Source organism: Tetrao urogallus (genome assembly GCF_951394365.1).
Source record: "Tetrao urogallus genome assembly, chromosome: 7".
NCBI lineage: Eukaryota > Metazoa > Chordata > Aves > Galliformes > Phasianidae > Tetrao > Tetrao urogallus.
Genome location: NC_136820.1, coordinates 17,934,841 through 18,006,929, shown reverse-complemented (window position 1 = coordinate 18,006,929; position 72,089 = coordinate 17,934,841). Strand labels below are relative to the sequence as shown.

The 72,089-nt window shown below is 40.8% G+C and overlaps 1 protein-coding gene across 1 annotated transcript; it reads left to right on the top strand.

The window, feature by feature from the left end:
• Positions 1–48,416: 48,416 nt before the first annotated feature.
• GALNT15 (polypeptide N-acetylgalactosaminyltransferase 15) lies at positions 48,417–70,629 on the top strand (the record flags this gene model as incomplete). Its single annotated transcript, XM_079538715.1, has 10 exons — positions 48,417–48,958; positions 54,135–54,301; positions 54,984–55,188; positions 61,963–62,130; positions 62,714–62,831; positions 63,718–63,912; positions 67,336–67,467; positions 68,489–68,590; positions 69,400–69,540; positions 70,483–70,629. The coding sequence occupies 10 exons, from the start codon at positions 48,417–48,419 to the stop codon at positions 70,627–70,629; spliced, it is 1,917 nt and encodes a 638-aa protein (XP_079394841.1).
• Positions 70,630–72,089: the final 1,460 nt, after the last annotated feature.

The following is a 72,089-nucleotide window of genomic DNA, read 5'->3' as shown; positions in this document are numbered from 1 at the left end:
GGACACCAGCTGTGAAATCAAATTGCCAGCAAGTTAAGAAATATCATAGACACATTTCTGTCTCCTTAATATTAGAAAATATATTAAAAGAAAAATTATTAAATTTACAGGAGGGAAAAGAGAATGAAAGCAGTCTGAAATTGCAGACAAATGCATGCAAGCAAATGTTAAATCTCCATGGTAGAAGTTTGGCCTGGGAGTACCTGTTGATACTGACTCCAGGTAACGGTTCTTCATTACTCATCACTCTCCACATGTCCTTACAGCATACAATATATGATCTCATGTATAATGTCTGTATTTCATCCCCATGGCAAGCTAGTTGAGTGCAATGACAGAAGCTGGATTACAATTTATGTTTTACAACAGCTATGATTTGAATGACATCATTTCATAATCAGGGCATTTCAACTAATTTGTCTTGGGGAAAACTGCATCAATATTGCTAAAGGGACAGATTTTAAAAATCTGATAGGCTTGTGTATGTAGGGAGAACTAACTTTGCAGAGCAACACCACCTGGACTACCACTTGTTAAAATCTTGTATAATAAATATCTTAGAAATAAGCCACTAGTGCTAAAATAAGGGTATCGTAAACCCTTGCAAATGCAATGAGAAAGTGAGACAAAGGAAAGCACTGCAGGCACAGGTCTGTGCACATACATGGTACCAAAAATACAGTCCCAGAGGCATCTGTCTCTAATGAAGCTTCTTACGTGAGTTAGTTGTTACAGTCCTGAATACAATACAAACCAGAGCTCTGTATTTTAACTCCTGCCTGGCACTAGGTTTTAGCTTCCATAAGGCGCTGTGGGAATTGAACCAGCTTTCCAGAGCAAACTAAACAAGGATGTGAACCAGAGAGATGCTGCAGAAAGAAAACACACTTAAACAGAACAGATTAAGGTGTAAGTCTGAGTGATATTGAAGGCTTCAATGAGCAACATACAGCCTGCATTTAGACAAGGACCATAGGCTCCATAAACTTCAACTGAGAGGCTGTGTGAGCCAAAGGAGGAAGAAAATGTGTCTGGGAATGGCAGTGAATGAAGGTAAAGCAATCCTAAGTCTAGCACATGTCTTTTTTCTCCCATAAGACACAATCACCCTGGTGTGTAAGGCTCAGGTCTAGAGAGAACAGGGTATGGTAAGAACTGAAAATGGAGTTCTTCATGGACTGCAGGGTTAGAAGATTTAGAATAATTCATAAAGCCTTTAACATAACCTCTTCTACTGCTAATGGAACAGCTAGAAATAGATTAAAGTTTAATGTATTCATTTGTCAGGCATGCAATTAAAACAACAATCTTTTCACTGATTGTGAATTGTTTACAGTGACTAATAATTACCTGATATATCAGTTTGAGACATGCCAGCAGCTCTACAGTCTGTCTCTTGGCTAGATGTGTAAGCATATTTTATAGTTGGAAAGGATGGCTTAGGGAGCTTGATTCTCCCGGAGAAAGTTGGCAATGTATGGAAAGGCAAAAGATTTGAAAGGTTTAGGCATCTTAGGCATGTAAACTTTTCTTGTGAGGGCAGTTTACATTGTCTGATGTGTCTTTCTCTAAAATATTAGCTCCGTTGTGTAGAAGCCCAACTCCCTGGTCACATTCACAGATAAGATTCATTTAACAGCTCTAAAGCAAGCACAGGATCAGATTTTGTTGAGGTCTTTACCTTCGGTGATACAAACAAGATTCAAAATATCCTGTTCTAGAAAATATCATCGTCAGCTGATCGCAAATGCTTGTGGACAAGATCCTCAGCAGATGTACAACTGCGGTGTTATGAGCTTCAGTAACACGAAGCTAACTCACTCTGGGCAAAACCTTGAGACCATTAACAGCAGTTTTTACTCCTGCAGAGGGAGGTTTTCTTTTTTTTTTGTGGATAACACTCCGATTGTTGACTCATTTTCCATAAAGCAAAAAATGGGATTATGCAAAGTCATTTTTAAAATAGAATGAATGTTTGCCCTCCAACTATGTAGGCCTTCTATAGAATACAAGCTTGCATCTTGTTTCTACTAACAGGAACACCTGGATACTCCAGAACTTCAGCCACTCACTGCTGACATGCTGCATGAGACGGACAAAGTACGAGGGCTGCTCTGAAATTAATGCTGCCTATTTTAAGTTGGTCAGTGAAGTCAGAGGCAAATGTTGGTGGTGTGACAGTAGAGGCTGAACAGTCCCAATAATATTTTGTTGCTGTGCAACAGATGGCAGCAGAGGGGCAGTCTGACAGAATGGCATCTGGCATGGAAGTGAGTGTGAAGCAAAGGTAAGGAATGGAATTCATCTGGGGAGAAAAAACTACACCCACTCACATTCATTGATGCTTGTTGAACACTGATGGAGAATAAACAGTGGATTCCAGCACAGTGAAGCAATGGATGGTGCATTTCCCCAACAATGCCATGGCATGCAGGCTCTTATTCATTGCTGATGAAAATACAGAGCTAGTGGTGGTAACTGTTGAAAAATACTCTTTGATAGTTGAGAGCTCTATCAAATAGCATTACTGTACTGTCTGTATCTGTAGTAGTTTCTGGGTAAAAAACAGCAGGAGGCATTACTTCCAGAGCAACATATATACATATTCCTACACATCCAAATATATAGGTGGCCTACTGCAATGACTGTTTCCTGCTTCTGAAGAATTAAATTTAACATGTTAAGGGGGCAGAGCAGATGTTCTCCTTCACTCCAGGACTATCTCCTCTGTTTCTTCTATCAACTGTAAAGGAAGCCTGGGAACAAAGTTTTTTCCCTTAGCAAACTGGTGGCTGCAAGAACATCTCCTTTAGTCTTGTACATGTCTCTGGGTTATCTATCCTACACATGTACAGCTTGAGCAAGGGTTGTTTCACACCTTCAGAGAGGAAGGGGTTACCATGAGCTCAACGTTTCCAGCCCAGAGAACAACTGATAGAGTCCCTTCTTCTGGCAACCCTGGGGCCTGGCAGTAGAAGCAGTCCTAGAAGTGAAGCACTAACAACCACTCTGAGCAAGAGATAACGCCATTTTCGTAAATTGCTAAAATCCTGGTGTACGCTGAAGTTTGTTTTTACCTATACTTGGCTATCCAGCACAGTGAGGCAATAAATTCCCCCTAGCAATGGAGCAAGCCCAGCATCTGCACATCCAGTGCGTATCCGTGGTGGCCAGAGACTTGTGCTGTATGGCCAACAGTGATAAAGACACATAGCCCACTGACTGCAGGCAATAGCCCCTGAGATCTCAGCTTGGTTTTTGTCTTTGGAAGACGTTTAAGGAGCTTGTGGCAACTTTTTCATGGCTCTCAAAGGTTTTTCCCCAGAAGATCTGTTGTTCAAGCTGAAATACCTATTTTGGCTTTATCCTTAAGACAACTTTCACAATCTGTTGAGGCAAAAGGGATTTTCCTTTCAGAAAAATTCTGCAGTTAAGCTTAGTCATACATATCTACATTAGGAAAATATTTTTACAATGTTACTGAAACCTAGTAGATTAGAAAGCCTGCTACACAAATTACACTTTGCAGTTCTTTGCCTGAGGCTCTGGGGGAGACAAATTTTAAGTAATCAGCATCCAATCTTATCTTTACTGGCTATACTAATTTTAATGAATAGATTCACCACAGCACTCTATGTTTTAGCCTCTAATTCCCTGGAGTCCTTGCTTAAAAGAGCAACAACCACCCAACAGGATCATATGATGACATAATGCAGGAACACTTTCAACCCAATACTAATGTTAAAAAGCAAACAAAAATCTCAAATTCAACATGCTCAGAGTTGTTGCTTCGGAAAAACAATGCAAGATGATCTCCTTCGGGTGACTCAGAACCCATGAGACTTTCTCCCACTATAAACTAACACCAGGCACGCTCCAGCACCTGTCTTTTACACTGTGGCTGCGGGCAAGACTGGCAGAGGGTTCAGGATCTCTCCATTAAAAACCACAGGGAGGAAAGCTCACAAACAACTGTGAGGACAATCAAATGCTTGGAGGCACCTCAGGACTCTCATTCCAATACAGATGAAAACACCAGAAAAGCTCACAATGGGAGAAGAGGAGGAGATTTACACACACTTACACGGAGAATTTGGAACCCCTCCTTATCTCAGGAGAGACTCTTAATTCACCCAGCAGGACATGTGGTTTGTCAGGATGCTTTGGCTCTACACTTTTCCACATGAACACCCTGTACGTACAATTTGTACTCCCCAAGCTGTATTTGTTACCAGGGCTGCGATCCACAGACAAAAAAAAAAAAACAAAAAAAAAAAGTGAGCCCATATGTTAGCTAGCTCTTACTCACTTCTGCTTTTAACATGTCCTTCGAGAGCATTCTTAATTTTTTCTTTCCACATTATACATACTCATGCACACCTGTGGGGTTAGGTTATTGTCCCCCACCCCCTCCCTTACATTCACAAAATCTGCTTTGTTATTCTTGTTTTAAGGTCAACAAGAGAGAATTCAAGATGCTGTAAGTTTTCAAAGTTGTTCCCCAGCTCACAGAAATGAAAAGAAAAAAAAAGCAGCCGTAGCAATTTCTTTTGGCAATATCTTCTGCCACAAGCAGCCATTTTCATGCCCTCCATAACGAGGAGGAGTTTTGGAAGGCTCTGAATTGTCCGGGAAACAAAAAAAATTCCACAAGTGGGAGACTGAACAAAGTCTGAAGTGCAAACTGAAGGCATTTCAGACACAATACACTTGATGAGTGGTTGTACAGATTGAGAAAGCATTGTTTCATCATCAGTTTTCAACTCAAATCATTGCCATCATATGAAAAATACCTTCCTCTATATTTTTAACCCTTCTTTTATTAGTAGGAAAAAATCTAACAGATGAGTTGAATTTTTTTTTTTAAATCAAACTGGTCTTTCCTTACTTTGAGGCATTCATTCCCATTTTACTTCAGTATGTTTGTGTTGAATACGTTTACTTATATTAGTTTATACTTCCCAGAAAACAGTGGAGGTTTCTTCTGTGGTCAGACCAGTGCTATGACTCATGGAATTGTGATCATCAGTCTGCACAAGAAGCAGAGGTCAGTCGGACAGCAATGCTCATACAGAACTGAAGCTGAACCTTCCAACCTACCAAATCCGTGAGGTGCTGCAGCAGAGAGGGGACATAAGCTCATTCTGGGCTGAGCTAGAACAAAGTACTCCAGCTCTGCACAGCATGCTAGTCCAAGATTTCAACCATCACCATAAACACAAATCTGAATTAATGCTTTCCTTCACTTTCCGTTCTGTGAAATAAAATCTAAGGCTTTTGGGCCTAATTGGACATATTCAGGTTCAAAATAAACTGAGTTCTCCAACAGATAGAATCCACTTCTCCCTGAGCTGCACTAGGGGCAGCTCACCTCTCCCTGCTTGGGAGCAGGATGACAGACTCAATATGCAGTTGGGGCTGCTTTCCAGAGCAGCTGGACACATTGGTGTGCGTAATTCAGGCGAATAACGAGCCCTTCTTAGTATGGATCTTTCAGGAAAGCATGCCTCTAATCCCTACAGAGACATCACACGCAGAACTCTAAAAATACGGCCTTTCAAAGAAGGAATAGATCAAATTTTAAGCAATTATGAACAAAAGCACATCCAAGAGGTACAGAAAGCTGTAATTGTAAACCAGTTACATCAGCAAAGCAACATTCCCAATGCTGAGAGAAGGGAAGATTTTGACTGAGGCTAAAGCAAGTTACTTGAGGCAGCAGCTGAAAAAAAATGTTCTGCCAGGAGTCACAGTTCTTCCATTCTCAGCACTGATGATGAACCGCTCAAGTAACTGGGTGGCATTGCCCCTAATTCCTCTGGAAAAAGGCTCTCTGGGAAAGGACGTACAACAATTGTGGAGGGGAAGCTGAACAAAGTACAGAACACTAATTAAGTTGACTTTCTGGTTAGTCATATTGAGATAAAATGGAATTTCTGTGTCTCAAGTTTCATATCAGTTGAATTTCAATGATCAGTAGGATTGGTCTTACGGGGATGTTCCTTTCCTTCATTTGCTCTGTTTCCAACGTATAGTAAGCTTGGAAGATTCCTGCCTGGAACCACAATAAAAAGTTTATAATATTCAATGACCTGGCTAGGAAAATAATTTGATTACCCCAGCAATAAATAGGTGTGATACAGGATTTCCTTATCACCCTGACACGGGTGGATAAATCATATGTCCCAACTATTGCTGCCTACTGCACGTCTTCGAGGTTATCTCTAGGTAACAGATGGCCAGTCAGCACATCTAAATTTCACTCCTGCTATAAATTATCTTTTCAGTAGAGAAAGCATTTCTGTCTCTCCCCATGAACTACATTAAAGAGTTTATTTCGTGACGTAGGAGCATCAAATTAGTGCCAGACGTTTAGTACTATTATTACTACCAAGTTTTCTTTTCTCTTTGTAGCATGAGTTGTAGAGCAGACTGTTCTCTGACCTTTACAAACAGTTCCTGCCTGCATCCAAACAAAAGGAAGCATGGCATAGCTAGTTTGTGATGAGATATCAATACTTTAGCTCCAGATGCACACAGAGAACAGTTGGTTTAAAATGAAAGAGAAGCTAAATATCAGTATACATTATAGTCTTCTTCAGAGCAGCCTACTCACAGAAAACAGCTTCTAGGCAAGCACAATGAATCACGTCGATATTGGAAATACACACATTCCCCAGAAAGCTTCTGCTAAAAGCTTATCACATTGCACCAGATGGTTGACTAGCCGATAAGAGGGAGCTCATCTCAAAAAAAGAAAAAAGAAAAAGGAACAACCTACCAAAACAAACAACCAAAAAAAACCCCAACCTCTAACAACATACAACAAGGGAAATCAAGGATGTAATAGCCTCCAGTGAGCACATCTGATGCACTAGCCAAGCTTGTTCGAGTACACAAGACCTTCTCCACATCTAAAAGAGAAACAGCACCTACCATACCAAGTGCTCCTGGGAACAGCCATGAGTCTAATGGCCATACATACAAGGTCTTACTGCTTTCATGAAGCTCCCCAGTGAATACATCCAGCTGAGAATAAACTGGGAATTCGGGTCAGGAGATTTTCTTGCCACCACACACAGTGGTGCTACCTGCCTCTCACTAGGCAGCTACATGTGCAGAAGAAGAAGTGTCTATAATTGCTAGGATAGTAGAAAAGTCAGGCAGTTGTTCTCAAGTCTAAAGCAAAAATAAAAGCCAAGTGGAAGCATGCTCCACAAAACTTTTCTCCTTGGATATCCCTTCCTCCTAAGCACAAGTCCTACCCTGAAAAATACCGTGAAAGAAAACTGCTGAAATATTTCTACTGTTGAAGTTTCCTATGCTAGGAAAAACAGTTAATATTTTCTCCTAGTTCTAGCCTACCTAAGATGTTTAAACATAGAAGGGAAAAAGAAGGAAAGAGAGAAAAGAGTAAAAAGGGTCTTTAAGCTCTAGGAATGTTTTTTCTGTAGTGAACTCGGAGTGACAGAGCTTCATAACAAAAGTTGAGTGTGTAATATTTTCCACTGCTTACGGTTCCCTTCTGAACTTCCATTTTGTGGGAATACACTTGGATCATTGCTGACCTGTCTCTGGAAAAGGCTCACTGTGTATTTTGGCTTGGCTTCCTTCCATTTCTACTCCTCTAAGTCTGTTCCCCATTTCAACATCTCTCATTGCCACATTCCCAAACATGTTACACAACCCCTAAGAAGCAATTTATAGGAACATTAGTAATTCAGCTGTGACCAAACAAGCACTTCTCCCTTCTAACAGATCATTCTCTCTTGGGAATCATAGCTATGTGGCTGTTCGCTCACTTGTTTACAGCATTTCTCTGAATGCGATAGTTAGACAAGCAAACAACTCAAAGCAGAATAAATCCATGAAAGCCAATGTTTGCAGCAAGTTTTAAAGCAAAACCTGGCTGGAAATATTCTGTGAAGGCCTTTCCAAAAGTGCCTAGAAGAGTCTAGTATGTGAATGTGCAACCTCCCTATAGCCAACCACATTGTGCCAAATGCATGTACACAGATCCTGCTTTGATGTTCGTAGCCTGAGGCAGCACTGCCCCATATGAGAATCTGTAAGCACTCTGAGGATGTAACCCATCACAGAGTAAAGGGTGTTTTCATAATAGCAATAGATACAAAGATATGAGACTGCATAACTTATCCAAGACTGGAGTTACTTACATACAATGCATCACTCAAAGTCAGTGTCACCAAACGTAAGATTAACAACTGGTGTCTGACCTTGCAAACCCCTATTTCCTTGAACTCTGGCTCCCATGAAATATTCCTAGAAGCTACTAGTTTGACAGGTCAGAGGCCCTAGCTTTCCATATTTTGCCAGAAAATAACATCAAGTTCAACATCGACTTGTTGAGGAAAAGAGGACTCCTGTCTTGTGAGCTTAAAACCCAAGACAGAATCACATCTGTTTGCCTACAGAATAAAAGCTTCTAATTCATAGCATGGAGTAGATTGGGCTGACTTCCAATGTCCTTTTTCACCCTGTTTCAAACATTGTCATTTATGCAGATGAGCATGCTAAGTACAGTATCTACCTGCCACAGTCTATGGCCTGACACATTCACTTGAATGAAAATGACTGACTTCAAATTTATGCACTCATTACAAGCTGTAGCTCATGGTCACATTTATTTCTGCTTGGCTGTACCTCCAGCAGTGATAAAGGTCTTTAGAAAAAAGGTTTGTGGTACAAACTAGTAGCAGTAACTGCCCAGGCCATCTCCATGAATTCTGTTTTCAAGGCAACCCAAAGGCAGCCCTGCAGCCATACTCTGCTGTACCATGGCCGCATCCATCCTCCTCTGCGCAGTTGGTATAAATTGACACAGGTTAACAAGTTAAGCATAATGTCACACAGTTAAGTGGAAAATTGTGAAAAAGCTACTCGGCCTCTCGCAGTAGAGGGAAAAAAAAAAAAAAAAAAAAAAAACAAACCATCTAGAGAGACCCCTGGATCTGGGCCAGGGAACACAAGCAAAGCAGAGAGCTGTTTATGCAGCTGTCACAGTGCTGATGGCTTATGCAGCAGTCCCAGCTGATGGCTGCCTAACACCCACCTGAAGGTAAATTAGGTTTCCCAAAAGCAACCCACACAACCTTGCCTGTGAGCATACAAGGAGATGGCCTCATAGACGTGAAAAGGCAGTTCTGCATGTAAGGCTAGACAAGCAGTCCAATGCTCTCTACCCTTGCCTTGGTGATAAGCAGATTTTATGTTTATCTGCCCCAAACCCCTGCAATCATCCAAATAATCATATGTTATGTCACCAGAGAGGTCTTCATCAGAGTTAGTCAGATGTAGGCAAAAATAAGTATCTCAGTCACTGGTGCTATCCAGTTCCCAATAATATCCTTAGCAAGTGAACACAGAGTAACACACATCTGCTCCCACAGTGTCTTCCCATACTCACCATATGTGTCTCCCTTGTTACATCCTACAATATAACTTCTGCCATGAGTTAGCGCCTACCAATACGACAACAAAGCCAATATCATTATGCAGACATCCAGCTGCTGGGGGATAGGTAAGCAGCACACTGTCCAACCAGCCATTTCAACCACCACCTTCTCATTTTGTAGTATGTTATCTCTTGTTACATGTAGTTGATGCATGCATCTTGGTGAAGGCTCAACAGGAATGTGTATGTATGGACACAGCTTGGCACAAAAAGCCCTCAGTCGTTCATCCTGCTCAGTTATGAGCAGATAAAGCTGTTTATCTCGTGTTGCACCACTGGGTCCACACACTTCAGCTTGTCTGGCCTGGCACTCTTTCCATTTGGCACCTGAGCACAAATATAAACTCTTTACCATCTTTTCAGAATGGAAGCACGAAGGAAAAACATTTATTTAAAACTGAAGAGCAATGACAAAGCACAGTGTGGAGACAGGAACAAGCAGAAGTGTCATAAGCTGCTCTCTCCAAAGCTGACAAGTCACGTAACACACCCTCAACTTCTGAATGTCAATGCTAATGAGCGGGTTTTCTTCTCCCTCTGAGCCTTCCATTTCTTTTCAGGGCAGAACTAAAGGCTCTGTAGACAGTACCAAAAAAAAAAAAAAAAAAAAAAAAAAAAAAAAAAAAGAGTAGGCAAACCAAATGACAGATATTTATCAAAAAAGAGGAAAAAAAAGAGACAAGTTGCCTACATTCTCCACAAGGATTTTAGTTGCTATAGAATGACAAAAATAGAGTTGTGCTATAATGGCACTACAAACCAGTAACTTCTCCACTGTCCAAACTGAGAAAAGGTGAAAATGCAAATAGAACCAACATGGGGTAAAGGCCAGAACCATAAGTAGTAGGAACCTTTGGGACAAAAGAAAAGTAAATTGAGCCTTCCTGTGCTAAGTTTCTGGGAAATAAAAAAGTTAATGAAAAACTGTTATATCCAGACTCAGTATAGAGATTTACTGATGGCTTGTGCAGCACAGTGTGATCTATTAATTTTCTAGTTCCCCACAACAACAAATACTTGGGCTTCCTCTGTCAAAGACATTTTATCCATGTTCAGGATGAAATACATTAAATCCCAGCATTCCAAGACCTTATTAGATGTGTCATGATGATACCAGAGATGAACTTGGGGACTTGCTGCTCAAGTTCACTCCCATGGGATTTTTAACTTGTCAGTGCTAAAGCAAAACTCAGGGAAGATGCACTGCCTGACATTTCTAAAGCACACAGAAGAGAAATTAACTTGAAACCTGGCCTTAATAAGACCACCTGAACTGACATTTACCTGCCTGAGGTGAAGGCAAGGCATAGGAAAATACAGGTGGGCTTAGATGGATACTGGCATGGGGTAGTTGTGGCCAGTAAGGCCCTGCTAGTGCCACCAGGGCCCTGACAGCCCCAGGCCTTACCTTGAACAGACTACAACACCACTTGTGGGCCCCACTAGCTATTATTAATCTACACTGATTGCTTTTTTGTTTTCTCCTCGTCCTTGAAAAATTGAAGTAACTTTTAATTAAAAGAGGAAATGACATTGAAAATCAGGCAGAATTTTGATTTTCTCTGTTGTTTGGGGGTGATGGCAGAGCAAAGATGCTTACAGCATTTTGTTCTGCTTCAAATCACCTCCCACGTTATTAGTCTCTTATCACAGCAAAACCATTCTATATATGCCTTCCCTAGCTAACAGTCCTGATACAACCACGGGAGTGAAAAATAGCAGTTTGATTGTCCATGCTCACATTTTTCCATCCTGTCCTGGTTTCAGCTGGGACAGTTGTTATTCTTTAGCTTTTGAAAGTAAGCAAACAAACGAAAAATAACATTGATAACACACTGATGTTTTAGTTGTTGCTGAGCAGTGCTGTACAGAGCCAAGAATAGTTCAGTTTCTCAGTTTCTTGTACCATCTTGCCAGTGAGGGGGCCTGCAGCACGAGGAGCTGGGAAGGGACAGAACCATGAAGGCAGACCTGAACTGGCCAAAGGGAAATCGCGTATCACATGATAGTGTGTGAAGAAACTATAAAACTACTCAATATATTTAAGCACAAGCAAACTGTTGAAAGAAGTCAAACTTGTGAAGTTTCTCCTCCCTTATACTTTTAGGAATAGAAAAAAGGCAGAACCTTCTCCCAAAAATGCACAGATAATACAAACACACTTTAACAAGCTTTCACCCTCAAACAGCCCTAGGGAGTAGATTTACTTTAATGTGGCTGTCAACTCAGAGAACTGAGGATCACTGAGCCCACTCTACCACATCAGTCTACCACATCACTGTCCAGGATCAAGAAAAATACTGTACAACAGTGAAAAAAAAAATTTAACTTGGTTTTGTACTGGTTTGTGGCCTCTGAGACACTGACTTTAATCTGGATTTTAACTTCCTCTCATAAGAAATATTAAATTTGAAGTTATCCACACACACCAAAAAATAAAAGTCAGGAGGGAAAAAGCGAAGTTGTTAATTTTGTCTGTGGAAACATGGCAGAGGTCAAGCCCTCTCTAAATATTTCTTTTTCATATCACCTGTTTATGGCAGAGAAAAGGAAGCCAACCATAACAGTGAGAATTTTGTAAACGATGTTCAAAGAGAACAGTCAGCTATTCCAAGCCATGCTGGCATGAAGAATCCATTTGTCTCTTGATAATTTCTTATCTACATCTTTGTAGTCACACCTTCCTTCAGCATTTAAACTCCACAATAGGTTTCCCGCTTAGAAAATAGGAATTAAAGCCATGGTAATTATCCAAACCTACAAAAGCCAAAACCTCATTCTGATGTGGTTTAATAATTACCATTTTGCTTTACAGCAAGTTTGGTAACATCTGAAGTTTGTAGCCAATAATCCCCATACAATTAACTGCAGTATAAAGCTCACATTGGGGAAAAAGGGAAATGAGACTCCCTCCACTATTTTTCCTTTTTTTTTTTTTTTTTTTTTTTTTTTTTTTTTTTTTTGAGTATAGTAAGGGAGCATTTTTCTCAACTAGGCTAGTAGAGGTTCAAAGAAAGCTTGCTCTGCTTACCTCTGAAAGTTACCAGTCACTTTCTTTCACTTAAGGTTACTGAGCTCAGTTGCACACCAACATAAAGTACAAGTAGCTCAAGTGTTGTCTGAAGATGACTGATGATGTGAAGGCTGAAACTTCTTATTAGAAATGATGCAGTCAAAACCATAAGAATTAGCAATGATATTTGGTATTGGTTGTATTATTTGCTCACAGTCTCACAGCATTTTGCAACATGGGAACATTTTGCTTAATGGGAAACTGGGATACTTCTGATTTCAGCTTACTTCATGCACAAATGCAGCAAGTTATTGCTTTTATCAGCTACGTCTCAGGGGAGCCATTTGACCGCATAAGCACTTCTTTCAGAGGGAAGAAGTCAATGGGTTGGATGGGTAAAAACAGAGACACAGTGTCAGAGCACCATATAATGCAGCTCAGTACTCCTTGGATAGTGACTAGTGGGGTATGTCAGTCAGGCCATAAAAACAGGCTAAATTTGTAGTGCTGCCCTGCCAGAACACATTCCCAGCAACCAGTGGCTTTGTGATTTCTCACACCAGAAGCATATGTTTATGTACCAGCTGGTACATAATTAATAAGATACATTAATAAGAAAACATAACACATTAATAAGAAAATGACATTTTCTTCTATGAACATTTTTAGTTGCTTTCTTGAACATCTGCAGAGTTTTGGTGCTCACAGCATTCCACGTCAAGGGCTGCCAGAGATTAACTACGAATCACATTATGGAGCAAAACTCCTCTGCCTGTTATGAATTTTCAAGCTTTTTGTTTCACTGTACTTCACATAAAAGAAGTAGATGAAAGAGTGAAAGACTGCTCCTTGAATATCTATATATGAGTAGCAGAGATCATATTGTTCCTTCCAAGTCTTTTTTTCTCCATGCTTAAAAGCTTTAATCCATTTAGTCATGGCTTGAAAAGAAGGTATTCTGCATCATCACTGTCCTCCTTCTTTGCATGTTTTTTGATTACTCATCCTTTCTGAGAATGGAGGATCAATAACACAGGCACATCATCAGCTCTTACAGAAGCATAAATGTTCCCTGTTTTCTCAGCTCTTTTCCTTTTCTAAGAACACTGAATATTGGTTTGTCTCTTTCACCCTCATTGAGCGCTCAAACTGATATTTTTACATATATTCTTGTCCAAAAATGTTTCAAAATCCCTTGTAATTACTAATAGTTATTTCACAACCCATCTCTCTTTATGAGAAATGAGGTTGTTCTCCAAACCATATTAGTTGCCTTTATCAGCAGTGACAGATGACATTTTATCAACTAATTATAAACTAGACCTTCCTTCACCACTTGGAAACAAGCTGTTCTTCCAGTGAAACTTCCACCCTTCTCTACCAGCTTCTCCACCTCACTCAAATAATTTGGACTGCACTGGCTCTAGCAGCAATCCAGGATATTTCAATGATCTCCATTACATATTCCTACCTTGCAAGATGTAGAATACAAAGGAAAACATCTCATGCAGTTTCACTCATGGCATAGGCCTGTATGGTGTAGATGAGTGCATGCTTGCCTTAAATCCCAGGTCACGGCTGTTAGCTTTGTGCAGATGTCTTGGATACCACTGAGCATCCCAGATGGGACGAAGTGCCTATTTTTAGGCAATTGAATCCAACTCTTTGTTTCCTGTTTCTTAACAAGTTACAGACTCCTAAGAGCAATCATACTGCTCTGTTGATTTGTTTCTTTTCAAGTGTTTAGCAAAAGCTATTCTGGAAATCTGGACAGACTACTAACTTTTCACACATGCTAGTAAATCCTCTAAAAAAACATTTAATAAATTTGTAAGAGATTATATCCTCCTACAAAAGCAATGACAAATCTTTCCTATTATACCTTATGTCTCCTTTTTATTATACTTCCTGTATTTCTCCTGATACAGTTATTGGTCACTAAATCTCACAGTCACCCAAAAGTTTGTTTTGTGTAGTGAAACCACATTTATCACTTTTTAATCATTCCATTACCAAGGCAGTTTTAGGTGATATATTACAGACTGAAACAGTTCTCCACACTAAGTGCTAATGCAAAGACTAACCCAAGGGCTGGCTCAGCAGCATAAATTCGTGAATTAATCTGTAATCCACACGCCTTTATCAGCCCTTGGCATAAATGAAACTAGTTGCATATCCGAGTCTTGATCTATGGCCTTCCTGTGTTTAAAAGCTATACCCATAAAAGCAGCTCCTCCTACAGTAAACACAATTAGGAGCTGGGCAAAAAAAGTCTCTCTCCATGTGGTTTGTGTCTAGTCCTTAAACAAAACATGCTACAGTAGCAAATGGATTTCTTGGCCAGCATTTGCACTGGGGTTATACTGCTATTGCCACATCAGCAGAAGATTCTCGCTCCTTGCTGCCATTTCTATACCAGTGAAGTTTTAAAGTGTAGGCTGGGACCACGTCTTCATACTTTCCCACAGCCACCCCAAGCTCTCCACAGCCCTGTGGCACTGCTCAAAGTTTCAGTAGTCTTCCTGCACCTTTCCCCTTACCTGCATTTCTCAAGTGAAATGGTCTCAATTGCTTAAACATGTCTACCACTGTGCCCACACTGAATACACATTGCCAGCAAGTAGCAAAAAGCAGCAAGATAAAGACTACATATCTGGATTTTCACTGGCAATACAGAGGTGAAAGCTCAGGTATTTTTAATCCATGAGTCATCATAATCACCTTTACAAATTGAAAGCTTCCTGGGATTTCAAAATGTGAAGAGTTGACTGAATTAATACCTGTTGTGTTACTGAACAGTCACAAATAAAAGTTAAATGTGTATGAGCATACTGTCACGTAAAGCTGTTCTAAAGAAATCATTGATCCTGCTCACAAGGGAATCCATCTCCAGGTGGATTTACTCCTTTCCAGGTATCCTATTTCTCCATTAGACGAAAAGTTTCCTTATTCTTTGCTTCAGAAGATTTATTCACAGCCACTATTCTGGTAAGTTACTTGAATCTCATGGTAATATTCAGACAAGGTCAATTCACAGCTAAAACTGATGTGTTGCTCTAGATTATTCCTATCCTTAGCCAGTATCACATCACAGAAATGCATTAGGACATTTTCCTGGACTATGATGTCGTTATACTGACTGGAACAACTACAGAACAAACAAACGGAAAGGCATTCCCTGTGGCTGACCTACGATTTGGAGCTCTCTCCATCCCTTGAAATCCTTTTTTTTCAGCATAAAAATAAGCCCAAGAACCAAAATGACACAATTATCACTTCCTTCAATGTTTGTGAATGGCTACTAATCCAAAAAGATCACGGTGTGTATGTAATACATTTATGCATTAGTACATCCTCCACTCACATCCATTCTTGCATAGGTCTCCATCAGGTCTAATGCTATTTCTAGCTTCCAGCCTTTGTCTCTTGCCTACCAGGAAAAAATCAAGCTGAGAGTCAGACCACGTTGACCCTTGGGAGGGCAGAATGTGTGCACAGAATGTGGATACTTTGTCTCTTGTCCTGTGCTGCCCTGGTGTACAGTGCTACCAAACACTGCAGGTTGTCGCAAAGCCTTATTTTTCTCCTTCAGAATTTCTCATATTCTGAAATTAGGGTTACCACAGTGGTGCACAAAATGGTAAACAGCAGAGAGGATGAGACAGTTAAGGAAGAGCAGACTTAATACTGACTACAAAGAATGGGAAGATTTTGGAGTCTGACTCCGAAGGAGCATCTGGTATTTCAGGTATTATCCACACAGGTGGCACAACTCTCATCCCCCATCAGAGTTTTTAGATTAAGATCATCATTCTTCACCTTGAAACACAATGGAAACATGGCGTGATAGTGGCTGGAATGAGGCAATAAGTAAAGAGCACAGAATCAGAGAACTGTGGGTGCAGATTTGGTTGTCGCTGTGTTATAATACTTAAAATAAGAAAACAATCTGTGATAAGAAAATATCTTTGGGGGAAGGAAGAGTTGAGGACAGAACAGAAGATCCCAGATAAGTAGATGCTTTAACCCAAACATCAAGAGGATGACTGCAGATATTTCAGGGCCTATTTCAATATGCAGAGCTTGAGTTAAGATTTTATATAACAGATGGCAGTTTGAGTCACTAAACATTACTATTTGGCAACAAACTTCTGCTCTCTCAACCATTTCTCAAGGGATTCTTGCCACAAACTGCCGTGGAAGTGATGTGTATTCTGTAACATTTCAATTGCAGATTTCCTAAACCAACACGCAGAATTCCATGCAACTAGAGATGCAAATACATATTTAAACAAAAGATCTAAAGTAAACTTGGAATACATTAGCCTGGGCCAGAGAAACCACCCTGGAGTCTAGAGGCCCACATTTTTTCCTATGTATTTCTGGATGACTTATGCTTGCACTTCATTATCTCCATACAGATCAAATAACTGAACTACAGTTTAGACTTTTAGGAAATTTCAGTAAATATGAGAGGAGAATTAATTTCATAATCAATATCCGCCACTGAAAGTGACTTTATCTCTAATGCATCTTTAAAAAAAACCTACCAAGCTATATTTGTAGGTTGATCCAAACAATATTCCTCTGAATGCTACATATGCCATTGAATAGGCTTTGAAGATCAGATACACAAAAGGATTCAGATATCCAAACACTTCTTGGTTTAATTTAGTCGAAGCCTGGTGGGTTTTAAGCACCAACACATTTTATACGATCTGGCCTTATGAATCTTTGTAAGGCCACTGGAAGAATTACCCTCAGGGATAAGATTAAGTCTCAGCTCCCCTCTCATCCTCAGTTTATTAGGTTATAGCCTTTTCTCAATTACATCAATAGAGTTAATAGAAATAGCACATGACCTTTCTGTGATAAGGTTCTTCAGTACAGCATCCTCCCAGAGAGGCTCTGCTACTATACAGAGCTAATAATAGACAACATTCCTGCAGGGTCATGCTCATGGGGCCGTATACACAAAAGTCACGCACCAAAGCCTCATCAAGCACCAAATGAATCATGCTCTGAATAAAAACAAACTGCACCCACTGTACAGTGAAATGCTAAATATGTTTCCGACATAACAGTCATACTTTTTTAATCCAAAAAGGAGAGTAAGTGATAGAAGGTAAGCATTGCATACCACATCTTGTACAATGGAGTTGCTGATTTTGACTCTGTGGTAGCTCTTGCCTGTCATGCATTCTGCCACAATTCTGCAAGGACTGCTTACAAGGTACAGAAAAAAAGCCCATAAGAGATGGTTGCAAAGCTTATTCACATCAAATCAGCAGTCTTAAATCTGTGAAGAAGAAACAAAGAAGAGAGGACAAAACTGCTTCACTTTAAACAAACACAAAAGTGAGATACTTTAATTTTGGAGGAGGAGCATTCCCTTTTTGCCTGCACAACACCATGCAGTTTTATCAAGTACAACCCTAGATGAAATTATTCTCTCAGCAATATGCCATAGTGCAATCTAGACCTGCTCATAATAGAAACCAAAGTCTGCAGCCATGTTCAGCAGAGGGTTCTCAGGGCAGTACAGTTAGGTTGTGGTTGGACCCGATCTTGAAAGTCTTCTGCACTTGGAGTGATTCCTGGTTCTATGTCTTGTAAACAAAACCACTGCTTGTAGGCACATACTTTCCTAGAAGTGACAACTCTTTTCAGTGGTGACTTTCCACTGTCATTTTTACCACTAATCTGCATTTTTTTTTTTTTTTTTTTTTTTTTTTTTTTTTTTTTTTTTTAAGGAGAATCTCATTATGTTACACAGAAGAAAAACACAGTGTCCCAATCTGGAAAGACTACTTTGTCTGGGAAAACTCAGAACAGAGCTTTACAACCATGATACTGTCAACCAATGCATCAAGATGACTTCTATTACACCCTTTGCACTGAGGTAGCTACTAAAAGGAATTTACTCCATGAATAACAGTGGTGGAAGTAGTTTGGAAAAAGAAATAAACACTAATATTAATTACAGCCATAAAGAAAAGACAACCTTCATGAATAATGGGCATATAGGACACCTTTTAGGTTTTCATTTTAGAATTTACATATTTGCTTATTTTCTTTACGCATACCATAGTTTTATTCTGAACTGGTGATGATCCGTAGGCCAAAAAAAAAAAAAAAAGTATGGCTAATTTGAGATACAAAAGCATATTAGTAGAGCAAGAACACAGTATAATCTACACTGCAGCAATATATGAACTGAAATCCTGGCTCTTCTGAAATACACAAGAGTTTCACTGATTTCAGTAAGGCCAGGATTCCATCCTTCTACAGAAGGTACTTCTGAATTGTAAGATGAGGCAACCAGCACAAAACCACATCAGATGACACTGAACTGTAGTCTGACAGAAGAATCTTATGGTCATGCCACTTTGCTTTTTGAGAGACTTCCAGGGAAAACACATTAAATGCATTTCCCAAGTCAGACTCCATTAACTGCCTATTTGTTACTATGTGAATACGCAGAATTAGACATTCTTAGCTACAGCACATCATGGCCTCCTCTTCTCCCATTAAAAAAAAAAAAAAAAAAAAAAAAAAAAAAAATCAGTATTATGGCTGAGTTCCTAATCAGCAAAGTGTCCAATTCCAGAGATGCCAACCGCTTTATGACTTTAATTTGTAGAGAATTGGACAATAAAAGAATGAGACACTTTTTGACTCTTGTCAAGCTTTCTTCTCCTCTGTTGATGGGCATTTACCTAGTAGTTCCTCATCTTGCTCCTGATCTTTTGCTATAAGAAATGTCAGCACTAGTTCCACTTGTAATGACATCACTTCTTATTACTATTTTTATTTACCTAAAATAATTTCCTTGTTTTCCATCAACAAAGCAAGGTGTTATCTCACAGGCTGAAGCAGATCTCCAAGACCAGATAAACCACTGAAAGAAAGGGACGCTTTCATCACACAAGACATAGGGCATAGTGCTAAGCATATTATGTGCTAAAAGTAGACTAAAGCCCCTTCATCTTTTTTTATGCAGCTGCATGCATTTTACAGTTGTTCTGTTGCTGCTTCAGGTATTGTAAAATACACCAGTTTGGTTGAGTGCTGCCTCAGACTCCATGAAGACAGACACAAAAAAGTCAATGACTTTCTCGTTTCTTTCTCCTCCAGACTCCCATCAACCATCATTCCATCTCCTCACAAACAGCACTCAGATGTTAATAAACATATTAGTCACTTTTTCAATGGCACCACTTTTTCCAACTCAACATTTCCTAGCTTTTTGTCATCCTGAAGCCTTTGCTGCTTGCTCATGTTTCCAGCTCACCACAAAATGTGCTTTATGAGTGTCAAAGGAAGAATTCCTTCAGTCTGAACTGAAACATCAATTAATTTCAAATCCAAAGATTTATAACCTGCATTGAAATTTGTGCTTGCTGGAGCTTCCATTAATGTTTCCCTGGATGGAAATTTAATGTGGAACTTCATCAAGCGTTCCAATTGGAGTTCAAAAGTCAGCTTCTTTTATCAGAGTTCACAACAGCAAAGACCGAAGATTTTACATTTTCTGAATGTTTAATTCAGCAGGAAATGGGTCCCCAGCTCAAAGCTACTGTTTGCAAATCAATCCAGACAAAGCTGACAAGTGACAGAACTAAAACATACAGCACCATCAAATATACTAATGACTTCACATTTTAAAAACTTCCTACATTAATGAGCATACTGATCTTAACTAGATAAAGTGATTTAACAGGCACATGGAGAATATCTGAATGTATTATAATGTATTTTCTATAGCTTCCATAATTGTGCTTTATAGTGTCAGTTGCTTTCAGCTTGAGTTTAGTGGACTCCAGATGCTTGCAAACATCTTTTAAGAAGCCTGTTTACAGTAAGGTATGAAAGCAAGGGTGTCATCTCTGATTTCAGTTAAGCTACAATTGCTGAGTCCCCATCAGAAGTGCTTGGAATGATAGGTACAAGCTAAAGGAGAATAATGAGATTACTTCTTCCATGGCCTGACAACAATGAAAGCCCTTGCAAAGCATTGCTTTCAAAACTACAAGGAGTGTTAGTGTTGATGTATCTGGGAAATACAGGGCCGACAGACTACAGACAGAGTTCTCTCAGCATGTGGAGCCATGGCAATGCACACACACCATCCTCAGACCTCATGCTCGGATCTTCTCCAGGGGAAGTTGCAGCCAGAGCAACATAGCTAATGCCAGCATCCTCAGATAGGTGTCTGTTGAGTATCAGCGTTGTCTATATCTCTAAATATCTAAGCTGTTATTTTATGAATTTTAACTGGGTTAAAATGGGTTAAACTGGGTTAAGGGTTACTGAAGGGGTGAACACCCCACTACTGGCTACTTGCTACAACAAGGAGTGGTAGTGGCCAAAACAAATTCAGCCAAAGCAAACTGTACCAGGAAAAGGCCACAGTCCAGCTTTTTTGTTTTACTTCTCCAGAGACTTTGTAAATGAAAGTGAAATAGTTTTTAAGAAAGTGAATTAACATAGAAAATGAGAATTACTATTACGCACACCTTGTAGAGTCTCCTACTGAGACTTGTTCTTTAGGTCTCACATTAGCGCAGTACTTGCATCAAACGAGCTCCAATTCAAATGAACAACACAGAAAGGGAAGTAAAAAAAGGACAGCACTACCTATGAGCGCAAGCCCTATGCAGTGCTTCAGGTAAGATACTATGGCAATGAGGTAAGAAAAGAAACAGCCAAAGAAAATATCTTGGTTACAATCCCCAGATTGTACCACAGCTTCAGTGTTGCTGTTTGATTCCCTAAGGATCAGCTCACTTTCCCAGGAAGCTTAGACTATTTCTGCTCTTATCAAGAGGAAACTTTCTCAGGAACACAAAACGAGAACACAACTCATAGGCAGCAGATTCTCCATTATGACAGGCTAAACAAAGGCAGTTAGATATTTGTGTGGTTATCTGAAAGGCTTCCATTATTTTGATTTGAATAGTCTGTGGTCTACAGTTGGATATTTGCTCAAGGAAATTATTATATAAAGTTATCATGAACTGTACACAGCAAAGGACCAGATGCTATTGGGTTACACTTCCAGGGATGAGCAGTGCTAAAGAGTTGGAACAGCACTGCCTCAATAAAACAAAGCAGCAAGTAAGTTTAGAACAAGTCCAGGTTCTAACAGTGCAGTCACCACTTACATTTCTATTCCTACTTGTGTAACTGTGTTTGCTTCTTTGTCTTCCTAAGGATGGTATTTCAAATAATTGATTTACAGTCCAAAAATTCTGTTATTTTAAGGTCTGAAGGGAAAAGAATCAGACTTAATATGATTCCAAATGCAAAGTCTTCTGAAAACTCGATTTATAGCTAAGAAATAACTCCAAATGAGCCCCTATATGGAAAAGTTTTGAGATATGATTAGCCGCTCCTATAAAAAACATTCAGCGAAAAGCTTCAGATTTTACTTCTGATGAGAGGAAACAATGAGATTTTTCCTGTAAGATATGTATTGGAGATGTTGGGAATCCACAGTAAAGACCATAAGACATTCTCTGCCTCTGTAGAACCATGCAGAGCCTGCCTATCAACACAGCCATCTCAAGACCTCTCAGAAAGGTAGGCAAAATTGCGTTTCACCTCTTGGAATGAAGAGGTTGAACTAGAGGTTAAGCCGTTCATAATGTGAGAGGGATGAAAGGACAGCGGGCCCAGGGATGCATAGCCAGAAGAAAGCTCAATTTTAAAGGTTCACAGGTCTTACCTTCTTTCATAAGGAGAGAAGAAAAACTGATAGTCCTTAACTCAGTTGCACCTCAGATACCCTACTGCTCTTTCCTCAGCACAAGCAGCCTAGTTTCTGAAGGATCCAAAGCATGCAGATTAGGATTACGGCTTTTTTTTTCCCACCCCTTCCTGCCTTAGTCAACTTCAATATTCCAAATTGAGATCCTCCCAAAAAATTATGTATTACATAAAAATGGCTCTCAGACATACGTATGATATATATACAGTCTCTGTGAGCTGGCTCCTGCAGTGAGGAAACAAGGAGGTCTAGTTAGAGAGCTCCTAGAATTTTCAGGTATCTATTCCAGTTTCTAACCATTACAGGAATCCCCCTTGTTTTGGCAATCCAGACATGCTCACATTGCTTTACGTAGCATTAGCATTATATTGGAGTTCAAGATCTTTTCAGATCCTACACTTAGGACACACAGACTTAAGGAGCATTCTCCATATTGCTGTTTGGGATGGATCAGCCTGTTCTGCTGCATCAAGTTCTATTTTGGGTCAAGGCATAATTGGAATATCAGGTAACAGCAAACTTAGTAGTAAAACAACAATTGTATGTGTTGAATCATCACATCACCTAATTTCCCTAATATTACACACATCACTACTCTCAGATCTAGGGCCTTCTTTGTAGAGGTGAAGGAGAGTAAAAAAGTTCTTCATGCCACATAGAGCTCTCAGCAGAAAGTATTCCCCAACAGCCTGCCTACTCAACTACTTAAAAGATTTTCAAGACACAGCCAATCTGGCACAATTTCAGAATCAAAACCACTTTAACTAATGCCAAAAGCCACATTAAAAAATTGGCAAAAAAATCCCTAAAAATTCAATATTCATGTCATGAATTTCCACTATCTAGGATGATGGAAAATGAAATAACTTAGATGAGAAATGATAGATTTTTGGAGTTCTCCATCCACCTCTCAAAAAAATGAAGAAAAAACAACAAACCCACCATCACCAAAACAAACAGGAAAGCACACACACAAATCCACACAACCACAATTTCATCAGTTTGTTATTAACTTAGTTACCAAAATACACACTTACCAGGAAGTTTCAAGCCAGTGCAGGCAAGAAAAGACAGCTGTTTATGTAGGTTCTTCACAAAATTATTCACCTCTTAAATACCACTGTAACAGACCGGGTGCTGAGATACTAGTTCTATTCTGTTCAAAAACATTGCTCCAGATCTTTAAAGGCAATACTCAGTATAGCTCCCTCAGCTGCACTTTGACTCCCATTTGAGCCCATCCTAGTACCATTGTTTTTCTCCTCGCTGAGTACAGGATGAATCCTATGGGAAAAGTAGTATTCTCCACTAGCAGAAAAATCACTTAGATTCATCAGTAGTTGGCCTGTTGTTTCCTGCATGTGAAACTAAGCCAGTTCTTCTCCCATTCTGCATTATCTGCTTTATATAAATTATTCATTAGTTGGCTTTTTTTTTTTTTTTTTTTTTAAAGAGTCTGCAGTAATTCTACAAAGAATCACATAAAACATGGATGTGGTTTAGACTAAAATGCACCTGCTGTGTGGATACATTACCTACCAAGTCTTATCACTGTTGGACTCTGTATTTATTTTGGCTCTGTTTTCATTAAGTTACCCAATCTTTCCTACTCTTCAAAGCCACACAATCTTCTAACTAAAGAATTTAAGAAACTAATGTCAATAAAATCTGTTCAAAACTAAAGATTTTACACCTGCAGATACTCATAGGTCAGAATTCCAGATCTGGCCAGAGCCAGATGTCATGAGTATGCATAATCCAATTTAATCATGGCTTTGGAAGTTATTTCTCACACAGTAACGAACATGCACCAAGGTAAAGAATCTATCTTGTTTGCACTAAAAAAAAAAAAAAAAAAAGCCAACCAAAAAAAACTGCACTTCAAAAGCACTCAAAATTTGAAAATCTGTGTCTTTTCTTTTTAAAAATGCCGAAAGTAAGTAAACAAACTCCATCAGAGTGCACATTAAGCATATCCTGACACCGTGACATACACAATGAATAGGCTTTGCCAAATCCAAGTTTCATCTCCCTGGATTAGTGTTCCCAAAGGGGAATAACTGCACAGTTATTGTTCCATTACGCTGATGCATTGCTTTGGCGCCTTCTGGAGAGTGAAAAACTAGAAGCTTCATCAACTGAAAACAGGTTTATTCATAAGAAAGTGATCATTTGTTTTCTCCAGTTCATATCAGAATGAAGAACTTGCATGAACCAAGGGCTTTCTGCTACTTCTTGATTAACTTATCTGTTCAGACCAATTACATCAGTATGTTTTCAATATTTTCCAAATCAGCGAAATGAACATTTTAGCCTCTGATATTTCACATCTCCAACAAAGAAAACTTATATTAACCTCTGCATTACAATAATGAGCATCCTGGAAGCACAGTACTATCAGTGGAATCATTTTCTTCCATGTTGTAATATTTGGTGGCTTAACCATTCCAAAATATAATATTCAATGACTAACAAATTAATATTATTTACCTTACTATGTAATTAAGTAAAAATAAAGCATTAACTGTTTTTGGAACAGACCATAAGACATTACTGAGCTGTCCGTAATTTATGAGGAAATGGGGAATTAGACACGTTAACCTTTTGTCTAAAGAGATTGACTACAAAGAGACAAAGACCAGCTTCAAATTATCAATGTCCCCTATCAATGGTCACTCATGGTCACAAGTGCATCAACTCCACAATCGTCAGGAAGCAGAATAAAATGCTGACGAGCAATTTGCAGCTCAGCAATGCACAACCCTCTCCTGCCAGGCAGGCAGTGGGGTTTGTTCTGGTAGTGGGGCAGGGCTGTAGGGTGCAATCAGTCAGTGAATATGCTATGCTGTCATCACTTTCTATACACACTAGAAAATCCTATATCATCTGGAAAGAGAATGACTTCAGTCAGATCATGTGCCAAAAGTCCTCAGGGACCTGCTATAGACCATTTGATCTGAGTGTTCATCCTCTTCTTGGATAACACATCTAATGGGATGAAATAATAAACCCCTTCATGCACTAGCTGTCTTCTCTTGAATTTTATAGTTATAAACAAAGTTCAACTTTTAAACACTCTCCACATGCTAATTCTGGATTTTGGAACATCAGCCTGCAGTTGCGATGGAAGTACAGATGATTTGCACTTTTTATTGGTTGCATAAACTTTCATTTCTATTCAACTGCTTTCCCAAAATGCATTTCATTCTTTTCCTGTTTGATATTGATTTGGCATCACTTTTGTTTGTATCAGAATAACAGTGCTTGCTATTTCTGTGGCAAGATTTATTTTCATATTTTTGTTAGCAACAAAAAACCCACCATTTTCCCTGCACTAAGCAGCTCAATTTATTGTGGCTCCATTGCTGACGAGTTATGGCTTCTCTTTGGTACACTTAAGCTTACACTTTTCAGTTCAGATTTGATATTAATCCTGTCTCTCAGCTGGTCATATCTACCACTTAAATCTTAAGAAACTACACATGTAACCGCACTCAGAATTCAGCCCAGACAGTTAATTCAAGAAAGGAACAAATAGGCTGTGACAGCACTCTGTGAAAGACAGCACTGTTGTAACATACTAACACGCCAGATGCAGCGACAGAGGATCTGTAAGTAAACGAAGACTTCCCACTTGGTGCTGCTTTAATGCAACACGGCACATGCAAGCGATGGATTCACAAGGCTGAAGGCCAGACCCAGCATGTTGCTGGGCCCTTCACAAGAGCAGAGCCCAGAACACCTATGCAAAGAGAGAGACTTACAGCTCAGCTGTCCCACAGCCCTCCTCTACGTCCGTTCCAGTCAGCAGCACGCAGCCCAGGGCAGCCCACACAGGCCTACCTGGCCCAGGCCTGCACCTCCGTACTCAAGTGCCAACACAACACAGGGTCAGGCCTAACCCGTAAAGCTCAGTTTCACATCTTGGCCCTACGTGGGGAATCCTGCTACCCTGTCTTATGGATCAGTGTGAAAAATGGTAGCAAAAGAGACACCAAAGGATTATGTCCTGTTGGAAATGGCTCTGCCCACACCCGCACCACAGAGGATGCCAGTTTGTATACAGCAACATGAACTGGAGCCATTTCACTCACTTGTGCAGCCCTTATGCTCACACATCGCCCAAGAGCTCTTGTCAGCTTGCAGGAAAACTCACCTGCCACTTGCATTTCCAGCTCTTGCCCAAAACGTTTCAAAACTGAAGGCAACATCTGCTCCTTGTTGTGCCAACATACACATGCTACAGGTACCCAAGTCCTCCCTTGTCCCTGAGCATAGCCTGATGCTGCCTCTGAAACACAGCTCACTGTCTTTGATACGGCTCATGCTTGAGCAGGGCCAGCTTGTCCCCAGGTCCAGGGCTAACACTTCTGCTCTTCAGGAGTGCAGAGCTTCCCCACTGCAGCACAGTCTGCTAAGGTGGTAATGGGAGAAAACTGCTCTGTGTTCTAATGGGTACCCTTTATTCTGCATTCTTTACCCTAATATTCTCTAAGTACCAGCACATGCTTATAGAGCACCAGAGAAAGCAGGACAATTGCTGTCCCTCACTATAGCCAGGAGGCCAACTTATTTCACTGTTTCTTGCATCAGATACCAGGGCCAAATAACTCTGCATACTTGTAAGCTGATTTTAAGCTTTGGAGGCAAATAACTTGGTGTTGCAATCAATCTGGCTGTTTTAATTCCTTGCCTGGCTGACACCCTTGGTCTTATCATTTTTCCAGTACTAAGCCCTTGGGCCTCCACTAACTATGCTGGAAGTTGTGGGTAGTAATTTGACTCTTATCTATTTAGATTATTTAAGTTTCCTGAAACAGTCGAAAATGAGAATTAAATGAATTTCAGATGAAAGAATGAATAAATAATCTCATGGACTACTAGTTCTGCTAGAAATTCTAGAGAGCAGCAACAGCTTACATTGAAACAAAGCTTATTCGCCCTCTCCATACATGAACAACTGAGGCCACTGATCATACTGAGGGATGAGAAAGCATGGAAAAGCCAGAGTGCTCCCAACGTTATCACAGGGTCCAAACAGCAAGGGAGCCAAACTCCTTTACTCCTTAACTCCAGCCATTACAGCCCATTCTCCCTTTCATTCTCTCTAACCAGTCACCAGTCATGCCTCACCACTCAAAAGTGAAACTGCCCAACAAACAGGTTACACACTAAGAAAGGAATTCACATTTTTTTACCATCTCAAGTTTCCTATTTTAGAAGCTTGGGTTTGGCCACCCTCTTGCTCCTTCAGAGCAACACGTATCCTGTTCTTTCCCTTTCCTGTTCTTTGAACCAATTTCAACTGAGGATTTTTCAATTCTTTTCTCTTTGCACACGTACCTCTCTGCACTTGTTCTCCTCTTTATAATTAGTTCCTGCACTTCTCCTGGAGTAGACTTCCATGAAACAAGTTAAATAAAAAAAAAGCATTGTATTAAACACAAAGGCAATATTCAGAAAACTAAGTGGACGGGAGGCAAACTCCAAGGAAATTTGCTGCTGCAAAGCCCACACTGAGGAATGCGTCCAAACACTCATGAATAAACAAGAAATAAAGAAAGCAAGGGCATCCAGTCACAAAATGGATGAAGTAACAGTTTCTTCTTCTCAACTGTTTGGCATTTAATACATCAATGACATGGCAGGAAGCCTTGGCTTTAGTACAATTTGAGCCTGCAAGGATAACAGTTTGTATCTCTGCCTTGTGGGTGCCACATTTATTTCTTGTCAAACAGTACAGTAATGGGAACATCTGCAGTATTTTGCCTCCAGAGTGACGCCTTTATGTTATTATTTGCTTCCTTCAGAATCATTCCAAGGTTATATTAATAAGCTCGCATCTTAATAGCGTTTATTGTTCTTGTTTCTGAGTGGACACCAATTAGCTTTGCAATTTGCTGATAAAACTTTTCCATTCTGCACAGAATAGGTTCTTTGAATGCATCTCTTACATTAAGTAATACAATCCCTCAACAAATACAAACATTATGCACGAGCCACAGCAGGAGAGTAAAAGGTAATGACCAAACATTAGCATTTGGTGTTCTTACAGGTAAGCAGTTATGAACAGAGCAGGAAGTTCTCTTCCCCAGCTAATTCTCCAGAAGTGTCCATTTATGGCAATATTCAAATACCTTCCGTGTAATTCATTTCCCACCAGTGCTAGCCATTCTCCCTTCTCTTGACCCAACAAAAGTGAACGACATCACAAACAGCAGTTTTTCACCGATTGACAAGAGCTTTGGCAAACTGAAACTGAACACATATTTGGTGGGGCAGAATCTCTGTAAGAAATTATTTTATAGATATTTAGAAGAATGTCATGAAAATGCATTTTTAAATAACTAGCCTTAACAGTAATTTAATCTATACTAATAAGCAAGGCTTACACTCTGTCATGTGCCAGGTCTTACATACAGGTATATCTATCTTACAGGGTTTAACTAGTTAGCACCGTACCAGACATCATATTGTCATTTCTGAACTAAAAGTCAAGTTACGCTTGGACCAGACCAATCAGGTAATGGGCTTCACAGACAAGGTGGCCACATGCACCATACCTGAGGTAAAGGGTGTCTAGCCATTTCTTCTCCATGCTGTTTTCAAAACAATGATGCTGGCAATTGAAAAGCTTGTTGTAAGAAGAGGATATTGATATCATAATTGTTCCCTTCCCCTCCCCCCCAGACTACTAAAAATATCCAGGGACACATAGATTTTTATAATAACCTTAAACCAACAGGCAAAGCATTTGTTGTTTGTTGGGCTTTGTTAGTTGCCTTCTGTGGGCTACTTTAAAATGGTTCACAGACTTCAGAAATAAATTAGGGTGAAAAAGTCAGAGCTACAAAGTCAGTAGATCTACATCTAGTTATGAACTACAATTTCTGATAGGAAGTCAGGGGTCTTATCTGTTCTGATACAAGTCAGGTCAGATATTGCAAATGATCTGTCCTTTAAGTCCTTCTACCCCTGAAGGATGCTTCCACATCCAATTTGTTATTAATGGTTTCAGTTTTAAAAATCAGAACACCACCTCCTCTGGAAGTGTATACCCAAAACAATACACCTGGCATGACTCCTGATAACACCACACTGAACAGCATGCTAGCAACAGGAGACTTCCCACAACTACTGCTCCTAGTTTTGCTTACCATCACAGTCACTAAAGTCTACTACTCTTTACTCTGTTGACTGCTAGCTATCCTTTACTAGATACCCTTCTCAGCCCTGAACCCAGAAGGCAGATGGTCAGGCAAAGCATAAATCACTGTGTTACCTCTAGGCAGCAAATCTTGCCCTTGCATAAACCAAACAGTCATATACTGCTGTCAGCTGGGAGATCACTACAACAGCAGCCAAAGAACACCTTGTCATTCAGCTCAAAGCTTAGCAAATGCAGACCTCTGCCCCTAAAGGGTACCTTCTCATGATCTAGACTGCCTACAAGGGGGCTTGCCTCCATGGTCTGATAAAACAGATGATTATCTGGGTATTCAGCCTACGTTACTCATGTTTCTACTCATTTATGTACGTAAGCTGTACATACACGTTAGTTATTCCACATTTGAACAGTGAAGTAGTGCAGAATGAATGTTAAAGAGATGTTAATAACACAGCAAGGCTAATTAGACATTGAATAAGTTGTTACATGGCTGGCATTTTAAGGGGAACTACAGCTGCTGTAATGAGATTTTATTTATGTGCAAGAAAACATCCTCTTAAAATAATCAGAGATATATTATTCTGAAAAGTACAATCTCAAATTATTTCAGCTGTCAAAATAATAAAGAGTTAGATGGGAGCAAAGCGAGGCATTTAACAGATGTATGAGAAAGCTCCAATTTACAGGAGGAGGTGAGGCTTGCTTCTTATATCCTAGATGATCATGACTACAATAACAGCATCTATTTATGATGGATTTGGATTAAGTGATCTTGTCTTAAATAGAACAAAAATATTAATACATATTAAAAAAGCACAGATGAAAAACACAAGCAGATATGCCAAGTATCTCTCAGTTGTCAAATAGAGATACTAAATATCCTTAAAGATCTCAGTAAACAGCTATTCTGAATGTTAACGACATTCAATTTGAAGACTAAAGCGACACTGGCCCAGCTGGTGGGCCTTGCTCTACCATCAGCAAAAGTTATTTTTCTATTCTTGATTTATACGGTAGATTAAAGTCTGAAATGGGCTATTCCACACAAACTGTGATTGCCAGATCTGTTATTGCGGCACAGCAAAGTTCCTTTGCTTTGTTATTTCCATGCCAATCATTTTACTTTAAGCTTTCTTTTCTTGATCTCCATAAACATCCTTTGAAATACAAAAATAAACTTATCATAGCTTGTAGCTCTTCAAGTATCACATCAAATTATACCTTTCACAGTATTTCTATAGACTGTCATTTCATATCATGCCTTCTGATAGCTGTCCAAACTACAGTGAGTTTACGCAACTTCAATACTTGAAAAAATCAAGCATCTCAGCTAACAGGATAAATACCCAGTTGTATGTCTCCAAATCAACAGTTTCTTTCTAGATGAATCGATAATATTAAGCAGCAAAAGCTGGAATGGCTGTATGCACAGGAGTCAGATCTGATAGGTGGCTACGTTAAAATGGAACAAACGAAAATCACGATTTAAAGCCATGTTAGTTCCTGAACAGAAGTTAAGTCTAGTTCCTTCAGCTATGGCAATTACATCCAGGAGGATAGATGTGGGGTCCCATGACCTCACAGTGTTACTGAGGCTCTGAACTTGGAATGATTTTAAGAACTGGAATATATCCAAACAGGCTGAGGCACAGCACTCTCAACTCATGCAGAATTGTTCCTGAAATAACAAAGATGTTGGCACACCACCTTTGAGAAAAAGCAGACTCTTGCAGTAGGATGAAGCACTGAGCCATTTAGACCAGCAGCAACAGAGATTAGATGCAGCTAATGATGATGTTTCATATAAACAGGATCAGGCAGGTTATGCCCTAGCATTTCAACACCCTTCCCTCTTCCAGAGGATCTGTAACCCCTGTGATGTATTAGGAAACCCTCTAGACAGAGGAAACATTTTCCTTTGCAGCCTTTAAAAATAACAAAAATAAAACCACAAAGATCTGAAGTTCCACTGCAGGATAATTTTTACAAATTGCATCCCCTGAGTCAAATTCATGTATTTAAAGATCTCTAAAACAAGATAGGCATCACTGCCCCATTCTCCAAGGCACTGAAATAAAAGAAATTTTCACCAAGATTTAAAAATCCAACAGAAAAATAAAACAAACCAAAACTGAATGTCAATATGCAACATAGGCTAATAGCCCTGCATAAAATCACTGTTATAAGCTCTACATCAAGATTGTTTGCACTCCTAAGTCAGAGGTTTTGGTTGTTAAGCGAAAGAACTTCTTGATGAAGTACTTCAGGGAGCAGACAATAGAGTGGCCAAAGATAGTTTCTTGCATTCAGAGTACAGCATGCTACACCAGAGCATGAAATCCACTTTCAATAGACATGGCATAACCGAGACCATGTCTCACAGTTGGCTACATATTGTGGGTTTAAATTATTTCCAATAAAATCTGAATCCAGAAATTTAGCAAGAAGTTTCCATTATCCCCAATTAGAGGTCGGTAGAAAACTGTCAGGATAATATGCCAGCTATAAAAGCTATAGAAATAGGATGTGATCCATATTTTAAGAGTATTAAAAGATGAGTGAAAAATGGATTATTGCCCAATTACTCTCTACTTGCTAAAAGGTTGAAAACTAGGATATCTGCACAGCTACCAATTCACATTAGAGGGCATTTTTGTTTTGTTTTCTTAATCTGGAGAGGCAAGACCTCTCAGCATGTTGGGAACAATCCCATATGTATAATGACAAGACCCAAGAAGTTGTCTCTTTTTTTCCCCCCCCCTCCCCAAAGGACGTAACAGTAATCATACAAACTCATTGCTACAAGTGAACTTGGTGGGTGGAAGAATTAAGACATTGTCATCCTGTTCCGGAAGTGGTGCAAGGTAATCGGCATAACATCATTCACTCTTCAAGAGGGGCAATAATGTGGCTGGCCACAACTATCCATCCATCCAGGCACAAACACTGCTATTTTCTCCAGAACAACACTGCAGACGTTCCTGGGGAAACCAGAATATCACATAACAAATAGCAGAGCACACCTCAGAGCCTAATTGAGCATTACAAGCCCTTAGGCTTGTTCAAGTGTAGCAGTAAGTGCAGTAGTTCAAGTGTAACACTAATGCTATAATGTGATGGAAACTACAGCAATAGTAGTGGGGTGGCACAGTCCTAGGCTGCAGCAAATGAGAACAAGCCTCAATGCAGCAGCTGTGGAAACAGAAACAAAAGAAGAAAACCTGCTTACCTTTGGAAGTCTTCAAACAGGCAGAGATCTCCAGTGAGATACTTCCACTGCCAACTCTCAAATGAGGTCTGGGAAGAGGTGGATCCTGGCTCTACCTGTTCCGGTCACTCAGAAGCATTGGATGCAGCTGAGCTCCCGTGGGTTGGCACTGCCTTCCACCAGGTGCTCAATCACTAGTTCAAGCTGTGAAATGTGATTTCCACTACAGCAACCCTTAAGGCTATAAGTACCAGTTCCAAAAAGCATTTACTTCAATGACACTGCACTGTAACATAATTGACATGAGATGAAAGTGCTAGCAACCTGCAAGAAATAAATACCTTCAACAACATCATTATGCAAGAAGCAACATGGTCTTTCTGGGCAGAAACATGAAAGGCTGTTACTCGTGTTAAAAAATAAAAAGCACTCAATCCATGGCTCTCCATCAACCCTGATGTACAGAACATCTGTCTAGAGACACATGTTAGGTCCCCAAGATCTCAGCACTATAGCCACAACAGAAACTCTTCAGTATAACATAAGGGCCAGACACAAGCACCTAGCAAAGTACCAGCTATGATTTATCAGTATTCAGGGAAGTCCACATTTGACAGTTATGCAGCCCCACCCAGGTTTTGGAAAATTAATTCCTTTCCTTACAAGCCACCCTCTTCCCCCACTGCTACAACCACTTACTTACACACATACTTGCACTGAACACCAGGAAAGTAGGGCACTGCTAGGGCAGACAGGGAAAAAAAACAACACTAATTCCTTCCAGCCCAGCCATCCCTACTGCTGACCATGCTAGCAGAGGCCTCCTTAACAGCTCCCCATCCCCTTTCCATATTCACCAAGCTAGGAAAGAGTAGTCCTGCAAGGCAGGTGAAGTTCAGCTGAGCAGGCAGCACTTAACTCTGCAACTCTCAGATTCCTGCTGCATCCAGCCACATCCCACAGTGAGCCAGCCAGGAACCACCTCATCAGTTCCCTGACTGATAAGCCAGCTCAACTGCTATGCATATGCTGCTGATGCACACTGGCTACTGCCTCACTGCTGCGCTGCAAAGATAAAACAATTGCAGGTACCAGGAAAATTGTACAGCCACATACACAGTTAAAGACTGTTGGCTTGAGACAAGCCAAGGAAACAGAGAAAAATGAAGGATGACAGGGGATAGTGAGGGCATATAGGAACACAAGGCAGTATGGGTGCAGAGCATTTCATAAATCATCTGATTTGGACTAGATGTCCCTTCCAACTCCCCGTGATGAAGAGGGACACCTATAGCCAGACCAGGTTGCTCAGAGCCTGGTACAGCCTGTCTCTGAGGACAGGATATCCATCATCTCCTCAGCAACCTAATTTCAATGACCTGAGTGCACTGATAGGGCATCAACAGTGACAGTGCTCACCAGGATTCAAAATTCACCCCTCTTTTTGAACACTGTCCCCACCCAACACTAAACCTAGAGTTGCCACCGCAAACAGAAACCACATTTCCCATTTGCCACATCACAAACATAGCTCTCAGATGCTTGGCCTGGCACACTGCCACTGGCCGCACCCCTCATGTCAGGTTCCTGTCCAGCCAACTAAATTTACTGCTGTTTATTTCTTTGTTTGACTCATTCTTCTGCCTCAGTCCTTCCTTGGCACTAAGCTGTAATTGAGCAATAGTGCATGCATCTCCTATTTCCACTATTACAGGTTCAACACAGAGATGGATGTGTGATGGATGCACACCCCCATAAGCACGGGCAGTGATTCCTCAGTCTATGAATAGATGTCTCACTGACGAGCGGGCAGCCCAGGCATCAAGAACTACAAAATATCCATTGTAATTTATTACCACCACTCAAACTGATCTCCTGGTTTGATGACTGGCATCTTCATCATGTCAGACATTTTTTCCTATGCCAAAAATTTAATACTGAGAGACATACCACAGGTCTCATATCTTTGCACCTTAACAGAAGAGAGGAGCAGCTGAGGGAGCATGGAAACCTGCAGATTTGTTTTGAGATTGGTGAGGCAAGAAGACAGTGTGGGACAGTATTTTAGCAAACTGACAGACAAATCTGTTAGGAAACAGGGGAGATAAGACTGCTGTGGTGGTGACTGCTGTCTGTAGAAGAGCCAACTGTGCAATCTTTTGATCACTTACAGGAATAATGCCTGTGATGGCATAGAGAAAACCTATGAGTTTTTATTAGAAGCTCTGTTTAAATAATGTCATTTCACTTCATGTTATCTAGAATTGTACTGCTGGAAGGATGTTTTTCAACAATAGCATTGACCATCCAATTGTAAGAGACTATCAGAGTCTAAGAGTTTACAGATTCCTTATGAATATCACTTTCATCAATACAAAAGCTTAAAAAAAAATGACAGCAAGTAGATAAATATTGCAGAAGGACAAATCATTTCCTGTAGATGTTAACTGTTGTAGTGAGCTATGGATAACAGTACGTTGTAACTTTATCTGCAGTACTGTGAAAGCTCTAGTTAACAAGCCCACATTTTGAAAAACAACAGAGGACCAGCACAAGCAGATTTTTATCCTATTGCATGGAGTTGTCCCAGACATTCTGAGCTTCTTTGTAGAAGGGATGCTCTGGCTGCAATCCCACTCCACTAGTAAGCTTTCTCACATGAGGGGTCCGTCTCTCAGAGCTACAAGGTGCTTACGTCATTCAGTTCCAGTTACTCCTGGCTATTAGGATATTTCCTTTTTCCAGTCCTGTAAAATATCCTCACATGCTGTATCATATAACCAGTACCATACTATCGCGTCTGAGGACTCAAGGCATGATATCCTGATCCAAGCTAAGAACAGCTTCCACTGAACTTCAGCATTTCCTCAACTTGCTGCCCATTCCAACACCAGGGCTTATGTCGCTACCATTAAGGCTAAGCTGGCATTGCAGAGATGTCAAATGAACAGTTGATACAGCACAGCTCCCATCTGGAGAACGTAGTAATTTAAACAGACAAACACTGGCAATAAACAAAGGTAAGTGATTTGCCAGCAAAGCAAAACTAGGAGGAACACACCACTCCTCCTGTCCACTTCATGCAGTTTCCAGGGCATTGACACCATTAGATACGTGCTTTGAGGCAACTTTCAAGGAGTTTGCCCATTCCCTCTCATTCCCCAGTGCACAGACAGAACCACAAGGCATACGCTTTAGTGTTATTTACAATTCTACAGCATAGTCTGTACAATTTCCAAAGGAATTCCTGGTTGCTTACTCTGTGGTTATCATAACACTGATACGCGTTTCCTGGTTACTTCTCTTTGCAGCGCTTACATGCCAAGAACAGATGATCATTTCAGAGAAACCAAAGAGCCCAAGTGCAGAGACAAACTACAGTATAGAGAAAACTTGGCATGCTATACTTACAGAGTAGGTTAACTCAAAGCTTTTTGAGAGATATATGCAAGCTGATATTTATTTTTTTAGGAATATCTTTTTTCCATACTGGAATGCAGCCACCCATACTTTTGTAAGTTAGACTATCTGAAAGAGAACATGAAAGATAAAGGCTGGAATCTGTCCTTACTGCATGTTTCTGTTGCTAAGATGGAACTGCAAAGTATTTGCAGGAAGTCCCACACTGACCAGCTACTTCCACAGGCAACAGTTCTACCGCCAAGAATTCATGCCAATCATGTGAAACAAAACCAATACTTTTCTTAAAGAATCTCACCTGTATATTAAGAAATGGGGCATCACATCTACCCTGAACAGTTTTTGTTCTGCATATCACTTTTAAGAATTTAACAAATTCATTCCTTTCCAATGCTGCTGGTGGCACAACAAATATCAGAGGTGTATTACATTGGTCACATCTGAGAAACTCCAGCACTTTAGCTTGCCAGTCATTAGCAACCTGAATGGTAGCGGGGTTGTGAAGCTCCCATTACGAAAGCATAACACATTTGCCAAAACTTGCTCAGATAAAGAGAGGATCCTTGAACTCCTTTGCAGGAGCCAAGCAAAATGCATTAGCTTCCACTCACAGTACATTGGGTGGAGGGGAAAACAAACAGAAAGCTAGACTCACTTATTGGCCCCATGCCCTCTCCACACTATAAAATGACTGAGGCAACATGGAAGAAATGTTCTCTGTGCCCTGTTGCATTGTACGGGCCAGCTTGCTTGTATCCTCATGTCCCAAGCCTTTAATAACAAGCAAAAACACAGTGCTTCTTTCTGGGTGCCTGCATGATGTCCACTGTTTTGCCTCTCATAATTAGAACGTTTGACAACTTCCATATTGTCAAGGAATGTACAGAAAGCGATGCTGTGCAAGAAGGAGAATAAAGTGCAGTTTCATACTTCACATGATCCACAGACTTCCGCACTGCATGCAGTAGGAACAAGAATAGCCATTAGAGAGATGAAGTATGAATTTTACACCCCTGCAGTCAGTCGCTTAACTGATCTTTCCAGAAGCTTGGCAAAAGCGTACTGCAGCTATGCATATATATTATACTTAATGATGGCCATTAAGCCTGAAGTCCCAAGTTTCAGTTTGCCTTTTGCTGCTAAATTTGCACTGCATCCTCCCAGATTTCATAATAGTTACTGACAAGGTATTAAAAAAATCGTCCTTTGAAATCATGACCCTGATTAGTATTGGAGTAGCTGCACCCCTCTCTTTAACTTTATTGGTCCCAGTGGGTTTATGCCAACAATAAATTTGTTTCTTTCTTTGAAGATGAAAGGTGCTATAATGTGCATTTTATTAAAACTGCTGTAAAGACTTGTTATTTTTGCTCATATACCTGCTGAATGATGATTTCCAGAAGTCTACCAGCACCTCCCAAATATGCACACTCACTTTACTTTCTAGCTTAGAGAATTTCTCTTAAAATTGCAGAATGTTTCTCTAGTCCTTGATGTACAGCTTCTTGTATGCTTCAGGGCTATAGGTCAGCCTTTCTATAGCCTAGACAGTTGTGATGAACCCCACCTTTACTGTAACTTAGAAATTATAAAGCATATTATAAAATTATAAAGTGGAGATGATTCAGCAGATCAAACCCAGAGAAAAATGCTGATTCTGATTATGCCTAGACAGTAAGCTCATGGGCTTGGCTTTGCACAGAAATGCTAATGCTAGCAAAAGAGTATCCCCAGCTCCTATTAGCTAGTCACAAGCACAGTACAGTATAAGTCTACAGACGCCAGCCTCTACAAAAGAAGGATACGATATTCAGAAATGCACCTTTAAAAGCAGTAGTCCTGCTACCAAAGAAGAATGCTTAGCATTTCCAAGCTCCATTGTTTCAAAAGGACTGGTGAGCCCACACCTTGATGACTGTGTTTGGTTTCGGGCCTCTCACTACCAGAAAGACACTGAGGCCCTGATGTATGTCCAGAAAAGGGCAATGAAGCTGTGAGGGATCTGGAACACAAGTCTTATGAGGAGCAGTTGAGGAAACTGGGATTGTTTGAACTGGAGAAGAGGAGGCTCAGGGGAAACCATATTGCTATGTACAACTATCTGAAGGGAAGTTGTGGTGAGGTGGGGGTTGGCCTCTTCTCCCCTGCAACTAGCAATAGGTGTAGAGGGAATGGCCTGACACTGCACCAGGGGAGATTCAGGTTGGACATTAAGAAAAACTTCTTTGAAAGAGCAATCAAGTGCTGAAACAGACTGCCCAGGGAGGTGGAGGAGTCACTATCATGGGAGGTGTTCAAGAAGCATTTAGATGTACTGAGGGACATGTGTATAGTCAATGGATATCAAGATGTTACAATCACAATATAATCAAGAGAGTTAGGCAAAGTGGACAATGATAACAAGAGAGAATAAATGAAAGGCTTACCCTTATGCTGGGCTCACCTACAAAACACCAGAAGAGGCAATCTCTAGAAGAGATCCTTCCCCCCTAGTAGCCAGCTCTTAAATAGGTCTAGGAGGGCTGGAGCCTGGCTCCACCCCTTCCAGCAGCACAGCTGAATTGCCTTCACCTGTGCTCCTCTGGCTGACTCATGGCTGGCCTCAGGTGATCAATCAGAGGTTCAGGCCGTGACTCAGCAGCTCTCATACAGACATGGTTTAGTGGGAAATATTGGTGACAGGTGGACAGTTGGACTGGATGATCTGAGAGGACTTTTCCTTCCTTGGTTATTCTATGATTTTAAGAGTCTAATTTTTGAGCAGTACTTAAGAACAACACCAACAGGCTTCTTCAGATTGTTGACTGCAAGTCTGTCTCCTGAACTTTCTCCCTCCAGCCCACTCAACAGCTCTATCATTTGTTTTAATTTCTGTTAGCATTAACCAGCCAACTGGCTTCTTCAACTACAGCAGCTAATCATCTTCACAAACCAAGTGTTCTGTTTGTACCTAAAAAGCATCTTCTCCCAAATATAAAACATACCCAAATCACACTGAAAGTAATGCCACCTATTTATTTCCATGGAAACTAAACAGGTACAAAGAGCAAAATATCACTGTTTGGTAGAGGAAATTCTCAGCTACAAAACACTATTTTTCAATGTAGGCACCACTATTAGCTATGCATTTTTGCCAGCAATAAGAAACATCTAAATACTACGCTATACAATCAGTAAGTATACAGAGGTTAGGCTTAGTAAGACTGTCATAGTAGAAAGATAATCAAAGTAAGTGAAAATACTCACCAGTGTTGTAGGCTCACAGTAAACTCCCCAAGGAGCAATCTCCAGAGGGAGACCCTTCCTCAGTGGCAGTCAGCCCTTAAATGGGGTCTAAGAGAGGTGCAGCCAGGCTCCACCCCTTCTGGTAGCAGCGGTGACTCGCCTTCACCTGTGCTCCATGGCTGACTCAGTGCTCACCTCAGGTGGTCAATCAGAGGTTCAGGCTGTAATCAACAGCTCCCAAACACATGCTCATAAAATTCTGCAGAGTTGTCAGGAGCCTGACTTATCTTTCACATCACTGACACCACAGCCGAAACACACCACCATCACCTCACTGCACTGACATCATCCACTGTTTGATCTCCACAAGTTTTTGGCAAACAACAGTGAACATCAATGAAGGGTACCATTTTTTCCTTCATAGTGGAATTCAGTACCACACTTATGCACTCCCCATGCCAGACACCATACTGTCAGACTGCCTCTCTGCTGCCATGTGTTGCATAGCAACAACATGTAATAGAATATTGGTGGGAAGGTTCAACCTCCACTGCCTCTGATGTCATGGGCCAATGTAATAAAAGAAGAGGCATTACTTTTGGAGCAGCTCTCATATAGACATTATATATGTAAAACCAAGACTTAACATGAAAAGGAAAGAAGTAGGTGAAAAATACTGAATCAATCAGCTAAATGAGAGAAACCAACTTTTACTTCATCCACAAACACAGAAAATGAACTGGAATATTCTGCCATATGCCTGTGTTTGAAAGTGCTTCGAGCAGCACAGTAATGCAGAGCGATTAAGAATGTCTTTTTTTCTTGGCATTTGACAACCAAATTCCCCACCTCAATGATCTTGCAACCTGAGTGATATTCATAAGCATATACTTAAAAGGTCGTTCAGTGTTTATTACTGAAGTGTCTCTCTTGTGATGAGAGCAATACAGGTGTTCGGGTCTATTTCTTTGGTTCTTGTCTGGCAATCAGAACTGACCACAGCCTTTACCTGTCATTGTACTTGTACTTGCCCTAAGCTGCTAAGAAGTCAGAATCATCACCACAAAAGGTTGTATTTCTGAAACGCCCATTTCTTATAAATTAATTCCCCAAATCCTTAAGCTTGCCTAAGAGTTTCTGTTAAGGATAAAGAGAAAATAAAGAAACACTTTTCAGAACTATAGGGACCTAGAACTTCAGTCCCTTAGCAAGTGTCCCTTGCAGCTCCGGGCATCACTTCCTTCAAAAGCTATGCTTAGAAAGGATGCTCTTTTCCCTTCACCCAGAGGGACTCCTTTGGAGAAAGACTTGTATAGGAAATGTGGTAAATGAACACACATGCTAGTTTGTCATGCCACTTCCTTCCACTCTGTTATTCACTTTAGAGGCTTGCCAACATGAAGATATTTTCGTGACACAGTAAACAAAGGGATCTCATGTCCCTCAACAGATAGATTTCCAAAAACAAGGCTGCTGGGTCCTATTTTAAGGCAGGAAAAAAATAACTGATCTGAAGCAAACTAGGATTTACAGAGACTGCCACAGCATGAAAGTAGGGCTGCTTCTGCCAGAGAATTTGCTTTGAATTGTTCTCCAAGTTTCAGTCGTGGCTGAGTAACTCCCCAAAGTGTCGGCATTAACTTTTTACCAAAAACATATACAGATAGCAAATTCTAGGAATACCTACATATTAAACCTTTAATAATAAACTCAACTTTTCAGAAGTCTAGAACTGCTTGCTAGAGGGATGACAATAAAGAGCTTTTCTCTTCCATTAAAAAAAAAAAAAAGTGATGAGGTAACACCAGCAGTGGCTGGTTGACTGCTTCCTTCAGCCCCTTGCCACCTGCTGAACTGAGCACAACAGATAGGTTAGTAAAAGAATGCAGATGGGAAAGGATGCAGGAGAGATCCAGCCCAACTCCCTGCTGCAAGCACAGTGAGCTGTGAGAGCAGACCAGGTTGGTTCAGTGCTTCACTTAACCACATCTTGAAATCCTCCAAGGACAGAGACAGCACAGTCTGTCTGGGCAGCTTCTTTCGATATTTTTAATGTCTATGAACATGGTCACTTTAATTATTATATATCTATATGCACAGGCTGGAGTTCCAGATACACATGCACATTTTCCTCCTGGCCTCTTCCTCAAATTCTATTCTGTTCTTAGAGGCCAGACACAAAGCTCCTACAGACACCAGTGGCAGTGTGCATGTGTATCACAGAATGGTTGGAAACGACCTCAGGGATGATGATCCAAACCCCTTATCTAATTTTCTGCCCAGGGCCCCATCCAACCTGGCCTTGAACACCTCCAGGAATGGGGGCATCCACAACCTCTCTGGGCAGCCTGTTCCAGCATCTCACCACTCTCTTGGTAAAGAACCTTCCCCCGACATCCAACCTAAATCTTCCCTTCTTCAACTTATGAACTTTTCTCCTTATCCTGTCATTATCTACCCTCGTAAAGAGTTGACTCCCCTCCTGTTTATAGGCTCCCTTTAGGCATTGAAAGGCTGCAGTGAGGCCACACTGCAGCCTTCTCTTCTCCAGGCTGAACAAGCCCAGCTCCCTCAACCTGTTTTCACAGGGGAGGTGCTCCAGCCCTTGGATCACCTTTGTGGCCTTCCTCTGGCCAACAGCTCCCTGTCTGTCCTGCATGGAGGACCCCAGTGCTGGATGCAGATGGGGCCTCACGAGTGCAGAGGACAGAAGGACAATCACCTCCCTGCCCCCGCTGGCCACCCGTCTTCTGATAGAGCCCAGGATACCATTTGCTTTGTGTATCTTTGGGACAAACACAGTTTATTTAGAACACCTTAGGCAATACAGCACAGATTTGTCTTTTTTAAATAACACTTTAAATGTAAAGTCTATCCACTCCACAAGAACAATGATGAGCCCAAAGAAACATAAAGAAAAGTACAGGGCTTGCTTTGGATTATTGAATAAATACTTCAAAGTCTACATTGCTATATATGCAATGCTTTATATTTCACAGATTATTCAAGTACGTTTCACCATAGAGTAGGACAGGTAGAGAATGAAACAAATAAAGAAAAAAATAAAGAAAATAGAAAGGAGGCCTTTACTCCTGCATGTTAGCTTTTACATAAACAAAGCTGATTGTATCATAACTCCAGTATGAATTGTGACAAACATAGCGTGTTTAAGTGTATAAATAAATAAAAAAATCTTTTCCACATTCTGCATATCAAATACTTGAAGAACATCAGTCTTAACAAGAAGATAGGGAGGGAAACCACAGATCCAACTCACACATCACTGGTACCAACACAACTTACTTTCATTTTGACTCTTCTTTCCCCTACATTAAAAATTAAAGCACAGAAAAACAACTTCAAGGCAACCCTACCTCAAGCCTCCATTCCACACTCCCTCCCTTTCTTTCTTCCTAGCAGCACTCAATCACACATGCCTGCACTCGTGGTTGATGTTCACCTGCTGTCTAACTGCAGCTCATTAAGACACACACCTGCAGTGACTTAACTTGGGCTTTGTTCAGCTTTTAACTCACCCAGAAACAATGAAAGCATTTGCTATTATTGAATACTGTTTGTTTTTTCTCTGGGTTTTCGTAACTGTGATACTCTCAGCTGACCTCTAGGTTATTGGAGGCTGAAAGTTTGTGGAACCCTCTCTAGCTTAAGGATATAAATAGCAGTTGAGTACAACAGGCAGGAGGTTGCGATGGCATTGCTGACAGCACTTGGAATATATCATTTCTTGGTGATAAATATTGATCAAAAGTCTCACTGCTCAAAGAAAGTTAGTCGTCTCTGTGTTAGGGTGGAGACTTCAGGCAGGGAACAATACAACTGACCCTTGAAGGCCTGAAAGCTACCATTTCTGAGATAATCAGAGGCCATGGTGTAGTAAATCCAGAAGCTGTCACTCCTGTGATATGTTCCCTCAACCTTCTACCAAGGGCTGCTGACCTTCATGTCCCCAGAACTGCTTTTGCAAAGCACTGCAGAGGTCAATGGCTTCCATGCTCCCTTTTACATTGGTCAAAAGATTTATGACCAGAAATCTTGTAAAAGTGGAATTTCAGCTGCTTTTCCTTCACTGACAGTTTCACAAACATCCTATAAATCATAGCACTAGTGCCAAATTCTTGGGCCTCTGCTCAACAGATTTTATCAAGCTTTGATAGCCTCCAGTACTAAGTTCCACTGTAACGTGCTCAAGTTTATTATTAGCTTGCTATAGGAAAATGTTATTGAACTGTTAACAGTATTTGTTACAATGTCCAGGACTCAAAGCACCTGCAACACCTGCAAATAAATCATATCTTTTTGTAGTCTAGAAATATATATTTATTATTTTAATCTGGGAAGAACGGGGAAAGTAATTTTATTTTAAAACCCCCACAAATCCTGTGTACCAAGTGATCAGTCACACTTTATGCACTGACTTTCTTCACATCTGTGCAAATCAAGCCATTGTACAAATGTCTGAGGACCTGTGGCATATAACACATTCAGCTATGAAACTACGGGTGTTGTTATGTGCTGAGTCTTTAAATGGAAGGTGGCACATCTGCTTTTGGCATGGTGTTGCATTGGAGTGTAAATCAATCCAAGATGCATACTGAAGAGTAAGTAACTTGTCCACTTGCTCTTTGTTACATCCAGCTTTGATTTTGTTCTTTATTTGTTATTTTCCTGGCAGTCAAATGCAGGCTCTGCATATTGAAATTATGCATTGTTTCTTCAAGTATGGTTAACATAACATGTCATGTAACATATAAGAAGTACGTGCTGGGAAATAATTTGGACCAAAATACAAGCCAAGAGTGAGGTGAAGAGAAAAAGATAAGTACAAACAGCTACACCACAGTGACTGAGAGTTTTATTACTCAGGATACTCCTAATACTTTTGAAATGAATAACAAGGCCAACATTTGATTCCATGTTCTAGCTCTTGGCAATTAGTGTGCAAAATTTGCAACAGTGAAGGATGGCATATTTTTTCTTCCTTATCAACCAGAGGCACAAATAAGCCAAAAGGGCCAACTGTACGCTGGCTTGCATTAGGCCCAGCACTGCCAGCCAGTTGGGGGAAGGGATTGTCTCGCTCCATGCTGCACTGGTGTGGCCTTACCATGAGCACTATGTATATGTAGATCTGGGTGTTGCAATATAAGGACATGAAGCTATTAGAGATAGTCCAAAGGAGAGCAACAAGGACAGTGAAGGGTCTAGAGTGAAAGACATTTGAGGAGTGGCTGGGCTACTCGGGTTGTTCAGCCCAGAGAAGAGCAAACTGAGGAGAGTATTCATGGAGACGCATCGGATGGTCAGGTTAGGTACTAGGAAAAGATTCCTTACCAGGGGGTGATCAGGCACTGGAACAGGCTCCCCAGTGCAGTGGTCACAGCACCAAGCTGCCGGAGCTCAACAAGCATTTAGACAAGGCTCTCAGAAACGTGGTTTGAATTTCAGGTAGTCCTGAAATTCAGGTAGAGCCAGGAGTTGGGCTCCATGATCCTTCTGTGTCTCTTTTAACAGGATATTCTGTGATTCTGTGATTAAAGAATGGGGGAATCATTGTGATTCAACTTTCTGTTTACTGAAGGTTTATATACCTTGTACAACAGGGTCTGCCTGAGCAAGACTGCTTAGAATCCTGTATTATACCACTCACATGGGTGGCCCAGCAGGAAAGACAATATGATATTGGCACTGGTCAACGCCTTTCCTAGAGGCTGGCCCTTTCTGGAGAAATTGCTCATCTATTCGGCACAGCTTCTAACATGCTTCTCTCCCTAGGGTCTGCTGCAAGAACAGCAGCTGGAGGACAGCAACATCTTTTGTAGACAATCTGTTTTGTGGGATACCTGTGAGAAGCAGCACTTAAAGCATGGGTGTCCAACCTTTTATCTTGCCTGGGCCATACTGTGTGAAGAGGAGTTGTCCTGGCTTGCATTTATATATACAATATAAAATGTATAATATAGTTTATGTATATAAGTAAGACATATTCCTTTTTTTAAAAAGGCACATATGTGTGTACACAGGTTGGAATATTATTATTATTGGCAATCACTACATATTACAAGTGGCACAAGTGTTGGTAATGTGAAACACACATGGGTTTTGATGCAACTGTGTGTTGGCTACAAGAGGCAGAGTCAGCACTGCACTGTGCCCTCTGCTCCAGTGTTCTGTTGTCACCTATGCAGTCTGTGTTTGAGCTACATGCAATTGACTCAAGAAAATATGGCTAAAACACACATAATAATGCTAAAAGTTTATGATCTGATGGGGCCACATCACTGGCTGCCAAAGGCCACACACAGCCCACTGGTTTCAGGTTGGACACACCTAACTAGGAGAGTGGAACTGGAGGAGACTGCTATAGCCACTCTTTGAGACACTGCTTTCTTGGCATGGCCTTCTTTACTATTAGACAGGAAGCAAATAAGAACATAATGCTGTTCTTCAAGTGCATTTCAGAAACAAGACAAGCTTCAGTAGAGAGGTCCACGCTGGACAAGGAATAGAGGCTGCTGGAATAGTGACATGCAGTATTTTATACTTATATACATTTGATTTACTAATCTTCACATACATTCTCCCTGTAATTGTTCATTTCTTCTTCATTAAAATGGTTAGGTTATATTGCTAAGTCACATTATATATGCACAAAGTTCAGTGATAAAATGACCTATCAGCTCTGTCTCAAAAGTAGCAAAGATTTATGTAAATTTGTTAAATGGGCCTCTTTTCATCTAAAGCTGAAACACAGTTGCATGAGAGATCCAGGTGGATTTGTTCAACAACAGGGAACATGCCAGGACAGAGTTTATCCAGCAGTTACCAATGTGGGGCAGAATTATCTTGATCAATGGTTTCAGAATTTTGTTTCAATATTTTGGCCAGGGCAAAACTACAACCAAATGAAATGAAAATACTCGAGTAGATCAGAATAGAAAAAGAAAGCCAATACTTTCTCCCATTTATCCCACACACACTCTTCTTACAGTTTTTTCTTTTCTTTTCTCCATATACCCAATAATAGAAGACTGTGAAACTGATTTTGCAGAGTGCCTCGGACAGGTCTCTTCATTTCCATTTCCCTTTGCCTTTCTATGGCTGACATGTATTGTTATTTAAATGAACACTTTTGAGCTCAGATTTTCTTTTATGCAAATATGAGCTGCTTCCCTCATCAGCACATTTGTTTTCCTATGAAAAGAAGGATAAGGAGAAATATTCTCTAGACAGAAGGTGATTGGAATGTGATTTTTTTCTGTGAATTTAGCTCAAAAGGGAAGACACACACAATGGTGAAGTATGAAAATATTGGCTAAATTCTTCTTCCGGGATCTGATCATAGCACTGTTATATTTTTTTAAGAACAGCTGAGGTAGGGAAGGTGCCAAGGCACAGCAGACTGGTCTTACTTGCTCAAGGCATTCTCTGTGAGACAGTTAAGGGAGTACACAAGTGCCAGACACTACATGCCTCCAGCAATTTTTTCTCTAGTCCTTCCTTATGAAGGCAATGACTCATTTTAGCTCAAAAATTGGTGTCCTCTCCTATTCAGTTTTTTGAAAGCCATTTACCAGGAAACCATAGATTGAACTTACAGAAGCAAGGAGGTTGTAAGGAGGTAATGCAGAAGAAGGAAAGAAAATGAATTCCTGGCTTCCTTTGAATACACTGCATTCATGTCTTCAAGTTTTTCTTTTACCTATAACATCCAGAGATTTCCTTTTTTAACAAAAGGTGAATGTGAAAATTCCCCAGATGTCAGAAGCCTCCCAGAGCTGGAGCTTTTTGATAAACAAATACTACAAGATAGGCAAAAAAAATCACATCCCACATCTCCAGTGTCAAAAGGGTTGGTAACACCTGAGTTACTTCCATATTTGATCTCTGCCAGACCAAGAGGCACGTGATGTTGAAGTGTGCACTGTCTCCCTCCTTTTCCCATTGGACAATCACCCATCTTGCAGCAAAAAACACCACAGTCAGTGCCCACTAACACACTTGCCAGCAATATTAGCAAACAGACTTCAGAGGCTGAGCTCCCCATTTAATCACAGAAGTTGTTCCCTTTCAGTGTCAGGAGCTGTTCCAGCCCAAGCTTTCTACGTGTTATTCCTGGACTATTGAAAACTTGAAGTGCTGCTCCCTGTGCAACACCAAATTTATGGATGAGGAAACTTCAGTCTGCCAGGTGATAATTTGGCATCCTTATGTCAGTGTTAAAATCCTAGCAGCTGTAAATATTTATTGCAGATGAAATATACTCATATGCTCCAGCTAGCACATTACCATGTGAATAAATCTAACACTAAATAAATCATGTACACTTCATCTTTTATTCAGTTTATGAAATTCTTGCTTCTCACTCTGAGCATTCGTAACTTAATAAGGTTATTCAGAAGCAGAGTGATTCGTGGTGTGCCCTGACTTGTTTTATAACACAGCGTTTTGCTTCTTATATTTCACCTCTGACAGCTTTTGCAAAGTTTTGATTTGATAGGATAAGAATAGTGAGGGCATTAGGACCAGGAGAAAGACGCACACATTGCTTTGTATTATGTCTGGCAAAGTGCTTCCTGACTGAGTGCTGGAGCTATGTGTGAAGCAAAGGCAGGGATCGACTAGTTCTCATCTGTTGATCACAGTGAACTTGAAGCCTCAGACGGGGGAAAGCTGTCAGATCTGCTCTCGGAGATAAGGCACATGAAACCAGACAGCTGTGGGAAACTTTGAAGAAGCAGGAAATACTCTGGAGGGAAACTGTTAGAAATGCGATTTCTTTCTACCTAGAATTTAAAAAGGAAAAACTCAAAACTTAAGCTATTCCTTTCATTTGCTTTGCTGACTGAGCCGGGACTCCATAACAACGGACATACTCCGTCTCACTGGATCCATGCTGCATTTTACCACAGTAAGTGCAATATTAATAGGCGTTTTCTATTTTGTCTGTAAATAGAGAGGAAAGCATGAAACGGCATCAGTGAAATGTGAGGGGAACAAGAAATCCTCTTGGCAGATAGTGAAAACCAGCACATTGCTGCAACCCGAGGACTGGAATCTGAGCGAGATCCAAGTGATGTTTAACATGACAATCTGTATCATTTTGTCACCAACAGTATGTTCTTGAGGAAGAAATGTAGATATGGATCACGCAAGCTGCAGTTTCTGTTGCTGTTGCTGATGCTGGGCTTTTTGCTGCTGATGGTTACAATGCTGAATCCACCAGCCAGCAACCGGAGCAAGGACGGGACTTTCCAGCCTGTGGAGTTCAACCCTCGGGAAGGGCACCAGGTGGACTTTGCCGAGACCCAGGAGATGCTGGAGACCCAGGAGGAGAGCCAGCAGTACTATCCCATGGACGGGCTGTCACCGTTCATCTCCCTGCGGGAGGATGAGTTGATCGCGGCGGTCGTGTCCCCCACGGGTCGAAGGAACCACAGCAAGGCCAGGAAAGGCTATCGAGTGGTGAAGCAGCAAAGCAGGCGGCCGGAGGCAAAGGAGGGAGACCCCGAGTCCCAGCTCCTGTCCCTGCCTCTGGGGGACGGCAACGGGGCTGCAACGGGGGAGCGGCCGCTCGGCTTGGAAACCCATGGCTTTAACGAAGCGCTCAGCGAGCGGATCTCTCTGCGCAGGGAGCTGCCTGAGGTACGACACCCGTTGTAAGTAACGCAGCCTATTTCACCCCGGGAGAAAACTTCCGTCCTTCCCTATCGCCCTCATCTTCCTAACCAAACCACCTCCTTCGGTATGGGGTAACGCTTTTGTTCACGTTGGTTTCCCACTGGAAACACAACCCCATCTCCTCAGGGCTAGCTGCGATCCCTGCCTCCCTCCTGCAGCGCCGGCACCGCCGCACCCCTCCGCACCGCTCCGCGTCCCCCGGCCCGGCCGCGGAACCCGAGCCGCAGGCAGGTGCTGCAGGGGCCGGGAGAGATCCCCGCGGGTTCTCCTCTCTGTAGGGGAAGGCATAGCGACCCAGCCCTCATGGCGGCCGATGTTCGCCGTTATTTGGGGGCCCGTTATTCGTGTCCCCGTCGTTCCGGTCCCCGCACCCCCGCGCAGCGGTGGAGGCAGCACCGCCCGGCGGAATGCGGGCTGCAGCGCCCCCTGCTGGCGGCCGCGGGGACTGCCGCCGCTGCAGGTGCCGGGGGCGGCTGCGTTCCGGCCGTCCCGGAGGGAGAGGCGGTCCTTTCCCTGCGCTCAGCGCTGCTGAGGCCGCTGATGGGGTCGCTCCAGATCTGCGCCCCTCAGTACAAGAGTGTTGTGGACATACTGGAAAGAGTCCAACACAGGGCCAATAAGGTGATGAAAGCAGCTCTCCTATGAGGGGAGGCCAAGGCACCTGGGACTGGGGAAGAGAAGGCTCACGGGGATCTTCTCTGTGTGTACAAATGCCTGAAGGGGGGTGCAAAGAGAACAGAACTGAGCTCTTCTCAGTGTTGCCCATTGACAAGATGAGGCAAAGGGCACAAACTGGAACAGAGGAGGCTCCATGTGGACATCAACTGACTGAGCACTGGCACAGGCTGCCTAGAGGCTGTAGGTCTCCTCCTTGGACATCTCCAAAAGCAATCTGGACGTGGGCCTGGGCACCCCGCTCTGGATGTCTCTGCTGGAGTAGGGGTTGGAACATGGACCCAGGGGTGGTTTCCAAGCTCAGCCATTCTGTGATTCTTGGACTGTGAAAGGCAGCTCCTGGGAAAAAGGGAACTGCAGGCCAGTGTGTATGACCACGCTTGACAACAGCACTGTGAAGCCACACCATAGACGTATTACATCTGAAATCCTATCTGTTGCATTTGAAATTCAACACGTTGCATTTGAAGCCCAATGTACTGTGGCTGAAGCCTAGAGACTTGAGTGCCATTTATTTCTACAGCCCATGAGAAACAGTTCATCTCACTTGCTTAAAACAGAGAACCGTCTCTGCTCCCCTGCCCACTAGAGAAGGAATAGGGTGCAGGTGGCTATCTTCATTTCTTGCCGCCTGTAACAAAAGCTATTGCAGCTTTCCCATAGGATACAGTAGAAAGATATGCCAAAAACATTTTAAGATATGCCAGAAAACATTTTAAGTTTATTTTTTTCTAGTGGTCATTTCCCATGTATAAAGGCAGCTGGTGGCTCCAATTTCAGGGAACAATCTTAAAGGAAGAAAAACGAAAGACGGTGTGTTTTCTACATTTGCTGACTAGATTCAATGTTAATGTGGGTATTTCCACTGAATAATGATATACTAATATCATTTACGTTATTTTTTGCCATGCTTCAGTGGCAGTTCTTTGAACTATGTAGTATTCAAAGGAGGAATGATGACTTTCTTTGACTGCTGGTGATGTAAGCCAAAAAACAGTTTTGGCTGCTGAAGGGCCATCTGACAAGAGGTGGTTTTAGCTAATACTAATCTCACATGGGATTTAGGCCATGGTCTCAGAGTTCTTGGATGGGTTTTCCTGTCTGCCTAGTGAAAACGTATGGACCTATCAACAACACAGCTCATAGAAGCCCGGATTGAAACCTCAGATCTGAACATCTGAAGCTTCTCAGTAGTTCAGGTCTAAATCCAGATCATAAACCTGCAGAGGGGGTCTATCTCTAAGCCAGCCCTGTCCTTTATGGACCAACATGCAACCAAAATGATATTTTTTTAAACATGATTCACTCTGTGGGCCTAGCTCACAGCTGTGTCAGTCACATTTTATACTGATGTAACACGAGAGTGAAGCAGTAATGAATCAGAACGTCTATTATGTTGTTCTGTTGAAGCCTGTTGCTTGTAATAATGTCTATTGTTGTTTATTAGAGAGAAACCAAGCAGTTAATTTCAGTAAGTCACCTGCATGGACTCAGTCTCTCTCATTTCACTTCAAATGACAAATTCTTCAGACTCAAAGCTATGCCTGCCAATTGTGAAGAACTGCTGTAAAATAAGGCTGACCAGACTTCATGTTTATATACTTCCTTTTCACATTTAAAACAGAGTGTGAGATGTAAGGTAAATGCTGTAAGATACACGTAGCTGCTGTTCCTGTTATGTTTTGCATTGGAGCTGCAGAACTGCGGTTTCTTTTTATAAGAAATGACAGAGCTCCAGTGGAAGCAAAGCAGAGCCTGCTGACTGTGCTTTACTTTCACAGCCCTGGACCAAATTCTTCACCTGGAATGTGATACTTCAGACTTCTCTGCCCAGACCCCAGTTTCTAACATACCCTGCATCTCTTTGCATGCCTTTCCAGGTGAATGTTTTATGCTACTTCTCAGAAAGTAGATGCATAAATCTGTATCTGTTCCAGCACTCCAACTGATCCTACTGATTTATCCAATGGATATCTAATGGATAAATCGATTATTCAATGGATGAGTCAGACGCCTTGTTTTCCCAGTTTACTGTGAGTAATCATATTCTGTGTGAAAAATATCAGTTTTCCTCTCCTGAGCTTGAGCATCAAGCTGCATTTATCCAGGCAAATGCAGACACACAAGTATCTAAATGAAATTTAAGTTTCATTACAAAAGCACAGTTCCACTTGAGTGCTGCTGGGAACTGAATCTCAATGAGATGTTTTCCTGCAGGTGAGTGGGAATTGCTGCTGGCAGAGCAGAGCCTTTGCCCCCTCAGAACTGCTCCCCAGTTCCTATCTGCATGTGACAATTCCTTATTTTTCACAAATGGGATTAAATCACTGTGCCTTGTATCAGTCACAGCCCTGACTTTTTGAAATGTTGATTTATGATAGACAGCCTGAAACTGCTCCAAATTACAGGGAAGGCAATTCTGCATACCAGCACCCTTTCTCATTTTTCTGAAGACTAGATATCTACATAGCAAGCCTTTTCCAATCTCCATGGCAACTAAATACTCACCACCTAAGCCACATATTCAAGTACAGTCATTTTCAATTCTCTTCCAATTAAGATTCCGCAACAGTCTTATTTTATTTTCTCGCTATAATCACAATACCATCAATGAAGCCTTGCAGTGTTATGGTGGAAAGTATAGGTGGGTATAACTGTACTGAGTATTCCTGGTTAGAAGCTGCCTGGTAGTAAAAGGACTGCTTTAGATCTTCACTTTCCTTCATTATCAATAGATTATTCTGCCTAAAAATACAGATACCATCCAGTCACAAGAGCATCCTTTTCTCTGTACTAGTGAAGAATACCAAAAATCTCCCACATACAATTCTGAGAAACACTGTTATTACAGAAGCATAACTATAATATTCATGTATTTTTACTCGCTATTAAATCATTCAGACTGTGGATTCCAATGAATGATAAGCAGGTTTGTATCAGGTATTGTCTAACACGATAGGGTCCAGTGCATGAACTGAAGCATTAAGTAAAACAGTAATAAACAGCAATATTCAAATCATATCCCTGACACGAGCTTCTGCTACAGTTGACTTAGCTGAGCAACTAATTGCTTAATAACCACTGTAAAATCTGTGATTTGCTAGGCAGTATGAAAATGCTAAAAGAGCAATGGAGCAGATAAAAACCAAATAAATGGCTTTCATGAACTGAGAGCAGATACAGAGCTGGATCTCTAAGCGGCCTTGGAACCAAGATGACATACCAAGTTAGGTGTAAATATTTTTACATAATTCTGTCATTCCTTCAAGAAGTTCTTGCTGCTAAACAAATTGGAAAACTATACGAGTGCTACTTTAAAAAGCTTTTAAATGCATTTTCTAATGTAAGCAAAACAGATATAATAGCATTTGAGAGCTTTTTTTGGAAAATGAATACCCTGCTGCCTGCATGGTGTGTCCTTTGCCTTTTGAACTAAGATGGGCAGATTGAAAAACAGCTTTTGTGGTGAATACAGATTTTCAGTTTCTTTACTTACGTTTATGAAATAGTTTGATGAGGATCTACAGGGTTTTTATATATGGAGTTTCTATGACGATGAACAGAAATGTTTTTGATATTTAAATGCTTGAGATGTCAAAGAACCATTCCATTCACTGCCATTTTGATGATTGTTGTTTTAATGTCATGGGAGACATCTTGGTCCCATGGCAATCTGGGGAGCCATGGGACCACTCTGGCACTCTGTAACCTCTCCAGAAATATCACACCATGTCCACACAGCCAGGTTTCTTGCAGTAGATTGTAGGAGTACTTGGAGTTGTAAAGGAAACAGCAGAAATGGTCATGGGGATAATCTACCTATTTGGGAGCCTCTTTCATCAGTGATGCATTTTCATCAGAAAGAGCAAAGTATGCAGACTTTGTAGGGAATATGCGTTAACTTTCTTAAATGTATATGTATTAGTTTTCTTTACCTAAGTCAGGGTCTGTTTCTTTGCTGTACAGGGATGGCTTCATTCTCTGCAATCTGGGTCAGGCAGTCCACAGTTACATTGATGAGTTATTTTTTCTTGTTAGTCTTAAAGGTTTTGCATTTCAGTTTGCTCTTTTTTGTGTTACACGAGAAAATATGGAAGGGGCGGAGGTTGGCTTTGATCTGTTGTATCACCCTTTCTCCTTTGCTTTACTTGTCTTTTCAATTCCTCTTTCTTTGTCTTCTGTATTTGAGCTCTTTGTTTCTGCTGCAGCCAGAACAGAAGGGAAAGAAAAACAACCAACCAACAGAATACAGCAAAACATTCATATTCATATTTTTAACTTTAATTTTTGTAATGTCATTCTCAAATTTTCACGTCATGTTCCAGTCTTAGACACCTTAATATTTCTTTGGCTTCCTGAGCTGAGATCTTAAACTGCTTTCCGTTCTTGAAAATTTAGGTGTAGCTTGCAACTCTGGTCTGAGAAAAGCAGCCAGCTGTACCAGTGTTTCTAGTGTCTCCCTCATTTGATCCCATACAGGTGCCTACAGCAAGAATATGACCCCAGCCTGCCTACTGCTAGTGTCATCATCTGTTTCCATGATGAAGCCTGGTCTACTCTGCTGAGAACAGTGCACAGCATTATTAACACAGCCCCAAAGACCTCCCTCAAGGATATCATCCTAGTAGATGACTTGAGCCAGCAAGGTAATCCCATTTCTCTGTATGATCTCTGCTTTCCAAAGCTGCAAGGAGGAAACTGTCCACCTCCAAGTATTGTATAAAGAGAATGAAAGGCAAATGGGACCCTCAGGGAGAGAGCCTTGAGCTGGCTGCCAGGTTTCAATCTTCCATCTCTAGAATTCAACTTAGCCTTTCAACTTTGAAATATGTTTCTTTTCTTCCCCATCACTTTCAATCACTCTGAGCTTTCTTGCTTTAAAATAAGATCACAGTATGCAAATCTTCCCACTGGACCAGATCTGGTATAATAATTTCCAGACGTGGACTTTGGCTGAAGTGAGGAGTGGAAAACTCCACATTGCTAAAGTAATCCCAAGTCCTTGGGAAAGCCAAACACCTGTATCTCATGCTGATCTGTGTCTTTTATGAGAGGATGAGAACATCTACCTTTTGGTGAAAACAGGAGAGGGGGATATTAAGTTTCTCATAGGAACAGCTTCACACCTAGTGAATCTCAGTTTCCATTAGTCTCTACTGCTCTTTGACATTACACTGCTGTGGGAATATTTGGAACTTGGCCTGCACGGCCATGTAGAACAAACGCTCCCAGAACATTTTACTGGCAAGCAAGCAACATCTCCTGCTACCTGTTGCTTTCTAGTAAGAACTTGAATCAAAGCTAAAATGACTGTTCTGTTTATGACAGGGCCCCTGAAGTCAGCCCTGAGTGAATACATCTCGAAGCTGGATGGCGTGAAGCTGATCCGGAGCAACAAAAGGCTTGGAGTCATCCGAGGTCGGATGCTAGGAGCTGCACGGGCAACTGGAGATGTGCTCGTCTTCATGGATTCACACTGCGAGTGTCAGAAGGGCTGGCTGGAGCCACTCCTGGCAAGGCTGTCCAGCAACCGGTAAATACAGAACCACAGAATCATAGAATGGTTTGCGTTGGAAGGGAGCCTTAAAGATCATCATGTCCAACCCCAGTATCTTCATGACTTCTCAGCTCCCTGAATGTGCTAATTCCTGCTGGAAGAGATGCCCGTGGAAAGATTTTGGTTTATTTATTTATTTATTTTAATCCTTGCTTGGTTGTTTCCTTTGTGCAGGTCACATTGCTTTAATGTTCTGCTTTTACACCACGTGCATTACCATGGTATGTGGGAAACAGGATAGGGCATGCAGCTGATAACCTCGCTTCATACCCGCTATCACTAAACTGGCATTTTTCATCCAGCCCTCGTTAGAGCTATGACAAGGCTTCCCAGTGGTCTGAATTAAAAAGGTTGCAATCCATTATTTTTACTTTTTAGATGTCTTAGTTATGAAGCTGAAGATAAAAAGGGATGATTACCTTAACCACTTTGGCTTCCTGAGCTGCTGGGTTACAAACCAATGTCAGCTGTACCATCTCTGTTCCACAGAAAAACAGATTTTCCACACAGCTTAGACAGTTCTAGCTAAACTCACGCAGGAAGATACAGATTTGTATTTTCAGAGTGTTATAAGTCTAGGTTGGTGCTTGCGCCTAACCTTTAATTACAGTAGAGCTCTTTTTTGCAGTCCTTGAGTTCCTCAAGGACATTAAGGAAGTCAATTCATTATTTTTTTTCTAAATTGCTTGTAATGCTTGCATGGAGAACATTCATCAAATTGGCTTCATTGAGCAGTTGAGGAGCTGTTAAATTCAATAATATCCACTGCCTAAGACAGACCAAATGAGGAAAATACAGTGACAAAATAGCTTAGAGTAACTGGTGAAATACCCCTCATTCTTCCTCTGGCTGCACCAGTCAAGCTGCTATCCACGCGCTTTTGCAAGGATGGGAAAACACTCAATCATGTAAAGCAAGTGAATTTTCAGCTGGCAAGGAAAAATGCAGCCTTTCCAAAGATCAGTCCTCTGCAGAAGTTTAAAGGAGCTGAGAGAGAGATTTTAACTTTGAAAACTGATCAAGCCCAATTTTCTACACTTTTGAGCATATCTACCACTGTTATTATGACCTTAGCAATGCAGAGATCTTTACATGAACAGAGAACTCACTCTGAGTTGAACATATTCACGGAAAGGCAGATATCCCCAGTTCTGATTAACCTGTGACAGACAAGACAAACATGAGAAATGTTACCCAATTTTACAGGAACAGACAGATTTCTCAAATATTTGACTGCTCTGTGTGATCGCATTTCATTTCCCAGCATGGTGTTTTTATTCATTAACCCCAAAAGTATTAAGCCTTTCCAAAGTCAGTACCTGTGCATTTATGGGCACCTTGGCTGGGACCAGTTCTTTGAACCATACCAAACAAATGGACTGGGATGCTGTGCATTAGCTTAGTGCACCACCTCAAGAATGGTTCAGTGATTTGCAAAGCATTCCTTGACATTTGATTATTCAAGGATGAATACCAAAGCCACCTGAACAGCATTAAAAAACTAGATGAGACACCCCACAGATCATTTCACTTGACAACTGTTTATATTCCAGCCTAATTCCAGGTGAGTAGCATGGTGCATAGTAATGCAGCTGTACAATTATTACAATCATCTTTTTGGGTTGTGCCTTTTCCAGAAGACTGCAGGATACAACTGCTATACTGTATTTAGTCCAGAGGCACTGAAAGGCAGAGGGGAGCATACGCTCATTTGTGCCTGAAGCCTTGAAAAGGTTGCTGCTTTAACCTAAAAACAGTGACCATCGTGCCAAAGCGCATGGCTCCTTTCTTGCAGAAGGGTGATACAAAAAAAAAATACAAGATCAAATTGTAGTTCCTGGCAATATTGCACGGAAACAAAATAAGCCTTGATTACATTCTCAAAAAGGAATTCCACCTCTAGAAAAAGCATAAGTGCCATAACATTGTCAGAGGGCGATGGCTTGCAGAGGGTTGGCTTGTCCTCAGGACCTTTCCCCTGCTCCTCACTGCAATAGCTATTTGCCTCTGTGCTGGTGTGCTGACTACAGCACAGCTCAAATACTGCTAGGAAACTGAAGCCTGCAATATCAAAAGAAGCCTTTCTGGTTTCTAAAATTCAAAGTGTCTCTACTTGGCTCCTGATTCTAGGTCACTAATTTTTAATGAAATTACGTTAAACAGAATAAGAAATGAACACAGCAATGGAGAGATACTTCATTAGCCTTGGACTCAAGCAGAGCCTGTTTGTAGATACAGAAATAGATAGAGTTGTATTGCTCAAAAAATTACTGAGTGGAGCTGGTTTTATGGCACTACACTAGGGAGATGGAAAATATTTTGCAATGAACAGTTCCTTCATCTTTTTTCATCCAGCCCTCTGTTTTTTCTGTGGACCATCTCTCAGCTTTTCCAGCTATCAAACACATAAGTCATCTGTTTTCAACCATCTCACCGGCTCAGAGAAGTATGAATTTGTCCAGCCAGAGGACACACAACCCCATCGTGAATTTCAGCATGCATTTCCATGCTATTTTTCTTGGTTTTGAAAACCAACATCACGTACAGCAGCCTGGTCCCTGGGAATTCATAGAATCGTAGAATCACCAAGGCTGGTAAAGACCTCTAGGATCATTTAGTCCAACCATCAGTTTGCTTTTGGCCTGATCTTTTTATAGCTCCTATTCGTCAGTAACACTAATTTCACTTACATGGCGTGTTATCTGAAGATGTGCTATCTCCTTGCAATCTTTCACAATGCTGATCAGTATCAGCAGGCGACCTATTTTAAAGAAGATGAGGTAAAGAAACTTGAATCTAAAGCCAAAAGCAATCAGTTTTGCCAAAAGTAGAAGAAAGGAGGATTTAGGTATGATTCAATCAGATTAAAATCTTTCCTTTCCTAACAAAAATTAAGAAAAGATAAATCACTAAAAAGCACTTTCAAAATATCATGTCTACAACTTCAAAACAAAAATGTTAATTAACTCTTCCTCTTCACGTGTTACTCTAAAAATAGAAAAGAACACACTGTCCATGCTGACTGCAAGGGTCATGAGAAGATATTTCATTCACAATTGTATTCTGTTGAGAAATCCCAAACTAGGAAATAGTTGTTGCTCGGGTTGCTCTTTTGATGGAATTGTGACCTTTTGTAGATCCTGTGTGTTCCAAGCATTTGAAATATTCGCAAATCAGTACCACCACAGTCAAATGGTTCTTGCCTTGCTGCTGGTTATATTTGAGTTTCCTGTTTTTTTCCTTTCCTTGAATTCCACAGAGTGAAATTAGCTGGAGTTTGCCAGTATGTTTTTCGCTTCAAAGCACCGAAAAGCTGCTGACTGTCTGCCAATTATTCAGTTAAAAACAAGAAGAACAGCTAAGAACATCTCCCAGCTTTCAATTACCTTCTGCTGCAAATTTGCATTTAGATCCACACAAAGATCGAACCATCACTGAATATGCAGAAAACATATAAAAAAGGCTTTTCTATACAAAGCCTTGTTACCAAATGTTATGTAAAGTACTGCTTGATTAAGATTAAACTGAAAGTGTCCGGTTTTCACAAAAGTTACTGGATTCCTCTATTTCAGATCACAAAGACACCCTCAATATTTAAGTTCTAAGGAGGTGTGGCTTTATTGGTTTCAGCAGAGCTACAGTAGTTTATACTAGGTAAGGATTTAGCATTACACTTAGAAACACTCTCTTGAGAAAGCTTTATCATGGCATGCTGAAAAAACTACTGGAGTAATAGCTTTAAAACACAGTAATCAATTTACATGTGTAATTTTATGGTAAAGGATATTTGATTTTATTTTGTTCTGTTTCATTTTTTAATTTAGCCAGGTTAGAATATGGCTCATCCAGTGAGGTTTTTTTTTCTCAGCTGACTTAAAAATTGTAATTTTCTGTATCATAATTTGTACTTAGTTTGGGTTATTGCCTGTTCTCCTAACCATCAGAACCATGACATCAGGGCAGGTATTTTTCTTAAATAACATGGAATTGTCATGCTCAATAACAAGCAAAGTAAAATGCATTAAAAAACAAAGGTTATTTCAGCAGGAACAATTACTGCAGTGGCTATTTATATGAGCAACTGCACTGATGCTAGGAGTGTCTTTGGAGTCTGGAGTTTTACAGCGGTAACAAATTTAAGGCAGATCCACAAAGAAGAACAGGTTTAAATTGGTTGGATATGAAAATGGCGAATCATTTGAAATGTCTGGATTGTCTGATCCAGAATATATCTAAGCATAACTTTGAGTATCCACGCTGTTTGCATCTGAGCTATGCTGCATATATGCATATGGTCTAACCTTCATGACTGGGGTTTTTTGAATGGTTCAGCCTACTCTGCCTCCCCTGGCTTCCACCCAGGCATGCTCCCCTGGTCTTCCCCTTCTGACCCTGAAACTTTGAAATAAAAGAACCCAGAATCATCAGTTCCTTTCTAGATGAGAATGGAGACACGAGCAGCGATCGCATGCATTTCAGCAGGTAGCACTGAACAGGTGGGAAGTATCCACCTCCAGGTGCTCTGCTAACCTGACAGTTGTCAGTGATGTCTACAGTGGAGAATGCAGCAGGATGTAGAAATTACAATTATAGTGATTTTTCATTTTTTGAAGTTTAGTCTTATAACACCCATTTAATCTGCTAGCTGGATTTTTCCCAGCATGTCAAATTAAAAAACACCTGCTTGTGTAAGTCCACCAGAGCACTACCTGTCAGTAACTTTTAGAAGAAGTCAGTTTCCTTCTTGTACTGTTAGTGAGTAAAGGTTAAATACCATTTTCCATTATAAAGCTAACTCCTGTCAGCTTGAGTTTGAGGATGTTGCTCCTATCCTGGCTACAAAACTGTACCACCGTGCTTTCATCAAGAGAATCGAGGGAGGATACCAGCTTTATTATTTTTAGGATCATTTCTTCGAGTCCTGCAGAAGAAAGGCAGCAAATCACTGCCTACAAATGTTGCCTAAAGGTGACCATAAAATTGTTTTATTTAGAAACACAGTGCCTGTTTCCAAGAGCACCTATTATAATATATTACAAAGGCTGGTTTTATACCTGAATGGAGAGATATGATACTTCCCTGTTTTAAAGCCTTCTGCCTTTAGCTCATCATAGGGCAGTTTGCTTTTATTAGGAAACAATGAAATAACTGAATCATTTTGATGCTATTGTCTGCGTAGTACATTTTCACACAATTCACTGAAGATCAGTAATCTCTTTTTCTCTGTGGGGTTCTAAAATTATCTACAGTAAATGGCAACTGTGATAAAAGAGAATATTGAGCTTCCCCAATCCTGTCACAGAAAAAAACATTACAATAGAGATTGTAAAGGCAGGGCAGATTGTTAGACTACATGACCATCACCAAGAGCTGCCATCTTCCTCAGCTTTCTGGTCTCTGCCATTGGAAAGAAATGAAAAGAATGGCTCACTGCACTGAAGATGTCTGAGGTGACTTTCCTCCATTGACTACAGTATGGTTTTTTTATATCTTAATCCCTAGTAAATCTGTTTACAAGGGTGGATAGTGGTAGGACAAGGGGAATGGTTTTAAACTGAGACAGGGGATGTTTAGGTTAGATATTAGGAGGAAGTTCATCACACAGAGGGTGGTGACACACTGGAACAGGTTGCCCTAGGAAGTAGTGGATGCCCCAACCCTGGAGGAATTCAAGGCCAGGCTAGATGTGGCTTTGGGCAGCCTGGGCTGGTGGTTGGTGACCCTGCACATGGCAGGGGGGTTGAAAGTCAATGATCATTGTGGTTCTTTTCAACACAGGCCATTCTACGATTCTGTGATTCTATGATTCTAAATGTTAATTACATTTCCTATAGAATACCTTCTAGGCAAGCCCTTACACTAAGACCAGGAGCTATACTTTCTGTGTAAAGGAGAAGAAATGGATACTGTTGTTCTTCACTATATTTTTTTCCTGCAGTCCCTACCACCACTGTATTTGTACTCTGAAAATTTCCAAATGTGATACATCACTGACCTGGAAACAAGGCATACTGATGGCTTTTCCAAATTGCCAGTACATTCCAGGATAATGCACACTGTGAAAAGTCACGACAAGTCTACTATGGGGACATGTCTAATACCTTATCTCTAACTAACCCAAATTTAACCTGAGGTAGAAATCAATTAAGGATTGCTGCTCACAGCACAGTGCCTCTTAAAAGTCAATTTCTCACAGAGACGGTGAAAGCACATTGAGGATGTAGTAGAAGACTACACAAAAAGAAAATGTTTCACAAAACCAGTGATAGAAGTTAATTCAAAAACCCCAAGCAGAACAAAATAAGTGGAATTGCATATTTCGTTGGCCTGAAGTGACAAACTCATGAAGTGTGTGGAACATTTAGAGAAAAATGAAAGGATGGTAAAGCATATGAGACCAAAATCATCTTTCAGTATAAATTCTGCATCCATAACTTCAAATGTGGAAACCTCTGTGAAACTGCTTTATAAGAATTCCGATGGTGAACACATAGCAAAATCCTGAATAGTTTTAGAATGACAGTGCAATGTATAGGTTATCCATAAATTATTGATCTTCAGAATTATTACTTCAGGCTCAGTATTACCATGCATGGAGCATCTGAGCTCTATCAGGAGGGAAAATGAGGGCACTCAACATCCAGAGGAGTGCTTGGTGCTTTACAGGGTCATCAAGGAGGTCCACTGTTCACTAACACAGTAGTGAAATCATTATTCAGCTTTAAAAAGAAATGATATCGTCTTTTTCAGAAACAGTGTCGTCTCCCCTATCATAGATGTCATAGACTGGAAGACTTTTCAGTACTATCACTCTGTGAGCCTGCATCGAGGTGTTTTTGATTGGAAACTAGATTTTCACTGGGAACCAGTGCCAGAGCATGAAGAGAAGGTACGACAGTCTCCCACCAGCCCTATCAGGTAACAGTTCATAAGCCAACATGCCTCCACTCACCTCAACAGAACAATTTGGGCACTCTTCCACCTAATAAAAGAAAGACATGGTTACTTGCATTTGCTTGGTTGATGTTTTTTGAAGGGGATGGCTTTTTGGCTTAGATTAAGATTGTTTGGGCTTTAAAATTCATTCTAAGTAGATTGCAGTTCTGCTTTTAACATGACAAATATCTTACACACAACTAGAAGCAACTTCTCTACAACTTGACCAGACAAGGTATCGAGGTTTGTTGGGAAAGCAAATGATAGACTATGTAGAGTTAAAAGTCTTAATCATTATGTCTATCTGTAGTTTTGAATGTATTTATACTTTACACTTCTTACTGTTCTGAGCCTGATTCAACAGTTCAGAGCTTGGCTCTCTTCCCTAGGTAAATCCTAGAATTCAATTCCAGTTGTTCTTTGATAATAAGTTAATATGAGATTATAAGGACTAATATTTGATAATTTTTGATATTATCTCCTCCACAGAAATGGTGGGGTTTTCATCCTTCCTATAATTCTCTGTCCAAAACAGTTGTTCACTTCCAAACTACTATCTATACAGGAGTCCTGCAGTAGCTGGTGCAGTAGTTGCCATGGATCGACATTACTTCCAAAACATTGGAGCTTATGATTCTGACATGACCATGTGGGGAGCGGAAAATCTAGAGCTATCTATAAGGGTAAGAACCTTAATTAAAACATCAAGTGCTGGTAACTACTGGGTTTTGAAGGGGTCTGAATGAAAAGGCAAGAAGTGATTTACAAAAGCAATAAAGCGTAGAACTCCTTGACGTATGGCAAATATCACTATACTTTCAGAATTCTACCTCATGCTCTGTGATCTGTCAGGACTGTACAAGAATATGCAGATGCTGTGAGTTAGGAGCATTATGTCAGGAGAAGGAAGTTTCACTATCACTGTTTGCCCGAGTTCAGAGTCACTGGTTCAGCTACCTTCTGAGAGCTGCCTCTTCTATTTTGGCATGCACCAAATGAAAAATTGCTTTTATTTCTTTGTCATCTACTTTAAATATCAAATTGTTTATGTTACATTATGTGCATTAGCTTTTGCTGAATATGAAGAGATATAATTGATATTAAAAAGCAACAAAAAATTGCAGACACAAAGCATAGAGTCTTTAAAGTCCAAGGCAAAAGAAGGCATGCCCGCAAGTCTCTTCACTACACTGCACTGTCTGTGTACAGGAAAACATAAAAGCATATAAATGGTTACACAGCATCAAATCAAAGGTCTGTCTTGCATAGTATCTTCTCTGTGTCTCCATGTCTGTGGGGAGCAGTGTATGAAGAAGCACATCATGTTCTTTCTGTTTCCAGGAATACACAGACTAGGATGTCCTGAGGGGAATCTATAGTAAAGGAGCTTCTTCTATTCAGATGCTTTAGAAATTTTGACAGTTAACATTCAGCCACTGCCCAGAGTAAGCTTTAACTCAATGAGTGACTCTGGCTTTGCATTCTCACTATTACTGGTCTGTAAAGCCACCTGTGCTTTACTAGCTACATAGAAGATAATCTCTTTTTGCACCTTCACCTGTTTTTCAGACCTGGCTCTGTGGTGGCTCTGTAGAAATCATTCCATGCTCCCGTGTTGGGCACGTCTATCGAAATCATATTCCCCATGCTTTCTCCTATGAAGAGGCCATTGTGAGGAACAAAATCCGAATAGCAGAGACTTGGCTGGGTTCTTTCAAAGAGAACTTCTACAAGAATGACACAGTGGCTTTCCTAATCAGCAAGGTAAAGACATCTGCAGTGGTCTGTTTCTGAGGGAAGGACTGTATGTTGCGGTAGGTGACGGCGGTGGGATGGGTGTGAGTGTCTGTGTACAGTCAAACATTCAGTAGGCTTGGCACCAGGTAGAGTTTTTCATTTTTATAAAACCTGCTGGTGGAAGAGCCTTTAGATCAGGGAAAAGAGAAGCGTGAGTTTTTTGCTGAAATTGTCAAATATCTTAAGAGTATAATTCTGTCTCCAAATGACTCCTTCTTCAGGATGCCCAGCAAGTTGTGGTTTGGTTTTCCGCCAATGACAGCATATTTGATAACAGTCATTGGAAGGGTAGCCTAGCTGCACTGTGTGCTTGAAAGATCTTTTTGAAGGATTCATTCTTCATTGCTGAAGGCATCTAGTATGTGATTCAAGTAATATTCACTGGCATATGGCCAACTGTGGTCCTACTCTAAGATAATATATCTGAGTGCTCTAGCGACTGAGAAAAGTTGATTTCTTCCCAAGCTGACAGAAGCAGTTGTCTGTAACTGAGGAAGTTAGATCTCACCATTAGTATTTTTTCAAGTTACTTTATCATTAGAAGCATCACAGAGCCAGCAGTGCAGCCTCCTAAGATTTGGGTTCCTGGTAGCCTGGCATGCAGCCACACTTGAACCACATACCAACTACATACCACCTAACAATGACAGAAAGGCCATGCTTGCTTTTAAGCCACTGTGTGATCCACTGCAGATCATGGTCAATCAGGGGACTGCACATGCCTTGTATCACAAACTGCTGGATGCTGTATTAGGAGCTATGGCAGTAAAGCTGTTACTGTTGCAGCAGTTTTCCAGAATGGAAAATGGCTCCCAAACCTTTTCTGGTACTGGTATCCTCGTCTACAAGGCAATGGACAAACTTGTGAGCAGTTCAGAATAATAATTTTTAAAAAGTGCCTCAAGTTCATTGAGCAATGCCATGCTTTTCTGGAGAAGATTCCCTGAAAACACCTGGGCACAGCATGGGTCAGTGCCATGCAATGTATCCCAGGAAGTTTCCCATTCAGTTTCACTCTGCAATTCAGCCCTTCATGTCTTTGCTGCAGATCCAGCAGTGGCCCCATCACAGTGGGGAGAGGAAAAAAGCCACGTGCCAGTGGGGCTTTTCTCCTGCCAACTAGTGTGACTTCCTAAGGCTCCACAAGTGGGTCTAACCCTCCAGTCTGGCTCCTGTGCTCATGCTTGAGCCTGAGACACATATTCAATTTTTAATTCTGTTTTCACTTTTTAAAAAGGCTTCTCCCTCTGTGTCTGTGCAGTAGTTTTTAACTCCACTGTCCAGAGTTTCATCACCTGACCCAAAAGGCTTAAAGCCACGTAACAGAAAGGAGGATGGTAAGCCAGGTCTTTTAAGATGATGTTTATCATTTAATTATTTCCTGAAAGCCATTCTTGCCAACTCAGAAGCAGTTTTCTGAGCTAAAAACTACAGCCACCAATTATTTCATTTACTACCTATGAACACCATAACCTTTTGCCTGAGAGTTTATTCTAGCCAGGGTACTTTTAGCACTCCTAAGTAAGATGCTCCTTCAAATGATCAATGGTATGATCTCGATGTTCAGAGTACCAGAACACAAAAAATTTCTCCATTCCTTTCCTTCATAGTCAATACCATCAGTCTGTCATTTCAGCAAGATGCTGTTTAAGATACAAGCAAGCAGTGACATTACTGCTACTCTGCTGCCAGGGCTGCAGACAGCTCTGAGGGACTGATGCACGGCAAGGCTGAGAGGAGCCAACTATGGGCCACTGTGAGCCTTGAAACAGAACTGCCCAACACTGGAAATAAAAAATGAGCCCCATTTAGAAAGCTTTATAAGTCTTCCCATTTTATGGTCGAAATTACATCTTGCACAGGTTGCCTGTGGTGTGAGCATTAATACAGATGAATAAGGCTCTCTGCAGCTCTCCATGGTTTCAGCCACTGTCTCTTTTTCTCTTTTTTTTCTGTGTGTGTTTCATTTATTTACAAGTACAGTTTCCTTTCAGATTGGTTCGCAGGGCTAATGAGTGTCTCTAGATTATCTATACCACTTATTCAGCATCAAATGCACACTGTAACTAGCATAACAAAATGAGACTATCTGTCACCACTTTCTTCAGCTAAAGCAGCCTCTGGAGAAACATCTCTTTTTAGAGGAAGCATTTTATTCCTCTATTTCCCTCTATATTCCTCTAGTTCCTGTTACAAGGAAACCTCTTGGTGGCAGGTTTGCAAGGTGCTGAATTGCTGAACTTTGTTGTTTTGCTTATTGAATGTAGGGCCAACATTAAATGATGAGGTTCTCCTTAGCATATTGCAACTGCTGAGATTTGCTGGTGCAGCTTACATGGGCTGGCATGATTGATACACACCTTTAAAAACTGATGCTTCTCTCTTCATCTCCAAGGCCTTTTGTTTGTTGCTGATTTTCAAGCGTGTGGGCAAAGGCGTTTTTACTTCCTTAAGGCTCCTGAGAAATGGCTGAGCTAAGGATTACAAGCAATTCTTTTCTTACGTTAACAATTCTAATTTCTGATATAGGAATCCCACTGCTGTCCTGCAATCTCAAATTACATTTCCCGAATGTAAAAATGTGAAAGGGGAAATCTACTGCTGGCAAGAAAGAGAAAGACTCTTAAAGATGGCAGGACTTATTGTAGTATTCAGGTGCCGAGAGATTTAGAAAAGTGTTTTGTGTGCTTTCATATCTACAGTTTCGACACTGACCTGCTTAGGAGGTTTTTGGAATCCTGTTTGTCATCTTCAGGTCTAAACACCCTCAGATACTCAGACCCTCAGTCCCTCGCAGTGACGATGCCCGTAGCTGCAGCAAGGGTTGACAGTAGCTGTCTTTTTTCAGAACAAAGTTACTACTAGGATTGCGTGTATGCAACTTAAGAAAATACAGAAATCTGGAAAGTCTTTATGCCTTTACAGTCACAAAACACATTTACCAATTCAATTTAGCAATCGCCAGACAATTATTTGATTAGTTTCATGTTACGCCAAATTCTACTCTTAAATTCTCTGATAACAGAGGACTGACACTTTTTTTTTTTAATTTTGGGGTAAATTCTGTACTGAATGCAATCTTAATATCCCTGATTTCAGTGCAAAAAGTATCAAACTTGGTCCAGAGATTTCTAATTAAAAAGATGATGAAGTCTGATGTATCTTGCAGGATAACAACAATTTTAAAAGAAATACCTGTTTTCACAGCATGTGCTACTTCTGAAACACAAAGCTGGAGAAAGAGTACAGCTGGTCCTGCACTTCTGTCTAATCTTGAGAGATACATATCATGCAGGATAGAAGAAGTGGTAGAAATAACTGCTACACAGTCATTTTCATTTCTAGCAAACAGAGCAATATACTTTTTTGCCCTGTGCTTTCTCCATGAAGGCAGAGAAACCAGACTGCAGCGAGCGTCTTCAGCTACAGAAGAGACTGGGCTGTAGAAGTTTCCAGTGGTTTATAACAAATGTGTACCCTGAGCTCTCCCAGCCTGAAGACACACCAAGATTATCTGGCAAGGTAAGAGAAAATGTACAGGAAAAAGGATTTTTCCATTGAAGACCCCAGTGTCACTTGGATATGCTAGTTAGTACTCGGTACTCAATATCTGTGCAGTGAGAGGCTACTCCCACTTTGAAAAGCTTGCAGAAGAATGGAAGAAGAAGCAAAAGGACTGAAGAGAACAGCCAGTCCAAATTCTTGCATGAACCTTGAACACCAGCCAAGAGATGAGCTCACCCTTTACAGTTTGGTGTCACAGATCAGAGGATCCTAAACTTAGATTCTTTAGGTATCATTAAAAAACAGAAAAGAACTGTGTTGCTCCATTCAGATGGCAACTGCAACAGTATCTGGGATTCCTTTATGCTGATCCACGTGTATGAAGGAAAAGAAGCATTTCCCCAGTCCTGCATTTCCCCCATAGACAGAGGTGATAGCGATAGCAGTTCCTTTGCAGATTGTGTACAGGATGTGATACTAATCTTTTAAAAATTATTAAAATATGGATTTATTCCAGGAACCTCTATGGACAGGATTTCCCCTCGACAAGGCAACAGGTCTACTTATTAAATCACATACTGGTATCTGTAGACAAATTTTACTACATCCTTCTACTGTTTTGTCTGTTCCTTATTATCAAGGCTTGCTTGAGAAAAGTATAACTAACTGTGGATCACAGGAAATGTTTTTTCCCTCTGGAATATCTGTATTTTTGCCAAATACCATGGCAGGTCGAAGGGCAATTTTCCATTAGTAAAAAAGTAGTTCTGACAGACTTCTTTTAAGCATCATAATAGTTAAAACCAGAAGTGGGTATCCCTAACTTAAAGCTTATTAGGTAACCTTTGGTGAGACTCTCCCTTGTTATCAGATCACTTTGCAAGATTAACATGTAAGATATAGTCCGAAAGAAAAAAAATGCTGCCTGACTTACATGCACAATCATATATGATAAGGGAATGTAATCATAAAAAAAAGCTAGCTGAAGGATATTTTCTTGATATCTGTGCTTTATTTCAGTAAAAATCTTTATTTACAGCTTTACAATACTGGTGCTGGCTTCTGTGCAGATTACAGACCTGGAAAGGCTTTGGCAGATGGCTCTATCAAACTCTCTCCTTGCAGTAACAGCCTCACCCAGGTACTGTAGATTTCACATAAAGAAGCACTGCATTGGACTTAGGGAACTGTTCAGAAGATATTCATGTAAACATTTGGGTTGACGTGCTTGAAAATAATGTGTTCAAAATTAGGTGTGTGCTAAGGCAATGTTCCACACCTTTCTGTAGCTGAGCATCATTTCAGAAATGGCAGTATTCCATGCCTGAGACCAGATCCCCACACTTTGTTCCAGCACACATTGTTTCATGTAGTTGCAGTAGTTATTTTGTGGAACCTGGACAAAAGAATGCCTAGGCATAAAAGGTGTGCATCAATTTTGGAATAGAGGTGGGTTTTCCCATATTCTAGTGACCAAAACACTGCCTAAAAAAAGGAGGGAAATCTGTTTAAACTGTCCAGGTGGCATTAGACTAGCAAGTCCTTGCACTGAGAGAAGCCAAACCAGTACAGACTGACTGCAGATATTTACTCCAAGTCCCAATGAAGTTTCACTGCTCACAGTGAGCTCAGGGTGAGCTGCAGGCACATTTTTAACTGTAATGTGTACAGACACTTTAGAAACACCCTTCTGTTCCAATTTATTAAGGTAGAAAGATTTCTTGTAGAATGGGTTTACTTTGTATGTAATCACAGTCCACAAAGTCTTTCCTCAGAAAAATAGTCTCAGCTATGCCAAAATTATTCTGGGGGAGATTGCCTCGTTGATTCTCCTTCATTCATGTTTGGGTGGCATCTAACAGGAGAGGGAAAATTAATGTTGGAGTGAACATTTAAAATGAACTGGGTTGCCTTTCCATCACTGTTCAAATAAACCCTCCTTTTTTCCAGCACTTTGAATATAACAGCATGAAGGAAATCCGTCTTGGGTCTGTTCCACTGTTTTGCCTTGATGTCAGACACGGGAAGGTTATCCCTCAAAACTGCACAAAGGAAACAGATAACAGTGAGCAGCACTGGGACGTCCAGGAGGTCGGTACTGACTGCTGCAAGGGGATACTGCACATGGCAACTGTGTAGCTGTAACTGTGTAACACTGGGTAACTGACATGATTCGTGTGCAGGGAGGGACGATATAGCTGAAGGGCAATTTTCACTGCTCTACTATTTTAATCCAGGAAATTTAGCAGGCTGTTCATCTGTTTACACTGCCTGTGCAAAATAAATCTGTTTTGAAAACACAAATTACCGAAATCCTACCTACATTCACATACCCTTATTTTAACTATTTAACTTACTGGCTTTATAGGAATACAATCAGAAGCTAGGTTGTGAAAATAAGAGCAGTATAAATCTTTGCCCACTTCTTTTAGATAGGGGAAGGCACTGTGAATCCCAGGTTCTTCCAAATAAGAGCCCCACGGAAATGTTAAAAATCCTCCTGTGTTGTAGGAGGACAAAACTCTTACAAAAACAGCTCAGTATTACTTAGACTTCATCCATCAGAATAAGAACTCCTCACAAGATTGAAAAATGTCATGCTTGAGGACAGCCTGAGAAAACAGAAGTCGGTGTAGCTGTAGGGATGCTGCAATCCTCAGGTATAATACCTGCTGTAATTTGTTTTGATTCCTAAGAGAAGGACTGGTCCTTTTCAAATTTTGTGGTCTCTAATACTATAGTTGATGCCGATGATATTTACCCATAGAAAAACAAAACAGTGGTGGGAAAGAGATTTAGAGAGTTCTGCATTTGTGAATCCTGTCAGCTTCCAAAGAAGCTGTGTTTTCACAATGCCTTGGGCTCAAAGCTAAACCTAGTGATCATGTTTAGAGCAATACTAACATATTTTTGAACAATGTCATTACCGATTACCTATTATACATTAAAAAATCAGAAACACTGCCTAGTTTTTACTGGAAATCTCTTATTTTTTCATTTGTTCTTTCTTCCCCTTCTCCTCTCATATTTTAGAACGGAATGATTGTCCATGTCCTTTCTGGCAAATGCATAGAAGCAGTGAAGAGTGAAGATGAGAAGGACTTGTTTTTATCCATATGTAACAAGAACACAAATCAGCTGTGGCAATTTGAACATTCCCAAGGGCTACATCAGAGATAACTGCCAGGTCTGTGGGAAGATCAAGTCTCCAAAATCTAGCATTATTTCTCCTTGGGATTCAAGATATGAGCGTTTACTACTAGGAAAAGAAAGATGTTTGTGTTTGCTGTAGTATACAAGGAAGCTCGGAAGGCCCTCCCTCAAAAGCCTGGCTCAAACAGTTGCTGCTGGTTCCTGGATTTTCAGCTCTAGCTAAAATTTCCATTATTCTGTATAAAAGGAATAAAGATACTGTGAGCATCAATAGGTTCTCAACTCTGCTACTGCAGAAAACAGTTCAGTTTACCATTTGAAGGAAATGTGTGAAACTGGCTGCCAGACAGCTTGTCTTCCAGCCTGTTCTGTGACATCTGAGAATACAGGAAAATGAATGTTAGGGAAACACTTGAAACTGTAAGAGGACATCAGCCAAACAGGAGGGGAATTTAATCCAGTTGTACAGTGCACTTGACTCATATGAAACAAAGTAAGTTTTATATGTATAAAAGTAGTAGATGCTTTCATGTGTAATAGCTAAAGTCTTGTTTTCCAGCCTGAGCCAGATTTCTATCACCCGTAAGACAGCACAATTCATAAATTAGTACTTAATTAGGCACTAACTGCTTTAATTGCTTTGGAATACCAACAGTCCGCAGAGTTTGGCACACTCTTCCTTATATCCTTCTTCCAGAGTCTAACTGGATGGGATAATGAGACTGAATTATTAACAACCTTTTTGTTTCAGTTTTCATGAAAACTAAGAACAACTTTTAGAAAAACTTTTGTGGAATATAGAAGAAAACTGAAGCAGATTTGAGAGTAGACTGGCAGCTCCCCTGCTTATTGTGAAACTGAAAGCATCGGTGACATTCATTTGTTCTTATAAAGCTTTGGGATGAGCTCATTATTACTGCAGTGACAAAAGTGCTGGTTGGAAAAAGCAAAAGAAAAGAAATGACAGGTTTCAACACTGGCTATCTAGAAAGAAAATACTGATGTCTGCTTCTACTCACTTGCTGCCCACTGTACTAAATAAGTCTTCTACACTGTGACTTTTAGCCATGAAGATCTTTTAGATTGTTGCTGTCATGGGTCTCCCAGCTGATCTGCAAAAGGTAACAACATTTTCTAAAGAAGCTTCTTCTGTAGGGCCTGCATCCCCACTGACCCCTCGTGCCTCACAGAGGTGGCTGAGAGTTCATTTCAGGTAATGAGAATGGTCTCAGTATGCACTAGCAAAGCAACTTCTATCCATATTTTGTCAGGGCATTTGCAATTTTGGAGTTAAAACAAGCAGTGATGACAATTTCCAAGAGCCTTGTAGGACAGAAGAATGAAGATCTGGGAGTTTTCCCATGTCGGCTCCACACCTGATTTATTGCATAAAGCAATCATCTATACACATATTTATTAAGGGGAAAGGACATTGTTAATGAAACCTGATGTTGATTTTTTTTTCAAGAGACGGAAAGAAAATCGCT